Below are 71194 nucleotides of genomic sequence, written 5' to 3' on the forward strand. Positions count from 1 at the left end.
CATCTGACACAGTCAGAAAAAGACCAAAAGTATATATATTAGGTACCAGGCATCAATCTACATTCAAATTTAACTTATAATTTAGTCAAGGATAGGTTTGAAGAGGCCCTGTCAGGGGGGGGGGGGGGGCGTATTGTTTGTCCCGTGTCACTTTTTTATCGCACTTCACGTCGCTGTCGGTAGTAAAATTGAAGGAAAACTGCTTGTCGTTGTTGGAATTTAGGTTTTCCAAAAAGGGTAGTCGTTTGTCGCGATTTACGATTTTATTTGAATGCCGTTAAAAAGTCGTAAACGCACATTTTGGTCGCTGTTAAAGACATATCAATTAAAGATACTTTGAGAGCAAGCCACATCAGCTCTAGCTGGTACGGTTTTCATTCCGGTTCTCTATCCAGATCGAATTGGAATTTGGAATTGTTGTCGGGTTTTTCAGTAGGGAAGAAACTGACAGGAGTATTTAGAGAAAACCCTCGGAGTGAAGCGAGATCCAGCAACTGCATAAGATGAAAGAAAATCGCAATAAAATTGTTGGAAACGGGAGGTCAACAAGGCATAAAACAAAATTTAGAACAGTGGGATAGTCCCGAAAGGCTCGATATCCAACTCAAAGAGAAAAATGAAATGCTATGGAAGAAAAACTGTCTTTCTGCACATATAAGACTAAAGAAATTCGCAGTAAAATTGTTGGACATGGCAGGTCAACAAAGCATAAAACAATATTTAAAAAAGCGTGAATAATCCCGGTAGAAAAGCTTCCGAGCCAGCGCTAGGAAAGAAATGACAAACTTTGGACCAACAACTTTCGTTTTTAAAAACTGTTTAAGGGACTGTGTCACGGCTGATTTTTTTTAAAGTTTTCCCAAATACTTCCTAAGAAATTACTCCTATGCATCCAAATCACAAAACCATAGCTTCACTGCAACCAAATGTGTCTCCCAGGCGTTATAAACAGTTACAAGCAAACGAGACTAACTTTGAAAATTGCTCAACCCAGCAATATTTCAAAAACCCATATTGCAATCCGTTTCAATTTTCGACACTTTTGGCTATCCGTACCTCATTTTATCTTTGCTGTGTTATTCAAATGTTCCTTCACTGTTTTAAGAGGTTATTTTTACATTTCACCGAATTCGATGGTCATTTCCGATGCCTCGATTTGGCAAAAATCCGTGACACAGTTCCTTTATTATAGTGAAGGTAGAAACGGTGAATTGCTTACCTTTGCTGCTTCAATAAAATTCAACGAAAAGGAGAAATTGTATTTCTGCAATAAACACTATAGAAAAGGAAAACAATGAGTTTAATGTCAGTGTGAAAAACAACCGTGCAAAGTAAAGTGTCTTGCTCACTTACCTCATTCAAACCACTCGAACGAATGCCTTGGTTGATTGTAACGGAGTATTTATTGAAGAGTCAGTGACAATTACCTGATCCGTGCCACGCAATGATTGGTCACACTTGCTTGAAATAAATTACTTAAAAACAAGTGATAATTGTATTTTGCTAATTCTATACCTAATAAGCAAACAGTATAATTGTTTCAAGGTAATAAAAGACAGTACAGTGGGGTGTAACGTAAACATTTGTAACCCAAGGAGGCCGCAAATGTGTAAACGGCGTAATAGTTTCCAACGTGACTTCTTCGAGCGTGAGTGCACTTTCTAGAAATAATCCTCTCTCCTCCGCAGAGGCTCCTTTAGTGGGGGAAAGCGAAAAAAACACGGCGGGAGGAAGGCGAAAACACAAAAAATGAAAAAAAGGAGTGTCCCCCGCGCGCTTACTTTTCACCTCTCCCAATTTCTCAGCCCGTACGGAACACGAAAGAGTCCTCTGCGGAGGAGAGAGGAAATAATCTGCGCGAATATGAATCGAATTACAACAACGTATCTTAGGTGTGCTGAAATTTGGTTATAAAAGGCAGGGAAATGGTAAAAAGAACGTACACATTGGTAACCAAAAGACGCCGCAAATTTGTAAACGGCGTAACGGTTTCCGAGGTGAGACTCCTTCTAGCAAGATTTTGTCTGTTTATGAGGTCTACTGCTAGTACTTTGTTTATTGTTTCAGTTTTAAAATAGTGTGAATAGATATCTGAGAAAATATTGTCGGATAACAAATAAATTTACTATCTGTATAATGGTTTTTAAGGTAATAAAACAAGACAGGACAATGGTAGAATGTACACATCTGTAACCAAAGGAAGCCGCGAATATGCAACCGGCGTAACAGTTTCTAAGGTGACTTCTTCGAGCTTGAGTATTACGGCAGGATTTTGTCTTTTTTCTGTCTGAGCAATAAATAAACTAAACTCTACTGCTAGTACTCTGTTTTTTGTTCCAGTTTTAAAGTAGTGTGAATAGATATCTGACAAAATACTGAAGGATAAAAGATAGTTTATTGTGTTTTACTGACATAGTGATTATTTCTCGTGGCAGGGGGCAAAATCAGCAGACAATTGTTGTGGAAACAATTGTCTGGGTTTTTGTGCGCTTTCCAGAAATAATTTTCGCGAAAATGAATTGACTCAACAAATCGAATGTGCAAAATTTGTTCCTGTAAAAGAAATAAGAAGGCGTTATAAAGAAAAGCAACTTCTATAAGAATATAAAAATGGTTTAAACAGATCTAAAAAAAATATAAAAGGATACTCTAAATTTTCGATCGCCTTCTGCGGTCTTCTTCAGAGAATGATGGATTTTGCAAGGTTCGCAGAATTCTAATAAGTTGCATTGACGTTATTGTTCGTTGCCCCCCTGGGGAGCTACTAGCGATGCGTAAACCCTTGGGAAGGGCGCTCTTTCGTTTATAGTGTTTTTGTCGAGGAAAGAATGTAAAGACTCCAGAAACAGTCTTTTGTTCTTGCTGCTTACACCTGTTTCAAGAATTTCGGCGTAACTTGGATGTATGTCGTGGCCGATTTCTGCATGATTTTTAATCGCGGAGTTGATATTTCCGTTTGTTCCGGGCTTGTGTTCGGCCTCTCGCGATTTCCAGCTTCTTTTGCTTTCCCCAACGTACGCAAATGAGCATGTCCTGCAAGTCACTTTGTATACAATTCCTTTCAACCGCTCTTTATTCGGTCGGTCCTTGGGCTTTTACGGTCCTTGCCGTCCTTTTACGGTCCTTGGGCTCTGAAGAAGACCGCAGAAGGCGATCGAAAATTTAGAGTATCCTTTTATATTTTTTAGATCTGTTCAAACCATTTTTATATTTTAAGCTATGACTACAGATCGCTCCAGCAGTTTTCTATAGGAATGTTACGGTTTTTTCCGATTTTTTGAGAAGTGTACATGTCCTAGGAATGAAAATAACAATAATTGAGCGGACTATTGAAATTAATACAAAAAGAAACACATACTTTCCGACTTCATGCGCTAGAAAACATGCTTAAATTTGCTGACATCGAAGGTGGTTTGCAAATGGGTTAAAACAAAATTTTGTCTCATTTCTGTTTAATAAATAAAGTATGCTGAGGATGACTCTTAGTACTTTGTTTTCATAAAAAAATTCCGAAATAAATAGGTATCACACAAAGGCTTAAAATTAGCTCCAATGCCTTTTTGCTTATTTTACTGTTGATTACGTCTCATTCTGCATGAAATAAGGGCTAGAAGACAATTTTGTTAGAAGTAAGTATTTGTCTGGGTTTTTGTGCGCTTTCCCGAAATATTCTGAGCGGATATAAATTAACAGGGTCCCCTATACCTCTCTGCGAAATGGAATCACGTGAAAATATTACATGTAATATTTGGCTTTTCACGCATCACGAATTATTCTAAAAATGTTTCACGTTCACGCAAAAATCATGGCGATCCCTGTTTAGACTGTTACGCTCGGAAGGTGTAAGACCTGATATTGTGCATGTCAAGATCACACACGCGACAAAATAGCCGACGAAAGTCCCAGTCCCAACCACCGACAGGGCTAAAACAAAGATTCACGTTTACTTGAACTAACTAACGAAAAAGAAGATGATTTACAATTCACATCTTATTCAACTCTTCGTTCGTGGGTCACGTTTAATCTTAAAATTGGGAATCATGAATCACGAAAAAATAAAAGCCCAAATCACAGGTGTGCTAAAATTGGTTTTTGTTTAAAAATGAAAAGAAGTTATAAAAAAAAATCCTATAAGCATGTTATAGTAGTGACATCTCAGTAGTTTGCAATATTTTGAGAGGTGTTTTAGGTATAAAAATAAAAATAACAAATTAATACAAAATGATAACAGATATATTTCGACCTCGTGAGCTAGAAAGCGCGCTTGAATGTTTTGACAACGAGGTTGGTTGGCAAATATGCGTTTGGCAAACTCGTGTGCGACACTTGTAAGTATGTTTCTTGTTCGTATCCACAAAATATTGTAGGATAAAAATAGCTACTCTATGGGTATTTCCGAAGAAATCGAAGACACGAAGATCACCGCTGAAAAAACGAAGATCTCAAGATTGAAGCGAAGATCCGAAATTGACTAAAATTCGCGTGATCAAATTGAACACTTAGATACAAAACTGGCAAAACTGTCAAAACTCCAATTACACTGAATAAACGTTCAAACCGCTTTAATCCGTAAAACGGAGATATGCTTTAAACAAAGGAAGATTTGCAAAAAATTGCGAACAAAACGAAGACGTGGGTACCCATAGAGAGGCTCACATACTAATTACGACCCATACCGAGAGCAAAATGAGCAGACAATTTCCGAGACAATTTAGTGCGTTAGAAATAATTGTCTGGGGTTTTGTGCACTTTCTAGAAATAATCTGTGCGAATTTGAAACAACTTTCATAGGTGTGATAAGATTGGTTTGTGTTATAGGAATAAAAAAGAGTTATAAAGGAAACAAATTCTATAAGAATGTTTTGGTTGTTTTCGTTATTTTGAGACGTGTTTTAAGTAATTTATACCAAAATAAAAATAACTAATTATTAATACAAAAACACATCAATGTCGACCTAAAACCTGGTTCTCATATAATCGCCCCGATCGTTTCTATCGCCGCTGTCACTTCAAAAAGTTTTCTTGCGATCGGGGCGATTATATGAGAACATTACACAGACGATCGCAAACGTCTGCGGCGATTGGGGCGATCATGATTACTTGGATCGCCCGTGTTCTATCCTTCTAGCTTCTCTTTCCCTTCTTCGCCGTAAAACTGTAATAACTGAGCAAATAGGAGGCCAGAAGTTTTGCCCTTTCATTGAAGGCTGCCATTATGTTGGATCTAGGGCTGATATGGTTGTTTTCGTAGGTCTTCGCTCGTACCAGGCGATCGGGACGATCACATGAGAACCCCCGATCGCTTCCAATCGCTTCGATCGCCTACGATCGTCTTATTATTTGCAAACGATCGATGCGATAGAAACGATCGGGGCGATCATATGAAAACCAGGCTTTATGCGTTAGAACAGTGGAATATTAGGAAAACTCGTTTGGGACTTTGTTTCTTGTTCGTAGATGGTTCGCATTTCACGTAATTGTAGGCAAAAAACAGAAAGCAAATGTGTTACATCACAACAGATACACAGAAGTGAACACATAACTACAGTAATCAAACCGAACGTTAAAAATGTTTGAACATTACCAAGGCGCAATATTTTACTATCGCTCTTTTCATACAGATTAATAATTTTATTTTAGGCTAAAAAGAATTTTGAATGTAGGTTTTGTTTTAAAGACCTGGAAGAAAGGTTTTGCTAAGCTTATTACTCGCCGAGGTGGCATCTGTCGGATATTAAAATTGGGGATTTAATTTAGCAGTTTATTGAGAATAGTTAAACAATCGGTAGCAAATTTAGAACGGAAGAATTTTTGAGAGTGTTCACTTTTTTTTGTTATCAGCTTCTTTATCAGTTTCATGGTCTGGGTTTTTAAAATATATTACAAAGAGGTAAAGAAAAGTTAGCAAAAAATCGTTTCTAGGACATTAATGTTTGAAGGTGGGAACGTTGTTATAGTAATAACGTTATTCGCAAAATTACCAGTTTTGCATTGAGGCAGTCCTGGAATTACAGTCAACTCTCTCTTAACGGACACCTCTATTAGACGGACACCTCCATAAGACGGACACCTGTTGATGGTCCTTGCCGTTTTTCAGTCATTGTGCTGTAACCAAACTCCTTATAAGACGAACACCTCTCTAAGGCGAACAACGGACACTTTGAAATCATTAACGGACACTTGAGAAGTGTTTTTTATAATGCCTTATTAGCGAAAATACTTCCAAACTTCGTATCGAAGTTAGTCAGTGCCCTAAGGATACGTGTATACCAAGCTTACTAACCAAAAATAAAGACGCTTTAACAGATTACTTCTCTGCTTACGTGTATTGGCAAAAGAGGTCGTTTTCTACTTTAATACAGTATTACGGTTTGTAGAAGCTCTCAACTTTTGCAGTAACAAGCGAAAACGATCCTCTTATTATTTTAGTCTTGTTGCAGTTTGCATTGGTTTGTTGCATAGTGCAACGGTTAAGCTTTATTATATCAGAATTACTGGTGTCATGTTACCTCGACTCTCTACAAGGCGGACACCTCTCTTAGACGGACAGTTGCAGCTGGCCCCGAAGGTGTCCGTCTTAGATTGAGTTGACTGTAAAACGTGTCACAGTTGCTGTTACTAAGAATATATACATTTCAATTTTGAACAAGGGGGATAATCCTAAACCTCCTCGTCGACACTGGCATAGTTTAGACGGTGAAAGGAAGGAAAAATAACTGTTATATATATTTGCGACAACTTGCGGCGTTTTGTTGAGAACCAAAATGAGTAGATAGTTATATTAAATAATTGTTTGGGTTTAGATAATTATGTTCAATAATTGTTTGGGTTATGTGCGCTTTCTAGAATAATCTGCGGTAACATAAATATCGTAGGTGGGCTAAAATTAGTTTGTGTTATATATAAGAATGAAAAGAAGTTATAAAGAAAGAAACTTCTAAAAGAATGAAATAGTTGTTTCCGATTTTTGAGGAGTGTTTTAGAATTAAATGAAATTATAATACAAAAAGGAAACACATACATTCCGACTTCACGAGCTAGATCAAGTGTTATGGTTGCCGCTATTGTTTGGAAACAAAGGATCTTTTGTCATCATGTTTGCTCGATAAAAATTATTTTAAAAAGGCTTAAAAGGATAAAAGGTATTAAAGTTCTAAAATCAAAACGTTCTCGACGCAAGGTCATCAAATTGGCTTTGTGTTGTTATGTACTTCCCGAAGGGAACTGTTTGGCGATAAAACAGTGTACCTGTTTGTTCAATGTTGGTTTCTCGCAAGCAAATCAACAGGCCTTCCATTATTTTGCGTCGAAAAGTTGTTTTTTTCCGTAAATGCGTGTGAAGATTTAAGGTGGCGAGCTGGCTTCGAGTTATGGGTCTCATTCTCGTGCTCTGCTTTTCGCACTGCGAAATTACGTTTTGTTTGGCCAATGTAAGTTTCGCCCCATTTGCACACGGCACACGATAGATAGCAACCCACTGGTCATCCCCAATACTATACAACCAAATTGGAAAAGAAACAGCATCGTGGGGACCGTGCAGAGAGCGAAGCGGATATCAACCGATCTTGAGCCCGATATTAAAGAAATCACCGAAATCTATCTCAAAGCAGGATATCCTAAGCGTTTCTTACAAGCCATAGTCAACAATTTTCGCAACAAAACGGGAAAGGAGAAGAGGTTTATCCCAGAATATATGTTTGAGGAGAGAAAGAAAGTATTTATCAAATTACCCTACTCCCAGGACAACGAGAAGCTCAGTAAACGGTTCATAAACAAACTGAACATTCATGTTCATTTCATGTTTATCATTCTATGGCAAACCCGAAAGATCAAAAGTTTATTTAACCTGAAAGACAAAAACTGGCACAAATCAAATGTAATCATCTATCGTGTCGCGTGCAAATGTGGCGAAACTTACATTGGCGAAACAAAACGTAATTTCGCAGTGCGAAAGGCAGAGCACGAGAATAAGACCCATAACTCGGAGCCAGCCCGACATTTCGCAAAAAATCCAGATTACATAATACACAAAGAACATCGCGTTTACGGAAAAAACAACTTTTCGACGCAAAATAATGGAAGGCCTGTCGATTGCTTGCGAGAAACCAACATTGAACAAACAGGTACAATGTTTTATCGCCAAACTGTTCCCCTCGGAGAGTACACAAAACCAAGCTAAGTTGAATGTAAATATTCATTTTAATACTAGTGGTAACCACAGGTTAGAAAGTGCGGGCCTTGACGCACTTAGAACTGAAAGGTACTGGTACAAGAGTGCGTAATGTTAGATAGCAGTGTCGATAAATAAATGATAAAATGGACAAAAGACAATGGTATTCCGAGTAACGCGTCACGCAAGGAAGGTCAAGGAATGCAAGTTTTATCATTTCCTATTGCAGCGAACCAATCTATGTTTTTGATTACACAGTTTTGTGAAGTGTAATCGAGCACCCGGTGTGAACTGGGATGTGTTTTTTCTCAGTCGGTAAACTCGCTATGTTGTGCTTGCCTTTTGTTAACGTGGCGCGATTAATGAAAAATCACTGGACAAAATTAAAGACAATTATTCCGAGCAACGCGTCACGCAAAATTGCCGCGAACCGGCCGCGAACAAGTCAGAGTTGTTTTTTGATTGACAGTTGATTGTGAAGTGTAGTCGAGCACGTGGTGTGAATTGAGATGTGATTTTCCTCGGTTGATAAACTCGCTATGTTATCAGTGTTATATATAACGAATTCCTCGACAATAACCGTTGCTGGAATCATTCGCTTTGCCGTTGTTTTATCTGTGATATAATTTCTCAAAAGCAACACCTATAAAACAACGTCTACAAATTGTAATGTTTGCAATCTTCCATGTGACAGAAGCGTAGATCTTATGTGACAAACTGTTGAGAGATTGACTCATTTTTCGCATTCTTATCGTTCTTGGAGAAGAGATTTTTCTCTTCCGGTGTTACGACAAACTATCGTGATTGACACATTTTTTGCGTTCCGATCGTTCTTAGTGGAAGAACAAAATTTTCAACTTCCGGTTTGCAGATAGCCTTTATGAACGTGGCGCGCACGCGTAATACGCAATCCGCTGGTCACTGTCAAGATTAGGGTTGCGGGCCTCTCTTGGGCCCGCAATCACTGATGATGACCTAGCGTCGAAAACGTTTTGATTTTAGAACTTTAATACCTGCAGGCCAAAAATAGAAAGCAGGGAAACCAACAGAACAGTAAACTACAGTATTCAAGCCGAACGTTAAAAAATCATTACCTGGGCACAATATTTTACTATATAGTTCTTTACTTAGATTAATAATTGTATTTTCGGCTGAAAAAACTTTAACTGTAGGTTTTGTCTTAAACAAGTCCTTTCCTAGAAGAGAATGTTGAATGTTACTCGCCGAGCTGCCATTTGTCCGATATTAAAACTGGGCATTTCATTTAGCAATTTGGCCTTACTGCTCTTCGCTGTAATTAAACTGAAACAGTTCCTATTTTGAGAATGGTTAAACATTCTTTGGCAAAGTCGGCAACAGAAGTATTTTTTGGACAATGTTAGTGTTGAATCAGCTTCTTTATTTTCATGGTCTGGATTTCTAAAAAATTATCACAAAAAGGTAAAGAAAGGTTTGCCAAATTGTTGCTAGGACAATAATGTTTGGAGGCTTAGAACGTTGTACGCAAAATGTGTTTTTTTTATCGAGACAGTCTTAGTATACAGTAAAAAGTCTTACATTGACTCTCGCAAAGGAAGTTTATAGTCCAAAACAATTCCTCGCCTTGACTGGCTTTAGAGGAAAAAGAAAAAAAAAGAAACATAACTGTTACATACATTTGCGACAAGCTGTGACGTTTTTGTTAAGTACAAGTCATTTGAAGCCCCGGGAGAGGCACTCGGTATATTTTTGGGTGGGGGTGTGCTGGGACTTTGAAACCCTTACCCTAAACCAGACCATGTTCAGCTGATTTTGCAACCCTATACTGTACTAGGCACGAAAAATCCCTACCCTATCCCAGACTTGCTTTCTTAAGGAGGAGGAGGAGGAGAATGACTAAAGGAGGAGAAGGAGGAGAAGGAGGAGGAGAAGAAGGAGGAGGAGAAGAAAGACAAAAGTAAGAGGAGAAGGAGGAGAGGAAGGAGGAGAAGGATGAGGAAGAGGAAGAGGCGAATAATGACTAAAGGAGGAGCAGGAGGAGAAGGAGAAAGACTGAAGAAAGAGGAGAAGGAGGAGGAGGAGGAGGAGGAGGAGGAGGAGGAGGAGGGAAGGAGAAGGCGGTGGTGGAAGAGGAGGAGGAGAAGGAGAAGGAGAAGGCGGTGGAGGAGAAGGAGGAGAAGGAGAAGGAGGAGAAGGAGGAGGAGGAGAAGGAGGAGAAGGAGGAGGAGGAGAAGGAGAAGAAGGATGAGGAGGAGAAGGAGGAGAAGGAGGAGGAGGAGAAGGAGGAGAAGGAGAAGGAGGAGAAGGAGAAGAAGGAGGAGGAGGAGAAGGAGGAGAAGGAGGAGAAGGAGGAGGAGGAGAAGGAGAAGAAGGAGGAGGAGGAGAAGGAGGAGAAGGAGGAGGAGGAGAAGGAGGAGGAGGAGGAGAAGGAGAAGAAGGAGAAGGAGGAGGAGGAGAAGGAGGAGAAGGAGGAGGAGGAGAAGGAGAAGAAGGAGAAGGAGGAGAAGGAGGAGAAGGAGGAGGAGGAGAAGGAGGAGGAGGAGAAGGAGAAGAAGGAGAAGGAGGAGGAGGAGAAGGAGAAGGAGGAGAAGGAGAAGGAGGAGAAGGAGGAGGAGGAGAAGGAGAAGGAGGAGAAGGAGGAGGAGGAGAAGGAGGAGAAGGAGAAGGAGGAGAAGGAGAAGAAGGAGAAGGAGGAGGAGGAGAAGGAGGAGAAGGAGAAGGAGGAGAAGGAGAAGGAGGAGAAGGAGGAGGAGGAGAAGGAGAAGAAGGAGAAGGAGGAGAAGGAGGAGGAGGAGAAGGAGAAGAAGGAGAAGGAGAAGAAGGAGAAGGAGGAGAAGGAGAAGGAGGACAAGGAGGAGGAGGAGAAGGAGGAGGAGGAGAAGGAGGAGAAGGAGAAGGAGAAGGCAGTGGAGGAGAAGGAGAAGAAGGAGGAGGAAGAGGAAGAGGAGGAGAAAGAGAAGGAGAAGGCGGTGGAGGAAAAGGAGGAGGAGAAGGAGAAGGCGGTGGAGGAGAAGGGAAGGAGGAATCTTGATGTGTTTATTGTTTAAAATTTCTTTTAACTCGTGGCTTTTATAAAACTTAATTACAATTTCCATCTGATGCACACATTTTTTACAAATTACTCCTGATGTTAATGGTCAAAACTACTCTGGTGAGTATTTAACTATAATTATATATTTGATGAAAATTAGCTGATGAACGCGTGATAATTTGTACTTTAAAATTATTGTTAAAGCAAACAATTATATGACTTGTAAACATGTGCTGAATAATCGAAATATGGAGTAAGTCTTACAGAGGATCGAATGCTGACACGTACCCAGTCGTTGTTTTCTGGTTAAAAAATATACCTGGTGATCTAGCCGAGAGGGTCTGGAGCGTGATCAAGGGGCGTTCACGTTTTTCTTATTTCCTTCCCAGAACGCCCCTGCGTCGTGTAGTTGACCTCACTCCAGACTCCTCGGCTTGTTCGTCTATATTTTTCCCACCAGAAAAATCGAGAGTGGGTGCTAGTCAGGAGCAAGTATAAATGGAAAATCATTGATGAAACAGAAATCAAATTGAAACTTTACAAACACTCTTTTTAATATTTGAGGGTTGGTTAGGGATGCTGGAATTTCAATTATCGGTTAAACTATCGTTTTTTTCAGCTATCAGTTAAAATGTTTCGGTACGTGCATAGCGGCTTTCTACCGAAATCCATCTTTCGACGTGCTTAACAAACAACACGGTCGAAATCCGCCAAACAGAGCCCACAAGCATGACCTTCTGAACTTGTGAGCCCATTTACATGAACCAACCCCAGAATGCATCGGTTTTGACTGGCTCATTTCAAACAGCACGTCGAAAGACAATGTTGAAAGATGAAATCTCTGCACGTAAAACTGAAAGCGGGTCACAGTTTTCTAACTATTCTATTATTTTAATTTTGGATGTTTGAAAATTAATCACGTTTTGATACAAGATTTATGCCCCCCAAACAAAGCAGCAAATGCAAGTATACAAAAAAGAATACAAACAAAATCGACATCTGCGACAAATCGTCAAATAATAGTAAGCTGTTTTTGTTAAGTCTAGTCTATTTTAGTGAGCTGGGGGGGGATCAGTTGCTATGGTTACATTCGGCGGTATACTCCAACTTGAGCGTGACATGCTGGGCAAGTATGAATGACATCTTTCAGAGGATCAAAACAAAATGGAATCAAACAGCATCCGGCATCGCATCTGTGAAAAAAATGGCACAGTTTAGTTCACAACAGTGTCATAACTTTTGAAATCAAATATGCCACGACCAAGTTCAATCTTTCCCGTCTTTTGCCCTCAAAAGTTGAATGAATTGAGATCAATCAAGCTACAACCGTAGACAAAAGAAGTTGGAACGCTTTCTGCAAAGACGATAAATATGCGGATAAAGTATGCGTTAACTTTATCAATTTCACATGCAAACATTTTAAAAGGTCTTCCTCCCCCCATTTCAATGTAGAGCCCTTGGTGGACAAGGATGGTTTGTGCAATGTGTGGGGGAGCTTGACATTGAGACGGGGACGGGGGGGGGGATAAATTCATGCCAATACTTTTGACGAGGGTTGGAGCTTGAATAAAGATCTTTAACCTCAATTTTAATTACTATGCAGGAGAGAAATTACTTCGCAATGTTGTTACGGTAATAGTTGTTAACCAAGCAAGTTTTTTTACGTACAAACAAACTTGCAATGAAGCAATTGTGGCAAAACAGGAGGCAGTATTCAGAGAGCTGTTTGGAACTGGCCTGGTAAGACTCTTTCCCCAGGGGCACCTTTCAATCGCTCCAACTTTTCTATGCCGAACTTTTTCCCTGCAGTTTCACGCTTCCTTTAGCCCACTAACGCCCCTGGGGCTCCGAGCACGTGTTTTCCTTTGAGTGAATTTCACATAAAACTGCCCAGAATGGGACGAGATGAGAACGAATAATAAAACAATTTTTAAATTATTAAAATAAGTTGCATACACTTTTACACAGAGGAATTAACCTAGATGGTCAAGCTTTCACAGTATACCGACTCGTTAAAAGATATATTTGCTCTCAGAACAATTATTTCTCTAAACATGCCACTAAACGTTTCACTGCTTATACGCAACTCGCATTGGTTTGGCGCGTACACGAAAATTTTACGTGCATAAAACAAAATAGAGAATAAATTGTGGCCGCTTGTGCAAAAACAAAGGTCAACTTTTTTAAAAAAGCAAGCCATCAAGACATTTTCTGTGTAATGTACGTGCATAACTTATCCGCAAGGCCGACTCTGTAATCTTATTCGACAAAATGTGATCACGTGACAGGAATTTAGATAAAACACCTGTTTTTAATGAAGTGCTGAATTATCTCACTTTCTAAGAAGCTTCTAAACGCAGCATAATTCTGTGTTTGTCTTTGTTATTTTAATCTAGCTTGGCTTTAAAAGCTTTTTATGCGTAGAAATAAATTGTGAACTAAAATGTGTGAATTTAAAAGCTTTTCATGCGTACAAATAAATTGTGAAATAAAATGTGTGGATTCACTTTTCTGATGTTTAAAGCTGTTAACGCTTAACCGCGAATGTCCGTTGGTGGATTTCAACCCCACGGGGGGGGGGGGGGGGGGGTATACCGGCTTTTATACCATGCCATAGAAAATACAGCCAATCAGAATACAGGAAAGCCGTTGTATATTCGACGGTATTCAACCCAACCTTCCCATCGTGCGCTGCGATTGTATTTCTCGACGAAATTTAGTAAGCGTATTTTCTATGGCATGGTATAAAATAGTTACACAACACTTTCTCGTGGTATACTATGGAATATCCCACTTGTCACTTGTATTTTCTTGGTATACACACTCGCCTAAAGGCTCGTGTGTATACTGAGAAAATTCAAGTGACTCGTGGGATATTCCACAGTATACCACTCGAAAGCGTTGCATAACTAGTATGTAAATGACGGGGATGATCGAAGGATTTTTTTGGGTTTGAAATTTTCGATTCCGGGATTTTTTTGGGTTGGAAAATTTGGCAAGTATTTTTTGGGGTGACTTGATTTAAATAGGGGATTTTTTGGGCTATTAAAAACGAACTAAAGTGCCTTGGCGCGGCCTTGGCGTATTTATGGTATGATGAATAAACAAACACTAGAGTTCAATTTTTTATGGTTTTCTTTGTGTTATATTTTTGCCCCTCCTGGCAATTTCGGGGTAATTTGAAAAAGGATTTTTTTGGGGGGCTATTTCTGGTCCAGGGATTTTTTTGGGTAATGTCAGAAGACTTAGGGATTTTTTTGGGTCCTGAGTTTTGCCTCCATTCGATCATCCCCGTCATTTACAGTCCGGAGTACTCCCCCCCCCCCCCTGGGATTTCAACTGTCGCGTCAAGTTGACGTACGTCAACGAGCGTAAATTAACTGGCTTTACGTACGTGGGATCTTTAAATACGGAATTATTCATCTTTTTCTGCAGACGCAAGCTGCACGTACAGTTTTTCTTATTTTCGGCTTTGAATGAATGAATGAAATCTTTATTTTACCACGGTTAAAATATCAGTAATGTACAATAGAAATATAAAATTAAATTTCTAAATACTGGTTTACATGTGGGAGTCGATCCGATGTTGAAAACCACCTATTAATGTCTCTCTTGAATCTACTTAAGGAACTCGCAGTTCTTAGTTCTTCAGGAAGATCATTCCATAGTGAGGCAGTAGCGCTAAAGCTTCGCTTTAGGTAGTCTGTTCTTGGTTTTGCTAAGGATAACTTTAGGGTGGCGTCACGTAGATTATAAGTCGAAACTCTCGGGTTGAACATATTACAGAGCCAGTTAAATTCTCGCTCGTTAACGTGCGTCAAAATAACGCGTCAGTGGAAATCCACCTATACAGTTTTTTTTTTATTTTGCTTTGAAGCCAGTTAAATTTACGTTCGTTAACGCACGTAAAATTACGCGACCGTGACAGTGGAATCCACCTTTTAACCGCATTTACATCGAAAATGTATCTATCTTTAATATTGCCCGACCGAGAAACCACATATGACAATTTATACGACAGAAATTTACCCAACCTGTCAAATAGATTTTGTTTTACTGAGATGAAAACATTTACAGGTTTACCACCAGAGGGAAAAAACATTATTTATAAATATAACATGATTGTGATGAAGTTCCGGATAAGTTCGCTAAATCCGGTCAGATGTGAGAGACGGTCGTGCAGCTCCGCACTGCATTAACAGATATTGTCATTAGTTAAGCCTGTAAAATATTCTTAAACAGATCTAACCGTGTGCATACATCATGAAACCAGAATAAAACAAACCTGCTAACTAAAATATACGGCAAAATGTCAAGTTATACTCTATGCCCAAAGAAAGGTTAAAAATCAAGGAAATATATCGAAATAAAGCTTTGCAATTTTTTTTATCTTTTTTTTTATAGAAAATTGGTTATATTACATGTAAGACCGTCGCGTAAAAAATGTTGTCAAAATGTTAGTTATTATTTACAGTGGAATACAAATCTTGATTAAGGCTCGAGTAATGAAGAGTTCAGAAAAGTATGATGCGTTCACGGGTTTCAATTTAAAACAAAAACATCACACATGCAAATTGTGTGAAACAGCTACTGAGAAGTACAGAATAAATAAAAAATATATCAACAAAACTTACCCAATTACGCACAATCCCAGGCAAGCGAGCCATGTTAACGTTCCTGTAACGAAGTTTGTCGCTGTAACAATGCTCGCTCGGCAGTTTGGGCAAGTTATGGCGACGGGATACTCGCCAAAACTGGTAGCTGCGACAACATGCGTCGGTTGTTGAATAATGGTTGTTGTAGTGGTCGCTGGATAGCCTGGTTGTGCCGGATAAGCGCCGGCCGGTTGATAACCCGGTTGCTGAGGTGGATAAGCTGGTTGTGCAGGGTTATAACCAGGCTGTGAAACTCCTGGACCTGGCGGTTGTTGTGCGGGGTAAGGCGGCGGTTTTTCGGCCATCTTGTTCGCTTTAAACTGTTTGTGAATTAGTTAGTTCGTTAGTTGTGCGTGGTGTTTCGTAAAATAAGCTCTGACGTAATTGAATGTTGCCAAGCACACGAGAATCGACTTCCGATTATTTACAATAATATTCCCTTTGCACCTGCTAAGCTTGAAAACTGCAAATTAAACAATTCATGCCTATTTAAAGTCTGTTCTCGATGCCTCCCTTTTATTATTATTATTTTTTCAAGAGCCTTTTTTTCAAGTGCTTGGTATATGATTGAAGTACAAGTCAAGTTTCAAGGCACCGTCTTTTGTCAGTTATTTCTCAGTGTGAGAAAAATAAAACTTTTTCTCCTCTTAACAAATCATAAACATGTTTTAAATTATTTAATAGAACCCACTTGTACAACTTGTCATAAAATAGTGAAATGTCACCGTAATATGAAGAAATTTTTATCACTGAAAGAGAATTGTCAGCAAAACGCCGTAAATGACAGAATTTTTTTTTTAGACAAATATCTTTTGCAGTCGCTTAAAAAATACTTAATCGATTTTATATACTATCGTATTTAATTTATTTTGTGAGCTGACGTCAAAAGCATTACCCTGATCGTAATCAGGGAGTTTGAATTAATTTTCGAACTATCTAGCAAGGATTAGCTTATTGGTGCTAAGTTTTTATCGCTCTCAAGATCGCTGGCAACAAATAATTGCAGTTTTCTTTTCGTTATTTGTATAAAAGCGATCATTAAAAGCGCTTGCTAACATTTCACTAGAGCTTTCACATCTATTTATTCATATTTATTGAGAATAATTTTAATTTTGGCTTTCTTTACTCCCATTATAAACGCCAAACATTAGTAATTTCAGTGGGAAAACGAGTAATTTTACAGAGTCCGGGAACGGAAATATAGTGATTATTGACCGAACCAAAAAGAAAGCTGACTAAAGTTTTCGAGAGTAATTAACATACAGATTATGCGAGGGTGTATTTTGAACGCAAATTATTAAAACATCCACGAGTATTACTTGTCAATTAAGGATTTATTATCTTTCTATTCTTAACATCCATTTCTTTCAATAATGTAAATGGGAGCTCGTTTTCTTTAGTTTGGCCATCGTCTCTCCGTTTTCTCGAAGCAATTAACCGGTCAAAGCGAGATATAGGTTTAACGCTCGAGTATGGGGTTCTTATGAACCTACAATTGACCTGCTCCCAACCTATCAAGGCTTCATAACTCAGTCGGTAGAGCAACGCACCGGTATCGCGAAGGTAATAGGTTTAAATCCCATTGTAGCCTTGAAATTTTTTCCAGGCTAAAAAAAATGCAATTGCTTGAATTGCTTACACACTGCGAGGATCACATCATTTATTTTATCATTAATTCGCAGTTCACATGTCTTTCATATATTCACTACGTCATGGTTATTTAAACTCAAAATAACATGAAAAGGAAAAACAGAACCAAATGAAGACGACAAAAAAAACTGTGTCAGTCGTCACAGTCCGAGCTTGTAATGTTGAAAATAAATCCAAACATCGTATATTATATTCTTACTGGCCGCAAAATAGGGGTAAAAACAATAGAAGAACGCTCATCGGGAAGGCAGAAAGGTGGTTGGGGCCGCTTTATAGATGTGGCCGCTTAAAAAGGGTTTTATTTACAGTATTTAATATACTGACAATAGTTTCAGGACTTCAGTAACTGGCCACTTAATAAGGGGTTCGACTATATCACATAACTGAAGCCATAGAAAAAATGTGATAAACGGAGAACAAATCTACATTACAAAAAATTTCTAAAGAAATAAGATTTATTTTGATTCCACTTTTCCTTCACTCTGCATACGGCTTACGACTCCTTCACCCTTCCCCTTCTCCTAAGACATGCTCTGCGTTGAGCTTTTACCAGGTAGGGATATCACATGCTGGAGTTAAAAATCTGACTTTTATGTTCTTAGAAGGGTCTTCAAAGATATCTTAAGCTTGAACAGCGCCAGCGAGCGGTTGATTCATAAAATTAACAGATGAAGTATTACTACTACAGGCATGTTAAGGAAAACCATTTACTATTGTAGAATTACGAAAAAAATTCCTTTTCTGTCAAAAATGGTAGACAAAACGGGAAGGATTTGGGCAGGTCTCGAGGCGGAGCCTTCTTGTATGCAATATTTCTGAGTACCATCTCTCTCGGTCTCCTTCTTAGTAAAAGAGCATTTTATGCTTCATATATTCTACTTTTTGAAAATACTAAACTAACTATGTAACTCTGGTCACAGAGCTACTAATAACCATGCATTGGCTGTTTTTAGTTCAAAACAGTTTGTGATGCGATTCATTACAACCGAGAATTATTACAGTAAATATTACATTAAAATACCCCTGTCTGGTCGTGACATAAAAAAGGGCGAGTGAGTGAGAGCGATCCTCTTTGAATTAACGTTCAAAAGCCACAGTATATTCTTAGGGCCCATTTACATGGAAAGAGGATGATCCTAGCACAAGGATCATCCTACTTTCATGTAAAATGGAATGATCCTAGTGCTAGGATCATCCTAGTACTAGGATCATCCGAGCGCCATATGTTTTCAGCTTTCAGTTTACATGTGAATGGTTGCATTTGGCCCTAACGCTAGGATCATCCTAGCGCTAGGATCATCCCTCGTCTGAGATAGGATGATCCTAGCGCTAGGATGATCCTAGCACTAGGATCATTCCATTTTACATGAAAGTAGGATGATCCTTGTGCTAGGATCATCCTCTTTCCATGTAAATGGGCCCTAAAAAATTAGTTAAAAAGACTGACTTCGGCCACTTGAACTCATTAATTTTTGTGAAACACGACGCGGCGGCGTCCTCACCCATTTTGCTGCGTAGTAGTCAAGAAGTCGCTGTTATCACAGGCAAATTACTATATTATCATAGCCACGAAGTTCGCTATACTTTTAAAAAATCAAATATTATGCATGTTGCGCGTTATGTAGGCTGTAACGGATAAAACGTATCTATTACTACATTTTTGTACAACGGCTTCAGTGTTTCATTTGACTGGATTTATCAGCAGATCAGCTTCATGTCGCAGCTTCTTCTTCTGTAAAATTCACAAAAGGATCTGTCTGTAACAACTCAGCGGCAGATGGCCGAACATCCTTTGCACTAAAAGGTAAACAAAACAAAAAGAATTGTGCAATCCAGAAACTTCGGAAATCGGGGACACTAAATAATAATCTTATCAACCTAGTAAAATGGCCCAGCTCACAACGAGTCTCTCGTAGCTCAGTTGGTTAGAGCGCCCAACCGGTATCTGGGAGGCCATGGGTTCGATTCCCGTCGGGGACTCAGAATTTTTCTTTGTCCCATGCTCGAGTCATGTTGAACACTTCATCTTCATTATTTACTACTGAGCTTAAAAAAAATTTACCATCTTTATTATTTAAATACTGGTTTTCGGCGCGAGGATTTATGGGATAGCTCTTGGTGACTTAACTGATTTATGACTAGTCAATCCCAGAAATCTCAGTGCCGAAGGCTCGTACGCAGGATTGCCGAATTTTTTCGAGCGTCGACTCCTACACCAACACATGAAAGGGAAAGGAAAAGTCTGCATTCCATGTGTTCCACGCAGGCCGGAGCTTATCTCTACGTTTTTCCACCTTTCCCTGGATGGGATTCTAGTCCATCGCAGGGTTACCCCCGACATTAATTTAATTCGCCAGTACCCATTTATACAACTGGGTGGAGAGAAGCACTGTGAGAGTAAAGTGACTTGCCCAAGAACATCATGGAATGACCCCGGCCAAGACTCGAATCTGGACCTCATGATCTGGAGTCCAGCACAAAAACCATTAGGTCACCACGCCTCCCACAAATTTTTCAACATATAAGCTAGGGGAATTTGGTTCCAAATCCTGAAACAAAATATTCCCTTGTTGATGCTTTTATATATTCTAGAGAGAAATTAGATGTGGATCAGCACATACCATAGACATTTTTCTATAAATCCATAAGCTAGAGAAGAGCAGTCCCGTGGTGGCTGAACTTCAAGATTTACGATCTTATACATTCTTTGGACAAAATCCATATCTTCTTCCATTAAAGGCGGCTTAGTTGTCAGCATTTCTACCGCAGTACATCCAACACTCCTGTGTGTATCAAAAAAAGTGATAAAGATAAGAACGCTGTTAAGCCACAGTAATGGGAGGAGGAGGAGGGGAAACAAGAGGAGGAAGAGGTGGTGATGGTAGTGGTGCATGGGAGGAGGAGGAGGAGGAGGAGGAGGAGGAGGAGGAGGAGGAGGAGGAGAAGAAGGAAGAGAAGGGGGAAGAGGAATAGAAGAAGGAGAAGAAGGAAGTGGAGGAGGAGGTGGAGGAAGTGAAGGAGCAAGAGGAGGAGGAACAAGAGGAGAAAGAGGAGGTGATGTTGGTGGTGGTGGTGGTGGAGGAGGAGGAGGAGGAGGAGGAAGAATAATAGGAGAAGGAGAAGAAAGAAGTTGAGGGGAAGGTGGAGGAGAGGGGAGGGGCAAGAGGAGGAGGAGGCGGGGGTGGATGGCGAGGATGACGAAGGCAAAGAGGATGACAAAGAGGACGACAATTTTCAGATGTAAAATTTATAATCATCACGTAAGTTGCTTTAAAACTAGGAAGAGGTCTTTCACTAAAAGTATTATTATTGTTACCATATATCAGTGTTTCTTCCGAATGGTTTCTTGGCTAGTAACTCAGGACTCGTCCAGTGAAATGAAGCTACTGCATTGTTAGTCATCAGACCCCCAGTGGCAGTTTTCAGTTTCTGTGCAATTCAAAACATGATCAGTGACATTCTACTATACAGATATAAATATTACACTGTACATACAATTTAAATACACAAAAAAGTTACGGGTACAATATGTGAAATCTTGGCGGATGTTTCTAGTTTCGAAAAGGTGTTTATACAAAAATTGAAGAGAGTATTCAAAGCCCTTACATCCATGACTGTGCAGATTCCAAAGTCAGCAAGTTTTATATTCATTTGACGCTCATCCAATAAAACGTTTCCACCTGAAATAACAATAAAAATAATTGGCAGTTATATTATCCTTTTATATTGCAGAAGGACTACATTTGCTCCTGGATGTAAAATCCCTAGGAAAAGGGGCAATAAACTTTCTGAGGTTGGACAATTTTTCTAAGAGCTTTTTGTTCACTTTCACGTCTTCGAGCAGTGAAGCTGTTCAAATGCAACTGTACCCTTCACTTTGGACAAAGAAACAATTAAAGTAAATAAATTGTGGTACAGATGTTTTCAAACAAAAACAATGAGAAACAAAAAAAGTGAGGCTTCGAGTTTTATTGCAAGTGTTTTCAAGTAGTATTTTAAAGCTTAACATATTTTACATGCAATTAAAGTTTTTTATTCACACATTCTATTCAAGGAAAAAACTCAAATCTAACCTTTAATATCTTTGTGTATTATTCCTCTGTTGTGAAGAAAGTCAACTGCAGTGAGAATTTGCCTTGTGAACCTTCTGACCAAAGGCTCTTGAATGGGACCTTTGTGTCTCAACAACTCCTCTACTGAGCCCTAAAATGTATGCACCTCATTATCAGACGTTTTCGAGGAGAACCAAGTTTTTACTTAAAAAAAAAAACATGACAAAATCTAATTGTACAAAAAAATAGTGACAAACAAATGGTGTTACAGAAAAGTACTGTAAGCATTCAAATGAAATGAAGCCTTCATTTGAATGCTAACACACACATTTTGGTTTCATTCAAATTTAGTAAAACCAATGTTGTATAGCAATAAACAGTATTACACAAAAGTACTGCTTTCATTTGAATGGTCACACGCTAGCATTTCATCCAGACTTCAAAGTTAGAACCACCTTGTACATATGTACAGCATAATTAACAGTACCACATGAAAGTACAGCTCAATAGCTTTTATTTGAATGGTCACACACTAGGGTTTCATCCACAGACTTAAAAGTTAGCACCACCTTGTACAGCATAATAAACAGTACCACATGAAAGTACAGCTCAATAGCTTTCATTTCAATGGTCACCCACTATAATAATAATAATAATAATAATTTATACATTTATATAGCGCTAAAACTATAAATATTCTAAAGCGCTGTTTACTATAAGTAAAAATAATATAAAAATATAAAAATTAGAATGAACCTACATACAAATCAAACTAGAAACAGTGTGATTGAAACGTTAAAACGCTTAAACGCGAAATGCTTTCTTAAAAAGGAAAGTCTTCAATTGACTTTTAAAAGTCTCCACTGATGACGCTTTGCGAATGTCAACAGGAAGCTCATTCCACAGGGAGGGGCCTGCCTTGGCAAAGGCTCTATCCCCAAAAGTTTTCAGCATTGTCTTGGGGACAACTAGCATATCATGGCCATCGGAACGCAGGTTGTACCGACCAACAGGCTTGGCCTTCAAAAGGCCAGAGATGTAAGGCGGAGCTTTCGCATGAAGGGCCTTGTACACCAGTAGCAGTATCTTAAACGTCACCCGGTACCGAACAGGAAGCCAGTGTAGTCTACTTAAGATGGGAGTAATATGGTCAAATTTAGGGACCAAGCAGACCACACGTGCCGCGGCATTGAGAACCCTTTGTAGACGGTCATATTGGTATTGTGGGAGACCATAGAGTAAAGGGTTTCATCCACAGACTTAAAAGTTAGAACCACCTTGTACAGCATAATAAACAGTACCACATGAAAGTACTGCTTAAAAGCTTTCATTTCAATGGTCACACACTAGGGTTTCATCCACAGATTTAAAAGTTAGAACCACGGCTCAAGAGATGGATTATAAAAGATAGAAGTAAAAAGCTTAAAACCAACAACATTAAACCAGAGCCACTTTCATAATACCAAGGGCAAATTACTCAATAGTTACCCCTTCCATGTATTCCAAAAACAAACACAGAGTATTGTGACTTTTCTCTGCATAAAAGAACTCCACAATGTATTGGTGCTTCACAGCTGATAGAACTTTCACTTCCTTTGAGACTGCTTCTGTTTGCTAAAAGAAATAAAACATTACGTCACAGAAGTTACATTTACAGGTAAAAATGTGTACAATGTCACTGACCAGTAATACCTAGGGAATAACTAAAAATATCTAATACCCTGTTCTGTTTTACAAAATGTACATATAAGTCCCTCAAATCTCAGATGAAAGAATCCTTCTGGAAATACAGTTCCCTCAACCCCCCCCCCCCCCTCCTCGTCCGAAAAAGGCTGCCAAACAAGTTTTCCGAAGAAATACAAAGTACCAAGCCCAAGCCATATTATCAGAATTTTATGATAGCCCTCTCCATGCTTTACATGCATTGCATGTCTATAATACTGCAGCTAGTCAGCAACATGCTGCATGCATTGTGTGCTACCACTGACATAACAAAACCCACTCAGACACTAGATAACAGTACAGAAATATTAAAGAAACCTTGTGTGTGTTCCGCCTTATTTAATTTACAAATTAACTGCTAAAATACAGTCATGAACCTTGAACTGTTACAATTCCTGTAAAGGTCATGAACCCTACTGTAAGTACAACTGTATTTGCCAAAATAAATTTCTGACAATATTTAAAGAGGAAGCCACATCAGCTCTTAGCTGGTTGTCATATGGGTCCTCTATCCAGGTTGAACTGGAATTTGGAAATTAAATGTTGGTTTTTCAGGAGGGAGGAAAATGGGAGTACCCAAAGACAAACCCTATGAGTTAGAGGAAAAACCAACAACAAACTCAACCCACACATAACACCTGGCCGGAATCGAACCTGGACAACATTGGTGGGAGGTGAGCACCCTCAAGGCTGTGCGATCCACAAATAGTTGTAGTCACATATTTGCCATAAATTCTATTCAACAAATTTCTTCACCTGACATTGCAGGAAAGTAGTGTCTCATTTTATAACAGTTATTGATAAGCCTATACCTTTTGTGTTTCATGATGGTTTACTCCAAGGTCGCACATTTTAACTGCCATTCTCCTTCCTGTTTCTTTACTAATGCAAAGATAAACCTGTGAATTGAACAACAACCAATTGAAAACGTTTAGCAAGAGAACTAACTATTTAAGAGTTTAAATAATTGTGGATAAGATGGGAGTATTTTCCATGTGACAGTGTTACTGAGTTTAAGTTTATGTTCAATGATGAAGATTTTTTACATGTACATGTATGTTCAATCAAGAAGTCTTCAAAAGACCGCAGATTATATTGGAAAGAGAATGCACATTATCACCTTAGCAAAACCTCCAGATCCTAACTCTTTTACAGGCTCATATTTTTCAGGATCCAGAAAACGTCCCTCAAATGTTAGCTGTAGTCTCGGAGCAGACTGCACTGGAACGCTTGTTCTTATCCTAGTATCAGGACCATGATCTGTGAGATCCTGCCCAGCAGGGCGTCTTGCATTAGCGGATCCTTGCACTTGTCTTGGGTTAGCTTCTGGAGTTTCAGTTATTGTATCTGTTGACAAATTGTTTGGACCTGAGGGAGGTGGACCACTAGGATTTGGGGCAGCTGGAGCTGGCCTTGGAAGTGAGGGGTCTTCCATGGTAGGTCGAGAGACTGGAGTGGGATATGGAAGAGATGGGTCTGCAAGAGTTGGGGCCGCTGTAGGTATTTGATGTGAAGGAGCAGCTGCTGGTGGCGAAACAAGTGGATCCAAACGACCTGGAGCAGTCTGAGGAACAGGAGGGGCTTGATCTCTGAGATAAGCAGCTGTCGGTACAACTGGCCTTGAAACAGGCGGATTCCAATAACCAGCTGGAACAGGCTGATGCACTGAAAGGGCGGGATTTGGAGTAGCTGCTGCAGCTGGCAGATCCCAGCGACCTGAAGCAGCAGGTGGCATTGCAAAGGATGGATCTCTGACACTCGGAGCAGCAAAAGGCCTTTGTATGGATTCAGCTTGCTCTTGTGGTTGACGCTGCATACCAGTTGATAATGGCGGTAATGCAGAACCCACATCTTGTAAATTTGGAAAAGGTCTTCTTTGCTCTGCTGTGGATTAATAATATTTGATTTCTTTCTTGATGATATTGTTCCAAATTGAAATGGGGAATAAAAAATTAAGCTGATATCATTACCAACAAAGACAGTTAGCAAGGGCCAAGGAACCGACTAACCAACCTATCAATCAATCAATCAATCAATCAATCAATCAATAATCAATATCAATAAATCAATCAATCAATCAGAGTATTTTGTTGCATTGGTATCCATTTATTTATTTTCCAGAGTAGAGTGAGACACTGTTAAGTTGCTTTTTTAAGACCTCAACACAGGACTAAAATCTAGACCACTTGATATGAGCATGCTGAATAAACTCTGTGCAAGCCTTCTGATCAATAGGGTGCGATAAAAAAATGCAAATTGTGCAATATTTTCAGGGCAGCTAATGTGATTAAAAGGCCAATTATGTGATAAATAATGTAAATTATGAGATTTTTTTCTGAGGAATTTTAAGCTTGTTTTACAAGGTTTCAGGAGATGAAAATCCATTTTGTGCATTTCAAAAAGGAATAAGAGTATAAAGGAACGATAAATATCTGTATTGGAATGAAATAGATTATTTTCTCCTCATTTGCGTTTGTTCCAAATGTCAAATGGCTTTCAGTGTACACTACATGAGGGGGGGGTGTTGTGCGGGGGGGGGCGGGGCCCCCCTTAGTAGAACGTTGAAGACTTTTGGTGACATTTATATGAAGTGTGACTGAATTAATGAAGGCGTATGTGTTAACGTACAGTATCGAACAATCTACAATGTTTTTTATTTCATGAAAGGATTTAAACATTCTGAATTCTGCCATTTTGCCTTGTAAACTTCAGTACATACAAGAAAGCAAAGATAGAAAGCAAATTTATTTAATGTGTGAATTTTGTTATGCCTAAGTTGAAACTGAAAAAGGAACTTGCCTGCCCGAAGCTGCCAGAGAAATTTTGTTCAATTGGAAACCACATCAGAGGTTTTCCAAGGTTTTTTGACAGGTAAACCACCTTGAAACAATGTTGAAATTGTAGCAAGTATTTCTTTTTCCTTCTCTCAAATTGTGCGATTTTGTACGAATTATGCGATTTTTGATAAATTAAATGCGAAAATGTGCGATTTGAGGTCTATTGCGCGAAATCGTACAATCGCATAATATCAGAAGGTCTGTCTGTAACCTCAGAGCAGAACTTCATAATAATACAATTAACTAACCAAGAAATCTCTTTCCCTGGCCTTCACAACTACAGGGTTACATATATACATGTACATGTACACTGTACGTACATAGATTACATGAACAGAATCATTTTGTAAATTATGTACTTCGACAATAAATGGTAGAGGTTTACAGCTGTAAATGTGTTATTTCAGAAAAATATTCATTCAACTCCCATGCAAGGGACTGTTTGGTTTGCATCCCCCACCCCTCTGGAAATTCTGGCCAGTTAAGCCCCATACTATTCTCTAAAAATCTTGGCTTTTGAAACTTTCCATTCCCTCAGAATTTCCAATGACCTTCCATAGGGTGAGTATGGATATTTTCTGGAACTGCACAATCTTAATAATTCACTCCTGTTTTGGTTGTTAACCCTTAAGCTCGAAGAGTGGCAAAAATCAAAGGTCTCCTCATAATATCAATACTGACAATCAAGAGAAATAGTTTGAGAATTAATAAAATCATTGCCAAAGGGAAATTGCTTTGATCTTTTTACAAATTCTCCTAACCTATACAATACAAAAAAGTATGGACATCAATCAGGAGAATTTGTATGTGGATATTAGAGCCAAAAGGGTTAACTCCAGGAAAAATACTTCTATCAATAACAGCCTTGAAGCAGCACACCAAAGTTTGGTCACAAACCTGTTTCAATTTGTCGCTGTTCATGTTCCACCGCAGCAGTGATCAGTTCTTGTTGTTCCCTTAATGCAAAATCTAAACAGAAATTGTACAAGTATGTTAACCAACTTGTACATGGGTATATATTATAACAACATTATTTTTATTTCCACGATAACGCCTGATGAATCATACATGTGAATTACAGCTGATTGAAGACATTTATTCCCTGTTTTGCAGCAACTAAGTGTAAAAGAAAGTTATGCAGCCTTCAAACAGATTAATAAACTATTTTAATTATAAATTAATTAATAAATTTAATGCTCACCTCTCACTTTTTCTGACAGGTCACGCCTTCCTATCTTCTCCAGGCCCTCTCTCAATGCATGCATCGTTGCATCATTAGTTCTCCTGTTCTTCCATTCGTCGAACATTGCCACACCTTTTTCTATAACACGGCGATGCTCTGAATCAATGTTCTTTATGACACCCTCTGACAGCCCAAGACGTCTGCCGAGCATTCGCCAGCTTGTACTCAGATCTTCTACAAGATCATGAACTAAACTGTCAGGAACAACACCATTGTACAGGCCGGTAGGTGCTGTTTCCCATGGTGTAGCTATAAATTAACGAAAAAGCAATAAGTGTCATAAGTTTGCAAGTAAATTTGCCTCCAGAGAGAACAAAATGTCATGCTTGTCAAATTTTCACTGAGGCAATCAAAAGTTTCTGACTGTGCATTTGCAAAATGATTTTAAAATCATTTAACTAGCATCATGGCTCAATGGTGCTTTAAGTAACTTCAGTGCCGTGATGTGTTACAATGACTGTCAGCCCAGCAAAATATTTTTGAGTAGTAGGCAAGATGGAAGAGGCAGAAAGTCTTTACAGCAAGTGCAAGAGGTTCTTGCTTACTAGGGAGGAGCAGGGACGTGCCCCCCAGAAATTTTTGAGTCATGTGTAAATAATTTATTAGGGGTGGCATTTGGTACACCTGAGACTTTGCAAGATGGCAAGACTAGCATCTTTTCTGCAAGCTTGAGACATTCTTCACCTTGTAAAAGGAAACAAGTGTCTGAGGTGGCATTGTAAAAAACAGACAGTGGTACCTGTAAAATTGGGCTAAAATTCTGTGAGATGCGTATGCCAGCCTGGTAACAGACCAATATAGGCTTGAAGAAATACTTTACTGTTGTTACAAGTTATACTTACTTGTTACTGCACCTTGGCCAAACTGAACATTTTGATCTCCTGAAAGGAAAAATATTTTTGCATTAGAATTTGCAAAATAAAAACAAGCTTTACTGTGCCTTTTGATAACATGCGAACTCTGTAGTATATGACTTTACCAACATTATAAACTGTTGCATTTTATTTGTCTGTCATTCACTTTTAATGGATTCAAAAGGTCACATCCATGTGCTGTGATTGGTAGATTTCTATCCATATTTGTTTCTTTTTTTGTGGTCCATTGATAGTCATTGTAAATATGATTGATGGCAGTGTACAACTTCAGAGAGCATGCATGACTTCTACGGATGTGGTACTGATCGAAATGCATAGTTATAGTGCTTTAATCTGGGCATTAGGCTTTTTCAATTAACTCTTAATCACTGGTCCTGGGGAAACAGTTGATTTTGTTTCCCAAGAATCTCTATCCAAATGCCTTGGGAAACGTTAGATTCAAGGGAAACAAAACTAACTGTTTCCGTCTGGACCAGTCATTGAGTGATTTGTTATATAGCGCAATGACGATATTTAATGAATGACCATCCTCGGCCAGAATTCGCAGGTAACAGTGCACTGTTACCCTCTGATGTCATAGATTTTGCAAATATATTACCCGCTTGGAGACCCTTGGTGGAAAACAGTTCTATTTAAAATTAGACTACGAGCCCGAGTTTTCTATGAGACAATAGTAAACGAGGCGCAGCTGAGTTGACTATCGCTCATAGAAAATGAGGGCGAGTAGTCTAGTAATTGTTTTAGTAGAAACTGTAAAGAATTGTTGTCTAATATTATTGTAGTCAAAAACCTACAATTTTATGTACTTTTAAGCCAAAAATCAAGAAAAATTGACCCTGTAAAGAGCAACATGCCCGCAATTGTGTTCTATCGGCGAATAGAAAACAATGGGAGAACCAATCAGATTCGCGGATTTCCAATATAACACGGCTGAGTTTCTACTAATTAATGTTTGATATCACATGATCTCCAAGTACATGTAGCAAATGAGACCCCAATATGCTCAGTGTTGGGGAAAAATTCCAGCAAATTAACAATAGGTATTGTTATATATATATGTATAGCACTGTACAGACACCTCTATATTATGAACAGTTCACTTGGTCCCGGGGAAACCAGAAACTAAATATAAATCAGTCTACCTATATAACACACCTCCAAAACACAGACACTCAGCTCAGCCCACTGGTTTCTGTATTAAGAAGGTTTGACTGTATTTAAACTTATATTTGGATTTCTAGCAAGATACCTCAGTGGCCACTTCTCACTTACTTTACTTTGCATATGTCAGAAATTTGTTAATCAGATTTAAGCTTATTACTTAGGCAAGTTTTTTTGAACTATACTTGCAGGCATGACACACAATATAGACCCCACAGTGACGAATATTAATGCAAAGTGGGCAATGAGAAAGATCATAGCTGCAATCGTGCAGAGTCAAGAAATGTATGAAATCAATAAAAACTACATGTACATGCGATATGTTTATGACAGTACATGCAGTAAAGTTTATTAACACTGATAACAACAACACATAGCTGAGAACATCAATATCCTTACCTTGTATTCCTAACAGTTTATTTCTCAAGTCATTCCTGTTGATAGCGATCAGTTTTGAAGCTAAGAAATCGCGGTTTTCCTCAGAAAGCATGTTCAGTTGTTCCAGGGCAGAGAAGAACTCGAATGGTCGAGTTATCTTCTCTGCTCTTCCAGCAGGGATAACCTCTCGGCAAAGAAATTTCAGCCCCTCAAGGTCTGAAGATGTCAAGCTATTGGATAGCTCCAGTAAAAGGCCTCTATAGCTATTCATTTTATCAGTGTATTTTGACTAAAACTGCCATTAAAACATCAAGACATTGAAGTCTGTGCAGTTTTTACGGGAAATGTCCCACTTTGAGCTCACGAAGCCTCATGGGAGGAATAACATTTACTTCCGCTTTTCTTCCGCTTCCGGTTTAACGTGTAGGTCTCAGGTCCTTCGCTGCTGTGATAGACCCAAATGACGTACTAACTCGATTTCTAACAGTTTCGGGTGCTGGTTTTTCCGGAGTATAATTTTCCCGAGTCTAGCAAAAACGTAAAGAGACGTGTATTTAATTTGCGAATCATGTGCGCAAAACAAGGAAATACTGGAAAAGTACAAAGGCCTGGTAAATCTAATAATTACAGATAGCATAAAAATCGAAACTTTGATAAATGTACTACGGCTTAGGGTGATTAATAAGATGAAGAAGGGACGGACCATTATTTTCCTGGAGGGAGGGGGAGGGATGAAAAATGTTGAAAAAAAATGTTTGCGGGACCTAAAAAGACAAAATAAAATGCTTGCAAACACGATATGTATAAAAAAAAATAGTTTGCATTTCGAAAAAAAATGTTTGCAGAAGTGCATAAATTTAAAAGCAAAGTTTGCAGAGGAAAATTTTTTATACCTCCTTCCAGGGAAATAATGTTAAAGGATTTCATCTCTGTTTTACTGAAACTTTACCGTTCAGTTTTACCAGGAACGGCGTTAAAGAAGGAATTCGATATAACGGGGTACCACTATATCAAAAGATATAGCTGTACCACAAACAAAAGGGAGAACAAATACTAAAGTTTAAAGGAACTGTGTATGAACGTTTAACGACAGTAAAGAGATGAACGTCAATAACAGGTTTCTTGGCAAACAGCCCCCCCCCCCCCCTCCATGTATTAATTTCAGTTTTGCCTGATGTTTTGAGAACTAATTTACATTAATTCTCAAAACACTCATTACTCTGGTGGTTTTGGGCGAGCTGCATTCAAGGGGAGGAGGGTGAGCCTTCGGTTTGGCTCCACCCCGGTGCTGTGGTATTGCCTTTTTCGGTAAACAATGTGCGGATCACGTAGGATTTTAATGAACAGTAAATAGTAGATCAGAGTTTAAAGAAGCGATATCTTTCTTGTTTTCTTTCTTTTTTTCCGGGGGGTACTCCCTATTATGGCCTATACGGGGAGGCTCCGCCCGAAAGGGGTACCTTTTTCAGGCTTAAGGTATATGAAAGGGTAGGGATTTCACAAGTTTAGGTATATGAAAGGGTATGGAAATCTGTCGTTTAAGTATTTAAAAGGGCCTTTAATTAAAATATTTCGAACAGACGCAATTTACGGCTGTATTATTTTAATTTATTAAGCGCTACATGAAAATAGCAAGAAAACGTCCTGTTCTAATTCTATGCCATGTCTTTTAGGTATATGAAAGGGGTACCTTTTTTCAGTAATAGGTATACGAAAGGGGTACAATTTCTGTCAAAAATGGTATATAAAAGGGTAAGGGGTCAGAGCTCGGGGCGGAGCCTCCCCGTATAAAACTTTTTTGAGTGCCCCCCCCCCCCCCGGGGTTTTCGTCTGTCGGCTACCACTGACATTTACCAACAGGAAACAAGTTAAGTTAAAAATCCATACCATTGAAAAGAGCTGTCTAAAAAGAGCGTCTTATCCTACTCACTACTACATGTAATACTTTCGATACTTACAAAAAAATTTTAACTTTTTTTTCAAAAGTTAAATGTTCTATTTACAGAACTGAATACGGAAAAATAAAACCAGCTTAAAAAGTCTGCGTTGCTGCACAGAAAAAAAAAAAACAATGTCTTGCCCATAGCTTACTCCTGCGCATGCTACGTAGGGTATACTAATTTAAAGCTATACAATCTGTAAAGTTATTTCATTAAATGCATTTAAAAAGTCATTGGTTCTCTTTTCATTATTCTTTTATGCTTTACGTATATCTATATTTGTTTTATTTTTTATTTTTCTTTTATACTTTTGTTCACTTATACTCGCTTGTACTCGTGTAATACCAATACGTTGGCACCATTTGACAAGTAAAACCAGTTTAATAAATTGATAGAGAGATCACGCGTCACGTTCTTTGGCAGACAGCAAACATTTTCTTTCACTTGATTCCTGTTCTTTTTTCCTCTAATTTGTAGATTACCCCATCAGAAATTTAGAAAAATTTGTCATGAAATCAATAACAAACACGAAACTAAAACACCTAACGCAAAACTAAAAAACAAACGTGAATCGATTTTACAGCGGAAGGTTTTGTAACTGACCCACATGACCCAAAATAACAACAAGAGAAATAAATAAACTGACCACACACCGAACCAAAACTGAGGTGCTAATATTATTATCGATCCTATTATTACAGCAATTATTCCATGCACAATCGCTCGCAAACACTTATCAAGCTCAGACAATATCATAGCTAAAACGACTGCAAGTGCTGCATATGATATTACTACCAAGACATGCTTCTTCCAATCGTTATAACCCTTTTCATCCATGAGATTATTCTCTGTGGACCAATCAACTGCCACTCGGCCCATTAATACTAACAAGCAAGATTCATATTCAACTTGTAGTTCCTTCCGTTTCTGGTGATAATGAACGGGGTATACAGGGTTTTCCTTTAATTGGAAGAAGTAGTCGATATATTTAGTTGTGATTTGATCAATAACATCACAACTTTCTTCTGTTGTAAGTTTCTCATTGTTTTCCTCCCGAAAAAAGAACCCCTTAGTTTCCTCTTTAACTGTGATATTATGAAAAACATCTCTAAATTTCGGAATTAAAAAATTGGAAAATAAACGATAATGCTCATCGTGTTGCTTGGCTATATTTCTTCGATCACCCTTTACTGTGCCTTGTTGTCCATAAGTATCCTGTCTGTCTTGTGTTGGGGTTGCCTGGTTGCTGGATAACAGCTTGTTTAAGACCAGGTCTAACAAGCTACGTAGAAATCTCTTATCTAAACGTTCGCTTATTCTATTTTCACGAGGAGCTACATTCTTCCTAACTTCTGTTACACAATTTGTCAGTAATGTTTTAATTTCATAAGTGTTAGAATCTTTAAATAGTTCGTTAACTTTAGAAGTAAGACAATCCTCAAACTCATTTGGAGTGAGTCCTCGTTTGTTAAAGATGAACGGCTTGGCTGGCTGCATCAGGAGCTGATTTAATCGCTTGTTCTTTAACTGTAAATGTAAGATATGAGTGAAAGATAGTGAACGTTATGGGATATCGGCAAATATATGGCTAGCAAGTTAATTTTGTTATCTGTCATGCGAACTGATTGTTTTAGTCCAGCAAAGTGCTTCGTAAACAACAAATTTCTTTAAGATGTAGGTATTAAAATGCGTACCGTTAAAAAATTTGTTCAATAATGAATCTTGCAGCTCAAACTTGCAGAGTACTATCTGTTTTTAGCCAACTCGGCTTACGGCCTTGTCGGCAAAGTAACAGGCGATATTCTTAATTAATGACTTCCACTCGGATAAATAACCAATAGGACCAATAGCCTTCATGCGCGCTATATACATATCTCGACCGAGGTTTGGGGCAAGAGACGGAAGACGTTTCAAAAAGAAAAGCTTAAAAATTGCTTATTTTATGTAGGCCCTGTGCAAATTTACTCATCATGGTCTTATCGCGTATTTTAATGTGTTAACTAAAAAAGTATCATATACCTTTCTTCAAAGCAGCTGTCAAAGTTGAGGGGAACTCCTTTCCCCTGTTGAGTACGGGCCGCGCTATTGGTCGACTACCACACGGCATTCATACAGATTACCTTCAGTCGGTATTAAAGTTCTAAGATGTTAACAGGGGAAATAATAAGTGTAATGTGAATCGAATATACCCTCGTTCACAGACGTTTTTAGGGGATTCGAAGGAGATGGAGTGCAGAACTAAGACGACAGCGAGCCTATTAAATTACTGGTAACTAGAAGATGATACTAGAAAGAATCAAAAGAGAAAAGAAAATTTCTTAACAACTTTTGAATAACTTTGTTTTAAACTTTTTTTACAATGTTAATAGTAACGTGACAATTGTGATTTATGTATCTAAGCTGAAAGCGAGTTAATTGTGGTAATAGTCGTTCCTTTAGTTACAAGCTAACTCGATCAGTGGAATTGAACTAAAATAATATATGCCGGTGAACTTAAATGCTTCAAAGTAAGATGAAAACAATACATTGCGGACAAATTGAACAACTTTTTGTCCTTGAGGTTACACTAAAAATATTATTATTCCGGAAACGAAACGGAAAAACACCGGTTACAACACTGATCTACATTTTGCCGTGTGGGGAGTACGAGAAGGGCATTAGGCAATTGATTACACTTAAACTAAGTAAAAGATATGGTTCTTCTAGCGTATGTGGAAGGATTTTCCACAACTGTGCCTCGCTATGGCAGAGTCGACTTCATTCCTTCGCAGACGTTTTTAGGGGATTCAAAGAAAATGGAGTGCAGAACTAATTGTATCACTGAAATAATAAAACACGACAGCGAGCCTACAGGACAGAAAACCAAGTTAAGTGCTTCAGAGAAGCTGGTTTTAAAATATTTTGCCGACTTAAACCCAGAAAATTAAATGACAGCTAACTTTGCATTGTTAGGTTTTAAGCGATTTCAATAAAGAGATTTAAGGGCCTGTTTACACGTTTACCCTTGGCGAGCCAACTTTCAGGGCCCGCGCAGCAAAAATTTGAGTGAGGGGAGTGAGCCAGTTGGGAGTTCCGGGGCCATGTCCCCCCCCCCCCCCCCCCACTTCCCCAGCGTTAAATGTGGATTTTTTTTTTATTTTTCTAAGATACCGGAAAATGCATTTGGAATACAAATAAATTCAAACGTTCAGCGCTTAAAAAATGTTGCACTGAAAGAATCGCTTTTCCACAAAACTTAAGCTACACAAAGACAAGACCTTTACTCACCATGCTGAATTATCGGTAACTATAAGATAATACCAGACGAATAAAAAGAGAAAAGACATTTACTTTCAAATTGTGGTAATAGTAATTGCTGTTACTTTAGTTACAAGCTAACTCAGTGGAATTTGAAGTAAAAATAATATATGTAAACTGAAATGCTTCAAGGTAAGATGAAAACAATGCATTGCGGAAAAATGAACACGTTTTTGTCCTTGCGGTTACACTGAAAATTATTATTCCGGAAACGAAAGGGAAAAAACACCAGTTACAATCACTGATCTACATGTTTGTAGTGTGGGGAGTACGAGGGGGGGGGGGGGGCATTAGGCAATTAATTACACTTTTAAACTGAGTAAAAGATCTGGTCCTTCTGGCGTTACGTGGAAGGCTTTTCCACATCTGTGCCCCATTGTAGCAGAGACTTCGTTTTGGGAAACGGGGGCTTGGGTAGAGCTAACTTATTCACCTTGTCTCTTTGATCGCGTTCTGTGCTGAATGGTATTAAACATGCCTTTGTAAACCTTGCACGTTTGTTGCGGTAATGTTTTTGCATCATTTATCATTTATTCTTGATAAATTAAAGACTTCTACTACTATATTATGAATAAGTTGTAATAACAGAAGAGGTATAGAAAGCTCAATCCGAGACTTAAGGAGACGGCGAGATCCTTGTTTTAAGATTCTATACCGAAACGTTACGGTTAATAGACTTAATAGAATTTCCGCGTCCGAGAGTCGCATGTAGCGCGGCCATGTGCCATATTATTCAAACACTGAACAAACAACAACGTGCACGTGGTAAAAAACTCCGATACGCCTAGACGGAGGCTCCCAAATTTTGAGATTACAAGAAGCGTATAATTCCAATTAATTTCGAGATTTCGAGACTTCAGTTAAAAAGACGAGATTTCGAGACTTGGCCAAAGCTTAATCAGGTCTCCATTCTGTACCTAACAAAGGGAGTCTATACCTAATATAGAGAGTCTATGACAGTAACGTACCTTGAATTGATAAAGTAGTTTGGAAAGTCACGCCGATCTATTCGATAGAATCTAGGCATTAATTATTACATACTAATCGTGCAAATATTCTAAACACAGAAATGTTATTTGCATACCTTTCTTCCAAGTAGCTGTCGACTCTGATCGTTCTAAAATAGCTTAAAATGAAGCCTTCTTTCACTTTTTGAGTTTTTTAAACAACCGAACTTAGGCCAACCTAGAGCCTGATAGTCTTAATTTCACCACAGCGCAGAGGAGTCTTTTTGACTTTGAACTTGGCCACGTGCGGAAGTAGTTGATTACGGTGACGTCAGGGCGAACAAAGCGTGGAAAATCGAAGCCTCTGGAAAATACAACTGAACCGTTCTCAAGCGCTTTTTCCGTTTTCCAGCTTCAAAACAGAGGCCTCCCGCTTCAAATTTAAAACATTGCAAATAACGAGAATTGCATGAGAATAGGATCCTTACAGAAGAGAGAGTTAAAGGGACATGGTCAGCGTTGTCACAAATGTCTTTTTTTCTGATTATTTCCAAATTGATGGAAACCTCAAAAAATAGTTGTGTAATGTTGAAAAACAACACAGGAGCAATCAAAACCCGAAAATAACCAAGGATGGTTTCGTCTGACGAAGATTAAGACGAATTACGGCTGAAAAACTTGAAAAACTTGCCATTTTTTTTTCATAGATGAGTTTTCCTTGACTGAGCTCCTTTAAAATTAGAACGGAGAGGTTCTTCAAGACATTTTTTCACTCTTAAATGTGGTACATGTATAACGATCTTTCTTCAAGTAACTGATTTCTGGCCTGTACGCAAACGAAACGAAACCACAGACATTTGCTTACGGTTAGCTTTTACTACGGTTTGCTTTTATATATTTGTTGGGAAAGTTTCGTTTCTTTCGTTTCGTTCCGGGTTTTGTACGTGCCCTGATTTCGGACTTAATGGAACACCCCATCGCCCCTGAAAAGAAAGGCGTGAATAAATTCGCATATTGACACTTGTCTCCATACCTGCTGCTATTAAAAAACCGAATGTACTCAAATAAGCGCTGTGGCGCTTATAAATTTGGTACATTCGTCTTTCAGGGTCTGGTAAATTTCGGGTACATGCTTCGCATAGAAGCACTCCGTAGCTGTACACATCGATCTATAAAAGACAACATTCCATATTAAACGTTTTGTAACACAAACAGCAATGGATAAAAAAATACAGTAACTGACCTCTATTTGCCTCACTTATTAACACCATTCCTAGATTAATCGTATTGGGTAGTGGAAAAAGTTCCCTGATAACTAAATTCACTAGAAATATATTTCAAAGGAGATTTCAACAGACGAAAGAGCATCCTAAGCCTGAAAACTAAACATGGTATTTCAAAAATCATTTACTTGCGTTGTCTTAATCCCCGTGCCCATACAAGTCATAGCTTATTTATTTAGTGTTATCTGTTACTAAGTACGAACGAGTTTGGCTTTGTCTTCTGAATCCTAATTCTGCTCTAGGAAGATAGGGTCAGTGACTAGTTTTCTCCACTCTGTTTCGTCCGAGGTACCCACAGGTAAACACGAGTGGACAGGTGAAAGCGTTTCACGTTTGGTTACTTTCCACTAGTACAAGTTAATCAGTAAAACAACAAAAGAGTTCAGCGTTTTTTTAACTAGTTTTATTAGTGCAAATTGTTATGCAAAACGTTCGTCGTTCAAAAAAACCTCAACTTTTTATGGTTTAACACCAAGAAAAGCAACCAAAAGCCTTAAGATAAACACAACTCACGGACAGCATCTATGTTTTTTTCAACACGATATTCTACTGTTTTTGGAGTAAAATCACATAAAATGTTCTGAGCATTTTGCATGGATGTCTATTTTAATTCACAATAAATTTGGCTACCTTGTCACTCTGGTGCGTTATGTGAGGTCTTGCACCAAGCTACTTCAACTTTCTCCAAGAACCCTAAGCTCCCCTAGCAATATACTCGTGTTACAACGTCACGTCACACAAGGTCAAAAAAGAAATAAACCAAAACTATCTTTGAGACTATTACAATTCCAGCATCAATAACCGTAATGAGATTTAAGCAACCATTTATCGGCATAGATTAATGTGTTGAAGCGAGTTTTCTTGGGGAAACTAGCGACTCTACTCCAACACTCAAAGCCAAATCATGATATCAAGAATTTGCTGGATCTTCTTTAATGTGATACACTAGTCTCTGGTTTTACAATTCTTTCTCTGACGTTTTACAGTTGTTCGATTCTTTTTGTAAGCTAATTTTACAAGGAGTTTTCTCATAGTTTACATCAATGCTAATTTTAGCTAGGTTAGCACGTCCAGGCTAGAATTTCCAGGCTCAGAACCAATGAAGGGTAGCGGTGGTTACATCAGAAAATCTTAAGTAATATAATTAGAGAAGTTTTAAGCTAGCGGATTGGCTATAACGGTGAATAGCTAATGAGCTCGAAAAGAAGGCAGATTTGGGCTAGGTCGAAACCAATTGCAAGCGAAGCGTACGAAGTTTTTTTTTCATAGCCCTGCTAACTGAAGCGAAGGGCGTAGGCGACTAAAATAACAGGTGGAAAAACTAAAACTAACAAGCGTTCGAAATATTAGCGAGTGACAACTGATCGGATATCCCGCATTGGTTCTGGCCATTGGAAAGTTCAAATTATTTTTACTGGAAATCCTATTTACAACAGATATTCATTATAGCTAAAAGTCTTTATAGAGGTTTACATCAAGTTTACTAATGCGCTAAAAACAACAGGTAGCTTAACCATAGCAGGTGACCACAAGCGCTAACTAAGATACCAGCTTTTCTTTTTACCAACAATAAACCCTCAAAAATCGTAAGATGATATTCCAAAACAATAAATTATATTTCCCAAACAAAATCCCCGATACCACAATAAGTTAAACAAGATAATATTAAAATATTTATAGCTTGCAATGTCATCAATGCTCTACAATCCTTATATGACAAGCATGCACCATTAAAAAAACTATCAAGCAAAAAGATGAAACAGTCAGCGAAACCTTGGCTATCAAATGCTATTCTTAACTCTATAAAACGAAGGGAACAGCTGTTCAAGACTCATTTCCTTAGTAAAGACCTCAATAAAGTAAAATTTTATAAAACATATAACAATAAATTAAACCGAGTTAAAGATGTAGCCAAAAAAAGGTATTTTCAAGAACAATTTAAATTAAATAGCGAAAATTTAAAAACAACCTGGAAATTGATCGGAATGATAGTAAACAATAAAAGAAATTGTGGACAACCTCGAATCACAAAATTAGTTCATAAAAATAGATCTTATACTGAAAAGGCTGATATTGCACGTCAACTAAATTCACATTTCACAAATGTCGGTCGTGAACTTGCAGAAAAACTCCCAACGACTAATGAAAATGCTAATCAATACATTAAGCGTTCATTCCAAGATAGTTTTTCCTTCCGTAGTATTCTTGTGCATGAAGTCCACGATTTAATAATGGGAATAAATCTTAACAAGTCAACAATTGGAGTTCCGAAAAAATGCATTAAACTCGCTTCTGACCACATAAGTGAATGCCTAACATTCATTTTTAATCAATCTATACAACAAGGAATCGTACCTGATATTCTGAAAATTTCCAAGATTACGCCAGTAGACAAAGGAGGCGACATTACAGATCCTGCAAATTATCGTCCTATATCAACATTATCAACTTTTTCACAAATATTTGAAAAATGTATCTATAACCAGCTTATCAACTACATCGAAAAACATAAAATAATATTTGAATTCCAATTTGGGTTTAGAAAAGGACATTCAACTGCTCAAGCTATAACCGAAATCACAAATACGCTAAGGAAAGCGATTGACAATAAAAAAAAAAAAATATATATATATATATATACATGTGGTGTTTTCCTAGACTTCTCGAAAGCCTTTGATACTGTGAACCATATGATTCTGTTGAGTAAATTGGAAGCTTATGGAATAAGAGGGATTCCTTTAAGCTGGTTTCATAGCTATCTTTCAAACAGAAAACAGTATGTTGCATTGGGTGAGGTTGAATCTCCTAAGCAGACAATGCTATGTGGCATTCCACAAGGGAGCACTTTAGGACCTCTTTTGTTTTTAATATACATAAATGATGCCAAATTGCTCAGAAAAATTATGCTTCAAAATCTTTGCAGATGATACCAATGTGTTCGCTTCTGCAAAGGATCTAAAAACACTTGAACACTTAATGAACTCTGAACTAGTCAAAGTTAAAAAATGGTGCGATATTAACAAGTTGTCAATCAATTTGGGCAAAACAAACTTTATGATAATTAAATCGTCAAGAAAAAAAGATATGGAAATAAATCTTAACATAGGTAACAGTGATGGCTCCTCCAACTTACTCGAAAGAAAACAATGTATAAAATATCTAGGAGTCATGATTGACGAATCTTTAACTTGGAAATATCATATTGCATTTATATGTTCACGTATATCTCGAAATATCGGAATTATATCGAAATTAAGGCATTATCTTTCTATACAGCAATTAAAACAACTTTACTATAATTTAATTTACCCTTACATTTCATACAGTATTCTAGCATGGGGAAGTATATATAAGACACACATTAAGAAAATCCAAGTTAAGCAAAACCATGTTGTAAGACTAATGTTCTACTCCAAAACGTTTGGCAAAGAAACTGAAAGTGCCAAACCTTTGTTAAATCTACTTGACGTTCTGACAGTAGACAACATCTATCGTCTCGAAATATTGAAATTCGCTCATTCATGGCACAATGGCCTTCTCCCTAGAGTATTTGACGATATATTTAAATATGCTAGAAATATGCAAGGATACAACACAAGATATACAGCCAAACAGAATTTTTATAAGCATAGAGTAAACACTAATGTAGGAAAGCAATCCGTCACTTTCATGGCAATTGATATTTGGAAAGACCTTCCATCTTCTTCAAAAGACTTAAGTGTGTTAGCATTTCCCAAGCAAACAAAACGTTACCTCCTGTCAGAACAAAAACTAAATTGATTTTACATTAAACTAAGTTTGTAAATTCGTAAGTCCTCTTCCCTATTGTTTCTTATATATTAATCACCTGCTTTTTATACTATTTAAAACTTTAATATGAGCTGAAAAAAATTATTATTATTATTATTATTATTTTATTATTATTATTATTATTATTATTATTATTATTATTATTATTATTATTATTATTATTATTATTATTATTATTATTATTATTATTTGTCTCGTTGCTTGTATTTGTTGTTTCACAAATGCTCGAAGTCTTCTAATTCACGGACGCATTGTCCCATACATGGCCGGGCTTCGGGCTCTCTTTCAACACAGTTCCGTATAAGAGCCCGAAGCCGGCGGTTTCCCACCAAGGAAATCTGGTAGAGTCGCCTCTCGGGGTCCGGTAAACTTCGCGTACATATTTCACAAAGAAGTACACCGAAGCTGTACACATCGATCTATAAAAGATAATAACAGTTCCATAAACGTTTTGTTACACAAATAGCGATGAATAAAAGATACAGTAACCTCTATTTGCCTCACTTATTAACACCATTCCTAGATTAATCGTACTGGGTAGTGGAAAACGTTCCCTGATAACTAAATCACTATATTTCAAAGGAGATTTCAACAGATGAAAGAGCTTCCTAAGCGAGAAAACTAAACATGGTATTTCAAAAATCATTTTCTTGCTTTGTCTTTATCCCCGTGCTCATAGCTTATTTTTTTAGATTTCTCCTCGAAAAACTCAGTGATTGCTTCTCGGAAAAGATTACATATGTCTGCGGAAAAATCAGCCCAACGTTTCGCGCCAAATGAAAATTCTTTTTTCCGTCTTCTATTCAACTCATTGAGTCATCTCTAACAAAAACATGGAAGACTGTAGCTAACCTTTACTGTTTGATTTGATGTGAGTGCTTCTGGTGCACTGTAAATGACAGCTCCTGGGGCAACTGTCATTGTAGTATGAATGAAGTTAGCTGTTCCATAGTCAGCCACTTTGCCTCTCCATCGGTTACCCTTACGCCATAGCAAGACATTGGCACTGTTGATGTCCCGGTGTATAACAGGAGAAGGTTCCTTTTGGTGCAGATAATTCAAGGCTCGTGCCACATCCAGGGAAATAATCGCGCCTTCTGTTTCAGTGAGAGGTCGCTGGCCAAGCAATGCTCTTAAGCTTATATCCATCAGCTCTGTTATAAACAAGGGACTTCTCTCATCGTTTGTTGCACCAATAAATTGGAGAAGGCAGGGATGGCGGCATTTTGATGCGATGTTCATTTCTCTTTAGAACAAACTCCTGTTGTGGGCAGAAAGTATCAGCTGGTGTATTTGCTTTACTGCTACCACACTGCCACAATATCTCCCTTCAACCACTTGTCCCCAGGCACCCCTACCAAGGACATTGTAGGTTTGCATAACTTTATGACGGGAGATTACCCAGTCAGGGGTCTGTTGGTTCTGCACTTCGCTTAGGGTTTCCTGAACTGCTGCAAGGTTTAGCTCTGATTCATTTAAATCCAGGTCTTTCTCTCTCAGTTCTTGTTCCATTCTTGTAACCTGTACAATAACAACAACAACATTTAATGCACTCTTGCACTTACACGAAAAGATTAACACAGGGAGGAAATTAAATAAAGAAGGAGTACTGGCTGCCTGAAATAACCATAGGGGCCAGTTGACATTAGCACTGAATTAAAATAAATAACTGGTCGGCAAGAGAACAGAAACACACATAAAAGAAAGGACAAATAAAAAGCAGTACACTATTAGAGAAGTCTATGATGTCATTATTACATATAAGTTAAAAAATATTGAAAAAAAAACACACAATAGAAGGCTATGCTCAAAGCACATAAATGGTTCTGAACATAGTATATATACTATAAAAGAAAAATATTGAAACTGAGAGAAGGGTCGGGACTTAACACGAGACTAACTATCAGATAACTCAGGAAATGACACAACAACTTAAGAGAATGCATATACATGTAATTAATAGTCTATAATAAGATTGCTTATAACTGATTCTTTAAATATTGACAGAGAGAAAGGTTTTAAATTTTCACTTATAAAGTTCCATACTTTCGGGCCTTTGAATCTTATGTTGAATAGACCATAATTAGTTTTTACTTTAGGTTTAAACCGCCTTTCATCAGTTGCCCTGATGAAGTGTTTTTAATAAACACGAAATATCGGCAAAGTCGACTTTCCAGTTTTTATGACACATTTACTTTAGGTAGAGTGTAGGACATATTCGAGGCACTTCTTGTATTGTAGTTGTGTCTTCTATTGACTTGAGGGAAGAAAGCATCAAATACAGAAAGTAGATATCTGTTATGAAATTTGTACATAAAGACTGCAATGTTAAGAAAGACAGGATCAGGCAGCTTAACAATATTTAAACGTTTGAAAATTGGGCTAGAATGCTCGTAATGCTCTTAGACTTTCATGTAAATTCTCATTCTGTTCGTCTTTCCGTCTCATTTCCTGTTAGATGTTTGCAAACTGTACTTAAAGCTCCCTTACCTGCTCATTCAAGATGGCTTCTTGAGACTCTTTTTCCACCAGTTGTCGTTGTATGCTATTCACCTGCTGCTCCAGTTCCCTTGATTCACGGTCTCTCTCTCTCAGTTCTTGTTCCATTCTTGTAACCTGTACAACAACAACAACAACAACAACAACAACCTTTAATGTACTCTTGCACTTACACGAAAAGATTAATACCGAGAGAAAATTAAATAAGGTAAGAGTATTGGCTGCCTGAAATAACCATAGGGGCCAGTTGACATTAGCACTGAATTAAAATAAATAACTGGTCGGCAAGAGAACAGAAACACACATAAAAAAAAGAACAAATAAAAAGCAGAACACTATTAGAGAAGTCTATGAAGTCATTATTACATATAAGTTAAAATATATTGAAAAAAAAACACACAATAGAAGGCTATGCTCAAAGCACATAAATGATTCTGAACATAGTATATATACTATAAAAGAAAAATATTGAAACTGAGAGAAGGGTCGGAACTTAACACGAGACTAACTATCAGATAACTCAGGAAATGACAAAACAACAACTTAAGAGAATGCATATACATGTAATTTATAATAAGATTGCTTATAACTGATTCCTTAAATTTTGACAGAGGGAGAGTTTTTAAATTTTCACTTATAGAGTTCCATACTTTCGGGCCTTTGAATCTTATGTTGAATAGACCATAGTTTATCTTAGTTTACTTTAGGTAGAGTGTAGGACATATTCGAGGCACTTCTTGTATTGTAGTTGTGTCTTCTATTGACTTGAGGGAAGAAAGCATCAAATACAGAAAGTAGATATCTGTTATGAAATTTGTACATAAAGACTGCAATGTTAAGAAAGACAGGATCAGGCAGCTTAACAATATTTAAACGTTTGAAAATTGGGCTAGAATGCTCGTAATGCTCTTAGACTTTCTTGTAAATTCTCATTCTGTTCGTCTTTCCGTCTCATTTCCTGTTAGATGTTGGCAAACTGTACTTAAAGCTCTCTTACCTGCTCATTCAAGATGGCTTCTTGAGACTCTTTTTCCACCAGTTGTCGTTGTATGCTATTCACCTGCTGCTCCAGTTCCCTTGATTCACGGTCTCTCTCTCTCAGTTCTTGTTCCATTCTTGTAACCTGTACAACAACAACAACAACAACAACAACATTTAATGCACTCTTGCACTTACACGAAAAGATTAACACAGGGAGGAAATTAAATAAAGTAAGAGTACTGGCTGCCTGAATAACCATAGGGGCCAGTTGACATTAGCACTGAATTAGAATAAATTACTGGTCGGCAAGAGAACAGAAACACACATAAAAAGAAATATAAGAAAATTAGAGCACACTATTTCATCCAGTTGTCGTTCCATTCTATTCACCTGCTGCTTGTCCATTTCACTTAATTGTCTTTGCGAGGTTTCGTATGCATCGTATCCTCTAGACACTGTGGACAAAACATTTAAATTTGGCAGGTTAGCATCTTGTGATCTTCAATTTAGCTGTAACAGCTACATAGTGCATGCCATTTATTGGGAAAGGTTAATTTATAATTTGAAAAATACTTTGTCGTATTCCGAGTTCTCGGCAGCAATAAACAAATATTCTCCTCCCTTTTTGAACTTGTTAATGGGCTGATCAGTGCATAGTGCTTGCGCATATGTTGTCCATCGCTTATGGAAACAGCTATCAATCGCTCGATAGGGGTATTGCCAATGTGCGAGCCAGCGAGTCATGCGAGCCATTTCGGTTAACCTAAATAATAAACCGGTTAGCCTAAATAGCACTCGTGTTAGCCTAAATAACACTCCGGTTAGCCTACAGTAGCTTAGGTAGCTTGCGGTTAGCCTTTATATTGGGTTAGGGATTACTGGCTCGCATGGCTCGCGAGTCATGCGAGTCATTCTGGTTTGCCGAAATAACACATTGGTTAGCCTAAATAACACTCCGGTTAGCCTAAATAGCACTCTGGTTAGCCTCTACTTAGTTTGGGTAGCTTGCGGTTAGCCTTTTATTGGGATTTGGGATTTCTGGCTCGCATGGCTCGCATGCCTCGCTGGCTCGCATATTGTCAATGTCAATCGAGGGTCAGAAGTTGTCTTAATTACATTCAGTATTTGTCTCTCTATAAAAGTTGCCTTTATAAAGCGATTTCCCAAGAAGCCGAAAGTAGGTTATAGTAAAATCATAGTACACTCAGGCCTCTAGCTGTTGAACAGTTGAAAAATTTGAATCACAGGAAAATCTATATTTGTGCTAAAAACGATTTGTAAATTTCTACAGTTGAGATCAAAGCATTAAGATAGAGCTTCAATTCTTTCACCTTTTTCTGCAGTACTTTTTTTAAAACCTTGTTATGGTGCTTTTTACCGCCGTCCCGTTCTTTGAACATTTGTGTGTCACACAGGTTAGAGTGATACGCCACACCATATGGTGGGTACGCGGTTTGGAAGAAATTAATGATATGAAAATTTCATTTAGGAAGGCTCTGTAAGCTTCAGCTTGCTAAGGGATTTCTTAAACAGCATAAAAAGGATACAGCCAGACACAAGTTTAAACGCTGTATTAACCTGTGTTGCACTTTGATTCACTAAGCGTTCATTTTATGTACTTATACCATGTAAATGAGCTACTTGAAAATTACTGGTAATAACTCAAAAAATATCAACAATGTCGCAAAGAACGTTTCTAGTCACATTTCACTTAGCACACTACCACAAGTTTTCAGATATCTCTTTTGATTTTACCTCCATATTTTCAATTTTCTGCTATTTTTTTGTATTTTAAAGTAACATCCTCTTCGACAAATGTTTCAACGATGCCCTTTATCTGTCGCTTTTAATTTTTCAGAGGGTCTTGGCATCCACTTCGGGTGAAATCATAGTATTGTGATTAAATTGTTGTCTTTCTTATATCGACCCGTGGACCTTCGTGTGTATTTTCGTGTGTGGTAAAGTTTCGACTATTTCCCAACACGGTTTAGGTTAGTACTCGAATTGAACACAAACAAGAAAATAATGTCCACTGGATCTACTAGTTTTATCAGCGCAAATTCCAACTTGCACAAGCTAGTTAGTCAACCTAAAGTAAAGGCGTACAAAAAAAAATGAAAACGACAAAAAAGCTTTCTCTGACATATTGTCGTTAAAATTACACTTCTGTTATGCGCAATCCTGTTTAAGACACTTTTTTATCTATTGTTGTATCAAAGTCACAAACATGTGCGCAGGATCATAGCCAAGAAAATAAAACAGTTGATAAATCACCACGATTAATTTGTTTAAAGCACTTCAGGACACATAGCGATTCTACAGGTTTTGAAAGACTCCTGCAAAATATTTTTCTCCCCTACAAGTTAAGACGACTACCGCCATTTTGCGTAATAATTTACCTTCTTCAAAGTTATAACTTGCACTACTTGCTTGTGCGTCGAACAATAATCGGGAATGTGGTCGGCATTGCTCCAGAAATGTAAAGAAACCTTTTCCTGGTGGGCAGCTGAAGTATCTCTCTCCATTAAATGTACCATCTGAGCATGCATGCTGTTCTTCCTATAAAGAAAGTAACATTGTTTGATCTGAAAACTGAAAGTGGGCGGGTGAGTGAGTGGGTGAGCAAGTGTGTCTTAGTGAGAAAGTGAGCAGAAGGGTTTTTATTCCAATTGAAATGCGGGTGGTTAGAAGAACTGAAATTGGTGGTTTAATTTCTCCTCAGGAAGCTAATGGCAATGAAAACTGGTAAATGTTTTCCGTAAAAAAAAGCCATGCTTGCAACACAGAGAATTATCACAGATGTTGTCAATAAAGATTTTTCTTCTTCTTCTTCTTCTTCTTCTTCTTCTTCTTCTTCTTCTTCTTATTATTATTATTATTATTATTATTATTATTATTATTATTACGCTGTATTATTATTATTATTATTATTAAATCTTACCAATTCCACACCTGCAACGAGCTTATCCTCCACGGTGAACTGTGGAAGATTTCCGATCCAGCGAATTACACCATATTAGCCACAGGAACCTCTACCATGGAACCCACTTCTAAGCTTTTTGGAATATCAACAGTCCTTTGATTGCTTTCAATACCTGCATGACAAATTATGGAATAAATTCAATATTTTTAGCTAAAAATTTCCTATAACAATACTGTTGCACAGCAATTGTAAACCGCGATTAATGTTAATTAGCTTTTAAACAAGCCACCATGGCCTTAAAATTAAAACTTACAGTGGACGGTACATTAAACCGCTTGAAATTTGTGAATTGTAATTTCCGTATTTACTCGAATAAACTCCGCCCCCGAATAAGCGACGCCCTCGACTAAGCGCCGCATTTGGAACAAAAAGGTTAATAAGCGCCGCAGTCCCGCAGTCCGCAGCACACCGCAGTCCGTTTAACTAAAAACAGCACTTCAAAGCAAGTCTAAAACAAACTTGAAAATTCTTTCCATCAAAAGCGATGTTTTGCAATGTCTTGCAGTGATTGTTTTACCACTCGCCGATTAGTTTTCGTCCAAATTCAAATTTAATCAGCGCCGCCCTCACTTGAGGCGTGAAAAAAATTAATAAGCGCCGCGGTTCTTATTTGAGTACATACGTTAGTTTAATAGCAGCAAGTAAACTTTTTATGGACACAAACCTGTTTCTCTATCAGCTTCTAAATCTTCAGAGAGTAATACAGCTGTTTGTATTTCTGGCTGCTCTGCTGGTTCTGTAATTACATCATTCATTTCCTCGTCTGTTCTAGGACCACAGGCTGAAGGAACTTCAGTTGCTAATGATGCTCTCCTAGTTTCTCTCAGCTTCTAAATCTTCAGAGAGTAATACAGCTGTTTGTATTTCTGGCTGCTCTGCTGGTTCTGTAATTACATCATTCATTTCCTCGTCTGTTCTAGGGCCACAGGCTGAAGGAACTTCAGTTGCTAATGATGCTCTCCTAGTTTCTCTATCAGCTTCTAAATCTTCAGAGAGTAATACAGCTGTTTGTATTTCTGGCTGCTCTGCTGGTTCTGTAATTACATCATTCATTTCCTCGTCTGTTCTAGGACCACAGGCTGAAGGAACTTCAGTTGCTAATGATGCTCTCCTAGTTTCTCTATCAGCTTCTAAATCTTCAGAGAGTAATACAGCTGTTTGTATTTCTGGCTGCTCTGCTGGTTCTGTGATTGCATCATTCATTTCCTCATCTGTTCCTGGACCACAGGTTGAAGGAACTTCAGTTGACAATGATGGTCTCCTAGTTTCTCTTTCAGCTTCTAAATCTTCAAAAGTGGTTATGGTAAAAGCTTAATAATACTTCTTATAATAATAATAATAATTTTATTCAGCTCATATTAAAGTTTACAGTTTTTTTTCGTATTCTTAATAAAATAGAAATAAGGTATTACAGGAATTTTTTTCTTATCTCTTCTTATATCTTTCTCTCTTACACATATAAGGCACATTTTGAAATGATTTTTAAGTATTGACGTCACTTAATATCATCGGACAGGTGGACCAGATCTTTAAGTCTGTTGTATGTTTGGTGCAATTGACCGATCAGTAGAACTGAAAAGGACTGAGAACAAACAACAGGAATGGACATGTTGCAGGAATGACTCGTCCCCAGCCGTCTCTTGTGCGAAAATGGCAAGACGCGAAGGATGATCCAGCCACAGCGAAGGACTTGGCGCGGTTTTACTAAAATTCTACGCCAAAGTGAGAAAGAAGGATAGAAACCTGAACGAAAAAACCTCGCTGTGTCATGAGATTTAGCTTAAATAGACAATTCAAGGAATTTAAATAAGGAATTTAGTTTGAAGTTAATGAACCGAGTTTATCAATCATTTTAATAAGAAAAAGCGAGAGTTGTTGTATATTGTGTACTTTGCCTTATTTCAAAAACCCAGGATATATAAAATTCGTTTTGTGCTTTTAGAGCTCTAGAAATATTTTGAGAAAATAATAAAACAGTTATTGAACTTGCGGACAAACTTGCGTTGACTGGTCAAACTCGCAAGTTTATACTCGTCTACTGCGCGCACAGCGTTGGGTGGCCAAATGCTTGCGTTGACCTGCGTGCAAACTGATTTGATCTCTACCAAAGAAAAGGGACGCAATGCAACATTTCAGTGACCTTGTTGCAACATTTTGGATTATGTTGGATCAAGTTTGAAAATACCTCATCAATTTTTGGATGTTGCATGATGTTGTACTCGTTTGGCTACGTTTGTGCAACATTGTTGCGCCGGAGCACGCGCCAGAAGTAGATATAATAAACAAGACAATAATGATCAATAAGGAATTTAGGAAAAAAGCGCACAGTTGATACTTACTCTTGTGCGTCTTCTTATGACGTTTCATATCATACTCTCGAGTGAAACTTTTCATGCACGTAGTGCAAGTAAAAGGCCTTTCGCCGGTGTGTTTCCTCATGTGGATTGTAAGATTACTTCTATTCCTACACTGTTGGCCACATTCTTGACAAACATATGGCATCTAATTAAAGGAAAAAGAACAAGTTGAAAATAATGTTGAACTTGGTTTATCAAGGAGCACTTGTCAGTGATCAGAAAATAACATTTTATGACATGATAAAATAAGGCATAAAACTGTTATAAAAAAAAGCAGTTTGGATGCAGGGGACCACCAACGAAAAATAAAACTACTTGGCTTGTCTGCTGCCGGATCTCTTGTTTAAAGTTCAAATGAGCCAAATCTTCGATAAGTGCTTATTTAGAACCAAATATACATTTTCAAAGTTATTGGATTTTGCACCGCAAAGATATTTCAAGTTAAAAAAGGTTAATTTATAGCCTGCATAATCTTGAGCGCTCGGGAAAAGTGTCCTTAATTTTTCGAAAATTGTTCTAACACTAGGGGGTTCCAGTGGGTTTGCAAAACACACCGATTATGACGTCACTGTCGTTTGATCGCGAGGCATCTCAATATTAACGTTGCAAGGAAGGATTTGCACCGGTTAAAATGGCTTATAACCAGCTTAAATATTTGTACCAGTAATCACATGATTTCGAGTGCAATTTGGAATAAATAAGCACGAGTAAATTTTTCAAAGGCTAACAAAATTGCACAAGCCCGCAGGGCGAGTGCAATTTGTAGTCTTTGAAAAATTTACAAGTGCTTATTTATTCCAAATTGCACGAGAAAAATCATGTGATTACTTGTTAATAATATACAGGCGACAATTTCGGTCACGCTTTGATAATTTTCGTGACATTTAGCGCTTCACGCCTGGCTAAAAATTTTGACGTGTGAATTCATGCGTAAATATTCACTCACTCTCTGGAAGTGCTGCATGAAAGGTTTTTAGTGCAGTCTTTTCACTCTTTTCGCCGTTGAATTTGAAGAATGCGAATGACAAAGCAAGGAGATAATTCCTAGGGTTCTGCTGCCGTTCTTTGCTGAGATGTATTTTTTTTCGGTGCGTTAAGAAACTCCGGATCCGTGCCGTGTTTGTGTTCGCCCGAACAGAATTCAACCTTCAACACATGATGCTGACCAGAATACCGAATTGAAATACTGAACGATAAAAATCTACCGAACGGAATTTCTTAGTACATGAGAGCACTCAGTTACAAATCCGCGTTGCTACCTGATTTCACTGACGTTTTACAGGTTAGTTAGGTTAGATTTGCCTCTTACAGTTGTAAAACTATCTTTTGTGCCTTTTGTTGTTGAGCGAGCTTTAAATAACAAGCTTACCTAATCGCTGAGCATTCTGTCTTTAAAATGGAACACTTGCTCCTTCTGTGTTCAAAACTAAGAGGTAACCGGTTCCTAGGTAATCTGGTCAGTACTTCTTCGCGTTTCGCTTCAGAGAAGTGAAGCAATGTTTCGTCGAGAATTTTATTATTGGCCATCGGCCATAATTGCGAGTTTTGTGTCTTATCCTCTTTGCCTTTTTGATAACTCCTCGTGTTTTACACTTCTCGACAGTAAGTAATGTTTGTTGTACTTCTGTACTTTGCGTCGTTTTCAAGTCTTTTAATTAAAATTACGTTATAAAGTTTAAATTTTGTCTCACTTTCGTCCGCCATTGTGTTTGTTCAAGATGCATTTTTCACGAGGCTACCGTAACTGTCAATCATTTTCAATTACACCGTTTTGCACTGCCAATTACACTTTTTGCACTGCTAATTACACTTTTTGCACTGCCAATTACACTTTTTGCACTGGTTTGGGATAAATTGACGTGTTCTCAGCCAATCAGAATGGATAAATTGTTGCTTGTATATTATTAGGTATGATTATTAGCACTTTTTTCTTTGATAAAGCTTGTCAAGCTTGCATAGTAAGAATTTCCATTCGTTGGATATATTCACGCCAAATATTAATTAGCCTACAGGCGCACGTGCACGTGCACTTCGATCGCAAGGTAGCCTGATCCAGGCGTTCAGTTAACTGGGAGCAACGCAACGTGAAGACCGGCGAGTGGAAAAAATGGCGATGTGACTAAGGCACCCCTCAAATAATTTTCTGCTCACCTTATTCAATTATTTCACGTAAACCAATCAACTTACCATTTGTTTGAACCACAGTTATACCGGGTTTACGTTGTAGAAATTAAATAAATAAACCCCTTTCTGGCTTGCTGATATATTGGAGGATAATGCCTTTGGCTAAAAGGTTTTACAATTGCACTCGAAGCTTCGTTTCTCGTCGAACTGTTCATTTTTGACAATCTTTCTGCTTATGCTTAGGATTATACGCCTAGTGTTGAAATAATCTTGTTTCTGTTACCCCATCTTTAGCGTTAATTTCCTTTATTAACCGTGCGAAGCCGGTTCATAATCTGGCTGGCATTTTTTTGTCGTTTTTATTTTTTTGTCGGTAAATCGTTCCAGACCCACGCGGCCCAGCCGGCTCCTTTGTCACGGTCACGCAAGATTTGATGACCGCTTGGACATGTCCAAGCTATTTAAAAACTACCACTATGTCATACCCATGTCACGCGATCGCTTGCCTGTAGCTAAAAATAATCATTCACCTATTTTCAAAATATTTACGAACACTCTGCGCTCTGTGTGAAATAGTTACTTTTGTGTTGTTCAGGCGTTTGGCTCGGAGCGAGTACAAGTCGTACAATTTACCCGGAATGTGTTGAATATTGCAAAACAACGACTTGTTTTCGGGATATTCCAATTTTTGTTTTGAGTTTATTCTGGAAATCGAAACGTATATTGCAAGCTCGGCAAGAATGTGTCAAGGCACGGGATACACGTCATCGTGCCAGGGGAATTACCTGCGCAGGCAAGTATGCTCTATTTACAGCTTACTCGAGAGAGGTTGTCGGAAAGACTACTCTTTATTTTGGCGTGAAATAGACTTCTTTTAATGCCATTCATGAACTGGTTTGGGTATATTGTATTGAACATTCGGAACAAAATAAATATTTGCATGCGTTCCATGCGTAAGCAGGCATTTCTCCGGCCAGGCGTGCTGAAGGAAATTCATGTCACGCACACTCCGTGACTGACGCAAACACGACTTGTGTGTTTCTCAAGTGACTGCTTTTCTAAAGATTTTTTACTGTGCGGCGCCGCGCCTTTCTAGCCAAAGAACTGAAACAGGTGATCAAACACTAACCGCACGGTTATAAACTGCTTGCAGATTCTTGTTGGGAAGTGATTTTTCCTTCAATTCGCGTTAATTGGAGTCGCGTTAATTTCAAATACCTTAATTAACACCAGCGTTTATTTCTTATAATAAGGTACAATGCTGAAAACAATAAAACTGAGAGAAAGATTAGGTCGATTAGCGACCAAATTAAAAAGGATGAAAGAAATGAATAAACTTGTAATATTAAGCTATGTAATGCAGGTACAACCGAAAAATAGCACAAAAAAATAAAAATAAAATAACTTAAATAAGGGAGTTTTGTTATTACGGACTACTTGGGTGAAATCTTTGTCACAAATGTCAGGAGGTGGAACAATGTCAGTATTTAAAGTTCACTCGCAGTGATCCATCTACCTGCGCGTCCTGCGTATACGACGCGTAAATTTTTACTAAAGACGCATGGTTGATTTCCAGCTGCGTCCATCCGGACGCAAACACTGCCAGCACAGTGTTTTTGCTTTTTCCTTGGTGCAGAAGAGCGGTTATTTGAGATGATAAAATTATCTTCAAATTTTCCTACAGGTCTTCTGATTTTACGCGATGGTGCGATTTCACACAATCAACCTCAAATCGCACATTTTCGCATAATTCATCAAAAATCGCATAATTCGTACAAAATCGCACAATTTGAGAAAAGGAAAGGAAATACTCGCTTTAACTAAGTTCTAAGACAATTTCAACATTGTTTCAAGGTGGTTTACCTGTCAAAAACCCTTGGAAAACCTCTGATGTGGTTTCCAATTGAACAAAATTACTTCGGCAGATTCGGCAAGGCAACTTCCTTTTTCAGTTTCAACTTAGCCATAAAAATAATCACACAAATAAATTTGCCTTCTATCTTTGCTTTCTTGTATTGTACTGAAGTTTACAAGGCAAAATCGCAGAATTCAGAATGTTTAAATCTTCCATGAAGTGAAAAACATCGTAGATTGTTCGATCGTTCGTCACCGACGGTACGTTAGCACGTGCGCCTTTATCAATTCAGTCAGCGGTATCTTGTACCCTCATATAAAATGTCACCAAAAGTCTTCAACGTTCTACTACGTCATGAAGTGTACACTGAAAGCCATTTGACACTGGAATAAACGCAAATGAGTGAAAATAATCTATTTCATAATACATAATCTATAATCTAATACAGTTCGTTCCTTTATGCTCTTTTCCCTTTTGAAACTTACAAAATTGATTTTCTTCCCCTGAAACCTTAAAAACAAGCTTAAAATTCCTCAAAAAATGCATAATTTACATAATTTATCGCATAATTGACCTTCTTAATCGCATAATCTGCCCTGAAAATATTGCACAATTATCTATAGCGTGAAAAAGCATTACAAAAAACGCTTTTAAAACTACAGAATGTCAATTACTACATAAACACTAGCACCAGGCATTTCAGTGGTGTCCTCGCACTGGGTGGTTACAGGCCGCACAATAACTCTTGAGTCATTGTTCCAAATTCCTGATTCAATGATGAATGAATCAATACCAGCTGAAGACTCACCAGTATTAGTATTGGACTCATTGAAAAGGTTTGGGACTCACAGGTTAATGGCTTGATGAGTCCCAGGACTCATTGACCTAAATTTGTAGATGGATCACTGCACTCGGGTTTTAATCCAAAACATTTTCTGATCCGGTAATTTACACAAATTGCGAATGAAAACTAAATGATCACGTATTACAAACGCGCTTATTTGCCGTTTCTCGTACGATGCCCTGAATGAGATCTTTGCAGTAGGGAACAAATAGAAACACTGGGCGAAAAAACAGATTTGACATAGTACAAATGTAGTCTAAATATGGTTCAAATATGATATTTGTCACATTTGTCTATATTTGACCAGGAGACAAATATGACATTTGTCCTAAGACAAATAGGATAATGATGCATTCGCTCTTGGAGATAAATATGGACAAATGTGGTGCAAATATGAGTCAAATATTACGTTTTGTCCTGCTCAAATGCAGACAAATGTAGCCAAAGATAACATTTGTAAGGACAAATGTAGAGCAAATATCATCTTTGTCAGAGTAGGAGTAAGGAACTACTGAAAATATACAAAGGTCTTGTTCAATGTAACTACAAGGAGCCTGCTAACGGAACTTTGGTGACGTCCTAAAGAGGTTTTGGCCGATTTATTAACTGGGCGTTAGTCCAGTTCATAGATTCGGTAGCTCATTATACAATTTATACCTCATTCTCCCTGTTGTTTCGTTAATGAGGATTTTGTTTTTTGCGTATATTTTGAAGGAAAAGGAGAGACGTCATGTGATGTTGTGTAGAATTACCAGGAACGCTAGGAATGAGTTTGATGACAGGGGAAGAAGCAGGTAAATGCGAAGTTTTTGGGACGAAAAGATTGAAAAAGTTGTTCAAAAAACGCCATTTTGAATAATAGCAGACATATTTGACCGGTGGAGACTAGAGGAATCGTGGACTCTGGGGACGAGAATGGCGAGTCGCAGCCTGAATGTGCGTTTGGAATCCAAATGAACCGAAAAGGAATTTTGTAAGGATGGCAGGAAGAATTTCTTGTGAGAGGAGGTTGAATTAGGCTGTGTACTGAAAGGCAGACGGTGATGAGAGACGAGTTCAGTTATGACATGTGTTTATAATAGAATGTAGTTTGTGCGTTCTTTGAGAGCATTTTATCGGCATTGCATTATGTATATTTTTTGAAGAAATGTGTGGTTTACGTATTTGGCTGTGTTTGCTAGATCTGGCTTTGTTTGGCCAGAAAATTACTGAAATAAGCTTAACATATTTCTTTTACCCTTTGTTTGCCTTTTTGGAGGCAAAGTTATATATTTTGGCTACTGTGTGCAACATTGAAGGTGATATAAAAATAAAGAGGGTTAATTGTTACTGATATCCGTTTGCTTCAAATCTGTTTATAAGCTCGGGGAACTTGCTACAAAACGGAAATAATTTTTGAAACTGCATGAAGCTGATATTGCATGGCTCAAAATAGTTGCCTAAGTTCATGATGGTGCATGCTCCCATTATAGTCGCTACGTATAGATCTGCTACGAAATGGAATGAAGTTGTTTGAAACCGATAGCCTATTGAATATTGGTATACACCGATACAAGCAATTTGTTCTTTAAAAAGAAAAAAAACCTGGCGGTTTGCTGCTGTGTGAGAGTTTTAGGGCCTGTTTACATGATTCATGAATGACTCATTCCCGGCCGGTGTCACAGCGGATTTTGTCCCCCCGCCGATTTTGTACCCCCGGACCAAATCCGCTAGCGGATATTGACCCCCGGACAATATCCGCTAGCCGATATTGACCCGGGCCCTTCGCCGAATTTGTCCCCCCCTCAACAATTGTTATTTAAGCTTTGTTTCCCTCTTACTCAGTAAACTTTCCATTTGCAAACTTTTTTTCAACGTTCCCTCGAATGACAACACAAAACTTGTTATAATTCTGACATATTAGCGATGCAATTTTGCGTTCTATGCTGGTCTCTAAGTTATTTCAGAAATTTACTATAATTCATTGCAAAGCTTGTCGTAAACAAAAGACCTGACTAAAGACAGCGTCTAACTACGGTTCCTGTTAGCAATGAATCGAAAACGTTAATCTTGTTTGAGTTGCGGCTTTAAAAATCGCTCTAAAATGATTTTTTCAAAAATTACTCTCTCAGTCTTAATCAATGTCGATATAAAACAAATTCTAAATTCTTACTTTTAATTATGCCTTAATATGAACAAAAAGAAAACAATGTAATTAGAGTCCAGTATAATCTTATTGTCCTGTATCTTTTCAGGTTTTTGTAAATTTACTCAACCGAACATTTATTCTAATAAACTAACTTGACACTGGGACTTGTCATCCGAACATTGTTTATTATAATTTCAGACGTATACAACAAACTAACAAAAAAGCAATTGTAAATTTGGTTCTGCACTTTAGCCTAGGATCAACAAAAATGACGCTTGATTTTCGATTGGAAAACGTTGCTTCGGGCCGTGTTGAGAATAACATAGATTTTCTAATGCGCATGCATGCTGTTTTTGGTAAACACCGGGACTTACCTTGTCTATTTCGTCTTTTCAATGTTCATGAAATATTCGTCTTTCCTTTTATTCGTTTACGACTCCAGGAGTACGGTAGCGAAGTATGTATGATCACTTTTGATGGGGGGTCAAAATTCGCGAAGGGGGGACAAAATACGCTAGCAAATATTGACATATCTGCTAGCGGATTTTGACCGGGGGGACAAAATCCAGGGGGGACAAAATCGGCTAGGACACCGGAACAAGTTCATCCCATCCCGATATATTTCACTCTATCTGTTTACATGATACCGAGACAAAAGTCAAGTCATTCCCGAATGAGTTCATTCCGGTTTTTAAACCACATACAGAGGTCACAGTTTGAACTGAGAGCAAAAAAATGTAAATTGTAACGTTTACTGTTTAGCCCGAAGAAGCAGCCCTATGGTCAAATTGCTTGTTAAAATTGCAGATAAATAGCCATCTTGAGCATTAAAAATAACATGTTTGCGCAAAACATGCGCCATTTTGTTTTGATCTTGAGTGAAAACTACGCATGTGAAAACGACTTTGGTTGAGCTGGTCGATTATGTCATGTGGAATGTATGCAGAACGAACTTCATAATTGTTTACATTCAAACACAGACGACCAGAGTTTGGGAATAAATTTGGAGCTTTATTGTTACACTGATCGAGAATACAAAAACCGAGCCGAGTTACAGCCGTAAACAACTCCGACACCCAAACCCAAACGAAATAGTCTGTGTTTAAGAAAATAAAGGTAAGTAAAAACACAGGGAACCCAAATGCTGTATTAGTTATTCATAATCTTAAAATAAAAATGTTCTCATTTACCTGCGTTCCTGTTTTTTTACCGGTTTGGGGGCGATTTGAATCAGAGCAAAGGCGGTTTACGTTGCGAGTTTTAGACGGTAATCGATCTGTCGCAATGTCAATACGACGTGTCTCAAGTTTTAATTGTTATTAACTCAAGTTATTAAAATCATTAACTATTAACTCTCCTCGCGGGAGTTTCGTGTTTCAATTTAATGGTCACGAGAAGAGAAGAAGAATACAATAAAGTTGTGATTCCGATACTTCAAATATAGGTTAAAATTAAGATCATAATGTAATATTGCGTTTCTAGACACCCCCCTTAAGAAGGGTGAAATGGCAATTCCGACACCCTTCATTTACTAGAAATCTCAGATTCCGACACTTCCCATTTTGACCCTACTGAAATATGCCTTCCACAGGGAAGGTTGTATTGATTTCTTTCAATAAACTCGTAAATCTTAGCTCAAATCTGTTGTTCTTGCGTCGACCATTTGGCCGTCTTACATTTTGGTGTCAGAAGTGGGATTTGAGCAAATTAGGTAGAGACTAAAAACTGGAACGAGTAACAAATGTTATTGATAGCTACACATCTGTGGGGAACTTGAAAATAACTTGAACACTCGGGGCTGACACTCTCTTGGCATACCAACTAACAACTGAACTAACTGAGCGAATGTTTTCCAATTTATAGTAGAATCCAGGAAAATGTAAAAATAACTAAAAACCTAATAAGGTTAGAGAGTGTATTTATTGCCTACATTCCACAGGATTTACATAAAGGAACTGGGTGTTTTCACACCTACATAACAGGAATTAGGTACAAGAATTGCATGGAAATAATGCAATTATACAAGGAACATAAGGGTGTGAAGGGAAATATAGAAATTTAGGTAAACCACCAAATAATAATTCCTAGGATAACAAAAATAACTCACATCTTAGAAAATAAAATAAACTTAAAACTAAAAGTGACTAAGATGGAATAAAAACTTAAATCAACTTAAGTGACCTAGTCACACGAGGAAACATGTTTCCGTAACTGTTTCCTCGTTTTTCCATGTTTCCGTGCCGCGCAGTCAAACACGGCGAAATGTTTCTGCTGTGAAGCAGAAGCAAATTTTGCTTCTTGAAAACAAAATTAACGCCGGAAACAATGCTTCCCGTGTGGCAAAACTGGGAAACATTGGTGAAACATGCGCGCGATACAAATGTTTCTGGAAACATGTTTCCTCGTTTTGCCAGGCCTTTGACGCCGCGAGCGGCAAGAGCGACCGAGCAAAGATGAAATTCAGCAATTAATTTTACGGAAAAACCAAAAAACTGACACAATTTCATTCAGTGTCCAGCATAAAATAAGGCTAAGCAGTTCAGTTAAGTTTTTACCTTTTAATCTTGATCTTGTCTTTTTGAACTTCGATAAACTTCACCGACTCGCAGTGCAATTTCGTCTCAGCACAATATTGTTGTCTCGATAACAGCCGTCCTTTAATTTGCTTCGTTCGACTTGAACAAGGCGAATAATTTCCAGAATAGCTATTGCTTCGGATCTTCTCGTAAACATAAATTGTTGTCACAATTTTCCAGGATGAATAGGCGATTTAAGAGGAGATTGTCGAAGAAAATCTTCGAAAGAAAACTCTCTCGCTCGCTTTCCTTTCGAGTTTGGTGACCTTCGAGTTTCATTCAACTCGAGCAGTGCCACACCGCGCCACAATTTTTCCCGCCTCGTAATTTCACCTCTCACGTGCAGCTTCGTGCTATGATTGGGCGATAGTTGTCAAGGTGACAAACCTTCTTTTTCCGTACGGGAGGGGACACGGGAGGGAGGCAAACGAGCCCGTCGCCACACTAGACTACCCAAAGGTTGCTCGACATTTCACATCTACAATCGCCCGAGTGAATTTGACTCACACACAAATCTAAACTCACAGATGTACCGTGGGTGAGTTTTGCAAAAAATGCACATTACAAAACAAGCGACTGTGGCAGAAACAACAAAAAAATCTTCTCCGGAAGTAAACCAAACCGGAAACCCTGAAAAACATTTTTTGTTTTCCATGGCCTGGTTCAGGTGTATCACCTTAATTTTGTAAAACACCTAAGAACTCGTCATATGGCGCTAATTCAACCATTCTTTTTTAACTCAAAAGATACCTTGAATAAAAAAGGACTTCCTTTAAACGCCAATTCTGAGCGGAGTTTTAAAACAACAACGACGGCGTCACCAAGGACAAGGTCGATTGAAAACTCAATTTATAGTTGACTTACAAATCTCGCTAGAACTACTGTTTTCTTTTAAATCTCCGTTACGGTTGAAAAACTGAATATCGCAGACAGTGCTCGATTCAAAATTATAACTAAGGGCCTCTTTACATGAAAGCCGAGTTGAGTTTCATCCCGGGGTGAATTTCGTCCCGGGATGAAAAAATTTTCATTTTACATGAGCGTGTTCATCCCGGGATGCTGGGACGTAAGTCGTCCCGCCCGAGTTGAATTCATCTCGCCCGTGCTTACATTACTTTATATTTCATCCCGGAAAGACTGTTTACATGACGTTTTTCGTCACGTTTCATCCCGGGATGACATTTCAACTCGGTGTTTCATCCCGGGATGAAATCGTCCCGGGATGAATTCATCCCGGGACGAAAGTCATCCCGGGACGAAAACTCTCATGTAAAGAGGCCCTAATAATGCAGAATTTGAACATAACCCGTTGTTGTTTTGCTGAAAAAAAAAATTGTACAATTGTGTGCACGTGAATTGCGTGAATGTGTGCACGAGCTGAGTCGCCGAAATGCTAATTACACCTTTTGAATAGCGTTGACCGGTGTGGCCTTTAACGTCTTTATTAATATTACCGCCATTCGACAAGGAAAAAAATATTTGCTCGAAAACATACTATCTATCATGAAAAGATGCGCTGTCAGCAAGAAGCCTTTGAAATATACGAAAGTCGCCAAACAAAATTTTTTATCAACAGAACAATAGCTTGTCCGTGCCTTGTGCATTATGTAAATTTCTTCACTGTCGTCCGCAAAACAACAACGAACACATGCACACAGTCAGGCGGAATCTTGGAAGGCAAACAAGATCTTTGATTTAAAACCAATATAGCAGTATGCTCAAGAAAGAGACTAACGGAAATCAAAACACCAGACGCCTTTTTGTTGACTCTCTCTTTTGTTACCGCCGCCTGGTTAGCTCAGTTGGTAGAGCGCCGGACTGCTGTGCGGGAGGTCGTGGGTTCGAACCCCAGACCGGACCAACACTCAGGGTCTTAAAATAACTGAGGAGAATGTGCTGCCTTTGTAATTACATCTGCAAATGGTTAGACATTCTAGTCTTTTCGGAAAAGGACGATAAACTGTAGGTCCCGTCTCCTGTATCTTCAGTCCTATAACAGGGGACGTTAAAGAAAAAAAAAGTTTTATACGGGGAGGCTCCGCCCCAAGTTCTAACCCCTTACCCTTTTATATACCATTTTTGGCAGAAATTGTACCCCTTACGTATACCTTTAACTGAAAAAAGGTACCCCTTTCATATACTTCAGAGACATGGCGTGGACTTAAAATAGGACGTTTTCTTGACATTTTTATGTAGCGCTTAAAAATTAAAATAATACAGCCATAAATTGCGTCTGTTCGAAATATTTTAATTAAAGGCCCTTTTAAATAGCCAAATGACAGATTTCCATACCCTTTCATATACTTACACTCGTGAAATCCCTACCCTTTTATATACCTGAAGCCTGAAAAGGGTACCCCCTTTGGACGGAGCCCGAGCCTCCCCGTAAAGGCCATTATAACTCATATATAGTTTCTTTTTTTAATGGGGAAAAAGACGATATTTAAAAGGATCGCAAAAACAAGTATAATTCACAAACTTGAATGGCTTTTTTACGACATGAAAAATAGGCTTTCAATGCAAGGAAACACATTGTACGAATGTCCTAAGTTTGGTGATAAACTATCATACTTGTCTTTTTAGCCATAAATTTATTTTTCACCGGCTAGATCTTTTTATTTACAGACCCCGGAACCCCGGGATTTACAGACCCCGAATTTTTTTAGACCCCGGGACCCCGGCCCCATGTTTTCCACTAATCCGCGCGTGACCGCGCGTCGCGTACCCTTGTGCGAAGTACTGCCGCCCACTCGACTAACCCTCAAAAAAATCAAAGCCTTTTGGGCAAAACAACACTGAAATGATGCGCTTGAGACCAGATTTTCCACGCACTGGGAATTTCACTGCTGGGACTGGGATTAAGACAAAATTAAAAATAGGCTGGAAAATGGGCTCTGGGCAAAATTTAGGCTGGGAAATGGGATTTGGTACCCCCACCCCCCCCCCCCCTTCAGGACCCTCCTGGAACCCCCGGCTGGAACCCTAACGCACAGTAATACCAAATTAAGCAAGCGAAAATTGCATCCTCTCCCCACGTTTAATTGTAACTAAACATACCGTAAAATTCCGTTTATAAGCCCCCCGCTTATAAGCCCCCCTCTACGGGATGACAGTACTGAACAGGGCTAAATGTTGCTTTATTGTGCGTTTCTAACTTTAAAACGTATTTCGATCAACACTCCGTGGTTCTTTTCGAAACGATTTTTTCATTCCGCATATAAGCCCTCCCGGATATAAGCCCCTCCGCTTATAAGCCCACCCAAAACCCCTTATGAAGTTGTATAAGCCCAGGGCTTATAACCGGAATTCTATGGTATATTGAAATTCAAGTATTTATTAAAAATTATATTATTTTCTATTATAGTTATCAATGTTTCTGCTGGATATTTTTCAAACAAAGTTGTCATTTGGAAGCTGATAATGAGGTTTACTTTCCATACATGGATGCGTGAAGTCATCCCAGATTCACATCTATTATGGCAACCAACTGAAGAGGTCATAGAGGAAACTGGTTTTGAAGTCACATATGTTACATAAATGTGTGTTGAAAATAAATGCAACTGAGATCTTTCCTTATCAAGATTCTGTTTAGTTACGCATTCTATTCATATCAGTTCTCCTTACTTATTCCCATACATCTCTTTTAATGTTCATTATGAGAAAATGGTGGTCCATCAAGACAGTATCCCCTAGCTGATGAATGTCTTTGTTCTCGCCACTTGACTGGTGGACAATAGACTAACGATGTAAGGAGAAACCAGTTGTTGATCACTTGATTTCAGTCATGTCAATAAAGGCTTCGAGTTGGCCTTCTTTTGAGGATTGTTTTAGATTGAGATCCTTTGAAATAGAGCCTGCAAAGAAACAAGAAAAAACAACTTAAGATTTGCAAGCAAAAGATAGCTAGAACTGACGTTTAGATTTGTGTGGCTTATTAACTTGAATGGGCCTTGGGGTCACAAGGAAAAAACATTTATTGAGAACAAAGGACATCAACCTTTCTTCATAAATGAACCAATAACATTGAAATATAACCATTACCTAATACTGGCACATCACTGAGTTACTTGCCGAGCATGTTTCCTTCTCTTAAAAACGCATTTGTAATTCCTTAAAGGAAAGTTAAATGTTACTTTTAGTGCAAAACTACTATAAAGCTTGATGTAACATTCAAACCCAAACCATTGATATTGCACAAAAGAACCCATTCAGCACAAAAACTTACATTGCATCAGTCAATAACCAACAAATCCCCTTATGTTCTCCTACACTCTCTGAAAGGTTCAGTTCTCTTCTAACATCAGACACACCTACACCAAACACATTAATGGGAACACAATGTATGTTACTCAAGTATTTCAACCAAGTGTGAAATATTACTGACAAACCTACAACCTTTTGGTCACTGTATAAATGGATCGAGGAATTACTGACACAGATATAACAATGTGTGGTTCCAGAAAATGTCCATACTCCCCCCATAGAAGGGATTGGAAATTCCTGGGGGTGGGAGGGGTCTCAAAGGCCAAACATTTTAAGGAAATGTATGAAGCTTAATTGGAATAATCAGAAGAGGTGGGGGGGGGGGGTCTTAGGAAAAATCCCTTCTGTGGGGGAGGTATGGATAATTTATGGAACAACACAATGATGTTCCACAGCTAGAAACAAAGCCAAATATTTATTCTAGGCAGTAAAATTTGAAGGTACACTTAAAGTCAGGGCTTGAGACTAACTTTATTGCTAGCTAGCCAATTGGCTTGTGACAGCTTTGACTTCACTAGCCAAAACTTACTTATTAATAACAAGCTACAGTAACTAAGGTTTGGTGACAGCAACAGCACATTGAATGAAATTGCAACAAAAGCCAACCTTTCTAACAGAGATGTCATGCGACAAAAAGTATGATTCATAAAACTCCAACATAGGACATTTTTAAATTCAGAGAAGCATTACAGAACTCTCCCCTGGCAGAATTTACTCAAAACTAGCTCTGACTAAAAACCTTTAGAATATGTAAAGAAATGCAAAATGATAGAAATAACATAAAGCATACAGATTGTAATAAATACCATTTTTCTTAGGTCCTCTATCTTCACACCACAGCATTATCTCTGCTACTTAGCAAGAAACCTATTGACACATCAGCAAGCCATTTGATCCTTGTCTGTGTTGACTGGTAATGGTACTCGGCTTAAAAACAAGGTAAATGGACTCAATTTATCATCAATTTTTCAACTGAAAACAAATGCTTAATTGGCTTATTGTTGCTTAATAGCAGAATGTATGTGTTAAGGAAATATGTGTAAAGTTTTTTGGCTCTTTACTCCTCCTACTTTAATATTGTAAAAATTCCCATAACATTTGCTCCCTAGTTCTTTCTTTTTGCAAACAAATTTCATAAATTTAGAAGATACACAGATTGCAATAAATACCATTTTTTCTAGGTCCTCTATCTTCGCACCATGGCATCATCTCTGCTATTTAGCAAGGAACCTATTGACACAGCAGCAAGTCACTGGTCCTTGTCTGTGTACACTGGAACCCAACTAAGGGAGAACAGTCACATGATCAGTAAAAATGTAGTATTAGTAGTGTATATACCGGGTAATAGAAACTCAGACCATATAGGCAAACTCTGATAATAACATAATGTAAGGGTTTATTCGCCACCCCACCCCAGACAGTTTTTGGAATAAGTCACGTGATGTAGTCGACCACGCGGTCGAGTTGAGCTAGAGAATAAAAACATGGACAAGTTGAGGGTTTTATTGCTTTTATTCCGGCGACCACGTCTAACATTTGGCGACCCTGCCAGGACAGTCACTCAGGCAAATTTGCCTGAAAGTAGTGACAGTGAGATGCTGAATTAAGGAGAACGACTGCCTTCGTTACGTTTGGATCCGTTTGTTTGTGTTTGGAAATCAAGATGGCGGCTGAAAATGAAATCGAGGAACTTCAACTGCAAATTGAGTCTAAAGTATGTGGCCTTACAACGGATGGGCTTAAAGAATTAGCAGAACACTTGCAAGTGGAGGCGAAAGAGCTGGGAAGATTGGCGTTGTCGAGGAAAATCCGCGAGAAAATCGAACAGGAATTAACCGAAGCGGACGACAAGAAGACATTGTTGGTCGGTCTCCTTGCATTTGTGGATGGAAAACCACCGCCGCTCGAGGTTCCAACAGCGACGGAAGTGAAAGTTGAACCGCCTAACTCATCAGAAAAAGCGACTGGGAAAGCACAAGTAGCAGAGACAAAGGTAAATGTTGATGTTAGTAAGGTGCTAAGGCGTGATTTCAAAATCCATGGAGTTGTGGCGGGAGATAGTTTTAAGGATGGGCTGTCATTTGTAAGTTTGGTGCAGCAGATAGAATCCGGGGTAAAGGCTGGCTACAAAGAGAGTGAGATTGTCGAAGCTGTTATTCGTGCAGTTAGCCCAAGCCTTACATTGAGGTCGTACTTAGAGATGATACAGGATTTATCGTTGTCTCGCTTAAGGCAGATTATGAGGGCCCATTTTAAGCAAAAGTCAGCAACGGAACTGTATCAGGAACTGTCTGTCTTACGCCAGGAAACAAATGAATCCCCCCAAGATTTTCTTGTACGGGCCTTGAACTTAAAACAGCAGATTATTTTTGTGTCAAATGCAACTGATGGTTCTATCAAGTATGAGCCCTCTCTGGTTCAGGCACTGTTCCTGCATGTATTAGAAACAGGGTTACAGGATGAGGCTGTTAGAGCTAAATTACGCCCTTTACTAGAAGTAGCATCTGTAACTGATGAACAGCTAATGGAGAAGATTAATCAGATTATGTCTGCGGAGACAGAACATCAAAATAAGATGGGTGTGGCTGGCAGGAAAGGGGCAAGGGTTAGTCAGATTGAAACCCCCTCAGCTCCCAGTGATGTTCAACCCCAGCCAAATTCAAGTCAAGTGCCCCAGGGTGAATGTAGTAAGTCCCAGAAAAAGGAACCAAAGCCAAATACTCTTGTAACAGCATTGGAAGCAGTGCAGTCCAACCTTGCCTCTCTGAAAGCAGCTTTTGATAGGGTCAGTGCCCCAGTGGAAAGAAATTCTGCCCGGCAATATACATCTGGTAATCGGCCACAGTTTCGGCGTCGCCAGTGCAGTGTATGTAGTTCAGCGGGTGTGGACAACTGTGATCATTGCTTCAAGTGTGGGTCCACAGATCACTTTGCAAGAGGATGTAAAAAGGGTTTGGGAAACGAGAGGAGGCTACACCAGCGGGACAGGGTGTAGTCGGAGCAGTCTCGTCCCATGCCTGCAAGTTCTGCGGAAACAAAGAAGGTACTTTCTCTTTCAAACAGTGCAGTAATTGTAAAGCTGTTAGATATTGTTCAAGGAAATGTCAACAGAAACACTGGAAACAACATAAGACACTTTGCCAGGCCATATCGTTTTTAGAAGAGCGAAAGTCTAGAGAAAATAGAGAAAAGACAGGTGTCTTTGTGAGCCATTTGTCACCACAGGAGCATGCACAGGTAGTTCGTCTTGTAGGACGGAAATGTTCTGTTAAATGTTTGCTTAATGGGGTAGAGACGGAGGCCCTCTGGGATACAGGAGCTCAAGTGTCAATTGTTTCGCGAAGTTGGTTGAGGCGATGTCTTCCAGGTTGTGACATTCGAGACATAGCAGAGTTGTTGGGCATGGATGGGCTTGATTTGAAGGCTGCAAATGGAACTGACCTTCCCTATGAAGGTTGGGTGGAACTGACTTTTAACCTTATTGAAAATGACTTTGACCACACTGTTAAAGTAACATTCTTGGTTGCCAAGGATACCCTGGATATGCCTATTGTTGGATTTAATGTTATTGAAGAGATCACCAAGCAGCCTGAATGTGGTGTTCCAGTTGGAGCTGACGGATCAATGGTGGATGTGCTTTCATCGAGTTTAACTGGCGTTGAGCGAGACAAAGTGGAGGCCCTTGTCCAGCTTATCAAATCTGAACCTGCAAAGGAACTGTCTACTGTTAAGTCAAGAAAGCAAGACACTGTAATTCCTCGAGGACAGTCTGTTATTGTGTCGTGTCGTGCTGCAGTAGGTCCAGTTAGTAAGATACCAGTGTTGTTTGAACTTGACCCAAACCAATCATGGCCTAGTGGTCTGGAGATACCAGAGACACAAGTAACTGTAGCAGGGGGTTCCACTTGTCGAGTCAACATCCGCGTGGATAATCCAACAAAACATGACATCACTTTGAAAGGAAGAACAGCACTAGGACACCTTCAGCAAGTGAAATCAGTCACTCCTCTTGAAGTGAAATTAAAAGAGGCGAGTTCATCCAGTGAACATATTGCAGAATCTTCAAATGCTGACATAGGAGAACAGTGTATGGATGAGGGTGGTGACAACAATTGTGAAGAACAGTCATGTAGCTTCATTCCTGATGTTGACACTGAGGAACTTACCGAGGAACAGCGTACCATAGTTAGAGAAATGCTTGTAGAGGAAGCAGAGTCATTCTCCAAGACAGATGATGATGTTGGAAGGGCAGAGGAATTACAAGTCAACATTAACCTCACTGATTCAGTACCAGTTCAGAGAAAGTACACTGCCATTCCCAGACCACTTTACGCCGAAGTCAAGCAGTATGTTGAGGATTTGTTGAACCGAGGGTGGATCCAAAAGTCAAGGTCAGCTTATTCGTCCCCTGTTGTATGTGTTCGTAAAAGGGACGGGTCATTAAGACTGTGCATAGACTATAGACAGTTGAATTTAAAGACAGTGCGTGACAGCCATCCCTTGCCTAGGGTGCAGGATGCTTTGGAAAGTCTTGGTGGGAATCAATGGTTCTCCTTGCTAGATCAAGGGAAGGCCTATCATCAGGGTTTTGTTAGTCCTGAAAGTAGACACAAAACTGCCTTTGCCACTCCTTGGGGACTGTATGAATGGGTGCGCCTACCCATGGGCTTGAAAAATGCACCAGGGGAATTCCAGAGGTTTATGGAACATTGTCTTGATGGCCTGAGAGATGACATATGTATACCCTACATCGATGACATTATTGTGTTCAGCAAAACATTCGAAGAACATGTTGACCATATTCGCAAAGTGCTTCAACGGTTACGTGAACATGGGGTCAAACTTAAACCCAGGAAGTGCAGACTCTTTAAGCGAGAAGTAAACTATCTTGGACAGATTGTATCAGCCGCAGGGTACAGACTAGACCCTTCCAATGTAGAAGCAGTCAGAACTTTGAAAGACAACAAGCCAGGAACCGTTGGTGAGGTGAGGAAGTTACTGGGTCTCCTTGGATACTACCGCAGGTACATCCAAAACTTTGCTAGGATTGCCCATCCACTCTTTCAGTTGTTACAAGGAGCTTCTGATGATGTGACTAAATCAGTACACAAAAGTAAGCAACGCTCCAATCACGGGTCAGTACCATCTTCTCAACCAGTCGTGTGGATGGAACAGCATCAGAAGGCGGTTGAAACATTGTTAAGTCACCTTGTATGTCCTCCAATTCTTGGCTACCCTGATTTCAGTAAGCCGTTTGTATTACATACTGATGCATCGCAAGAGGGACTGGGTGCAGTCTTGTATCAGAAACAAGAAGGTAAAATGAGAGTAATTGGTTATGGCTCACGATCACTGACCAAGGCAGAAAAGAACTATTTCCTCCACTCGGGAAAGCTTGAGTTCTTAGCCCTTAAGTGGGCTGTGTGCGAACATTTCAGAGACTACCTCTACCATGCGCCTGACTTTACTGTGTATACCGATAATAACCCCCTCACATATGCACTGACTACCGCCAAGTTGAATGCGACCAGACATCGCTGGGTAGCGGAGCTTGCAGATTTCTCATTCACAATCAAGTATAGACCAGGACACTCAAACAAGGATGCAGACGCACTCTCAAGATTGCCAATGGACATTGATTCCTACATGAAGTTATGTACTGAGAAGGTATCCCAGAGTGATATCATGGCATGCTGTGTAGGAGTAGGAGCACTAGGGCAAGGGGAGGCTATCTGGGTGTCTGCAATGAGTAATGACTCTGACCTATTGAACATTGATGAAGTGTCCCTTGGTTCTTACATGACTGAAATTAGTAAACCATCTCTTATCAATGCCCAGAAACAAGACAAAGTGATAGGAAGACTGCTAACCTTCCTGACGACAGGAAAATGGCCTAAGACGTGGGAGATTAAGCGTGAGCTACCGGCCACAAGGGTGTTATTGAGACAACGAAGCAAACTCTACTGTGATAAGGATGGCCTGTTGTTTAGGAAAAGTGGACCATTTTCCCAGCTGGTGCTACCTCAGAAATTTCACACTCTTGTCTTCAAGGAACTCCATCAGGAGATGGGACACTTAGGAGCACCTCGTGTAGTCCAGCTAGCGTGTGAACGATTCTACTGGCCAAACATGGAAGATGATATTACTCACTTTGTGACAAAAGTTTGCTCATGTCTAAAACAACGGCAGCCAAATTTGTCTACAAGAGCACCATTACACAGTGTGACTACCTCGTATCCCTTTGAATTAGTGTCAATCGACTTCTTACATTTGGAGCCAAGTTCCGGTGGTTATAAGTACATCTTAGTTATCATTGATCATTTTACCCGTTTCGCACAAGCATATGCAACAAAGAACAAGTCAGCTACAACTGCAGCTGATCGGTTGTTTAATGACTTTGTACTGCGATTTGGTTTCCCGGCAAAGATACTCCACGATCAAGGACGGGAGTTTGAAAACAAACTCTTTCACAAATTGGAAGAGCTTAGTGGTGTCACACGCCTTCGAACAACACCTTACCATCCGCAAGGCAACGGGAAGGTAGAAAGATTTAACAGGACATTGCTACATATGTTAAGAACTCTTCCAGAAAGCAAGAAACAAAAATGGAAGGACTCCCTGAACAAAGTTGTACATGCTTATAACTCCACCAGAAGCGACGCCACTGGTTTTTCTCCCTTCTATTTGTTGTTTGGGCGCCCACCACGCCTTCCAGTTGACCTAATGTTTGGACTTTCACGCCAAGAAATTGGTATGAATCATGCAGAGTACACAGAGAAATGGAAGGTTGCCATGAAAGAAGCCTACACATTGGCCAGCAAGAGTATGTCCAAATCGGCCGGGGATGGAAAGAAACAGTATGACCGAAAAGTAAGATTCTCTGATTTACAGCCAGGAGACCGGGTATTAGTGCGTAACCTCTCAGAGCGTGGTGGGCCCGGAAAGCTTAGGTCTCATTGGGAGCAACAAGTACACATTGTAGTGGAACAAAAGGGTGGTTTACCTGTATATGAAGTAACATCAGAGGCGCAAGGAGGCAAAGCAAGAATACTTCACAGAAATCTTCTGTTGCCTTGTGACTTCTTGCCTGTTGATCCTCCAGAACCTGTTTCCCAGCACACGCAAGAGAGAAGGAGAAAATCAGTCCCTGTGGAACAGCAAGAACAGGAAGCCCATCAGCCTGACTATCACAGTGACAGTGGGGATGAGGGGGAGCTACCTGGTCTCTCACCCACCGAGTTGGATTTGTTGCAGTTCTCTACATCAGCCACAGAAGTTGACAATTGTGAACAAGAGCAAGTTGACTGTGCAGTGGATGAGTCATTACCTGAGGATGTAGAGGAATTGACAGAACAGGAGGAGGTATCAGTTATGGATGACCAGTCTTTATCTGACTCGGAGCAGGACCTTTCCCCACAGCAAGAGTCAGCTGGACCCCGGCGGTTTCCTGTGCGAAACCGCCACCCACCAAGTGTTCTTTCTTATGATACCCTAGGGAACCCCAGTTACCATCAAGCGACAACGGCAACTGTGTCTACAAATCCATTTATTTAT

The 71194-nt window shown here is 38.8% G+C and overlaps 4 protein-coding genes, 2 long non-coding RNA genes and 1 pseudogene across 25 annotated transcripts in view; all 7 read right to left on the minus strand.

The window, feature by feature from the left end:
• Positions 1–1243, minus strand: part of LOC144631149 (uncharacterized) — a 2737-nt gene extending 1494 nt beyond the window's left edge. Inside the window, exons 1-2 of the long non-coding RNA XR_013566683.1 lie at positions 1220–1243; positions 1–3 (exon numbers count right to left, since the gene is read on the minus strand). The exon at positions 1–3 is cut by the window's left edge and continues 75 nt beyond it. This is a non-coding gene — a long non-coding RNA (uncharacterized LOC144631149). The remainder of the gene's footprint in view (positions 4–1219) is intronic.
• An 11006-nt stretch (positions 1244–12249) lies between these two features.
• LOC144630087 (lipopolysaccharide-induced tumor necrosis factor-alpha factor homolog) lies at positions 12250–16200 on the minus strand. The gene is made up of 2 exons (XM_078488365.1): positions 15815–16200; positions 12250–12373 (listed from the first exon to the last, which is right to left on the minus strand). The coding sequence occupies exons 1-2, from the start codon at positions 16138–16140 to the stop codon at positions 12265–12267; spliced, it is 435 nt and encodes a 144-aa protein (XP_078344491.1). The 5' UTR covers positions 16141–16200; the 3' UTR covers positions 12250–12264.
• A 2997-nt stretch (positions 16201–19197) lies between these two features.
• Positions 19198–30093, minus strand: LOC144629766 (uncharacterized). Its single transcript, XM_078487977.1, has 12 exons — positions 29775–30093; positions 28182–28220; positions 27298–27588; positions 26994–27065; positions 24380–25143; positions 24072–24158; positions 23026–23151; positions 21559–21688; positions 21092–21165; positions 20802–20914; positions 20107–20268; positions 19198–19282 (listed from the first exon to the last, which is right to left on the minus strand). The coding sequence occupies exons 1-12, from the start codon at positions 30022–30024 to the stop codon at positions 19198–19200; spliced, it is 2193 nt and encodes a 730-aa protein (XP_078344103.1). The 5' UTR covers positions 30025–30093.
• Positions 30094–32009: 1916 nt separating this feature from the next.
• Positions 32010–37482, minus strand: LOC144630701 (uncharacterized). 2 transcript variants are annotated; one of them, XM_078489079.1, is made up of 4 exons: positions 37349–37482; positions 36075–37106; positions 33713–33833; positions 32010–33220 (listed from the first exon to the last, which is right to left on the minus strand). In XM_078489079.1, exon 4 carries the CDS (start codon positions 33188–33190, stop codon positions 32201–32203), a length of 990 nt encoding a protein of 329 aa, XP_078345205.1. In that variant the 5' UTR covers positions 33191–33220; positions 33713–33833; positions 36075–37106; positions 37349–37482; the 3' UTR covers positions 32010–32200. The 2 variants fall into 2 exon arrangements, with proteins under 2 accessions (XP_078345205.1, XP_078345204.1); XM_078489078.1 differs by having other exon boundaries at positions 36075–37482.
• Positions 37483–41227: 3745 nt separating this feature from the next.
• On the minus strand, positions 41228–48248 carry LOC144629767 (uncharacterized; annotated as a pseudogene). The gene is made up of 8 exons (XR_013566417.1): positions 48158–48248; positions 47452–47605; positions 46910–47069; positions 44901–44965; positions 44527–44652; positions 43521–43646; positions 41883–42551; positions 41228–41449 (listed from the first exon to the last, which is right to left on the minus strand). The product of XR_013566417.1 is annotated as an uncharacterized LOC144629767 (transcript).
• A 58-nt stretch (positions 48249–48306) lies between these two features.
• Positions 48307–50275, minus strand: LOC144629768 (uncharacterized). Its single transcript, XM_078487978.1, has 2 exons — positions 49833–50275; positions 48307–48779 (listed from the first exon to the last, which is right to left on the minus strand). Exons 1-2 carry the CDS (start codon positions 49993–49995, stop codon positions 48307–48309), a joined length of 636 nt encoding a protein of 211 aa, XP_078344104.1. The 5' UTR covers positions 49996–50275.
• A 12432-nt stretch (positions 50276–62707) lies between these two features.
• LOC144630154 (uncharacterized) overlaps positions 62708–71194 on the minus strand; it is a 10572-nt gene continuing 2085 nt past the window's right edge. For 4 of the 18 annotated variants that reach the window (XR_013566482.1, XR_013566481.1, XR_013566479.1 and 1 more), the window contains 5 exons: positions 64810–64923; positions 64447–64567; positions 63603–63687; positions 63419–63487; positions 62708–63231 (listed from right to left, as the gene is read on the minus strand). This is a non-coding gene — a long non-coding RNA (uncharacterized LOC144630154). The remainder of the gene's footprint in view (positions 63232–63418; positions 63488–63602; positions 63688–64446; positions 64568–64809; positions 64924–71194) is intronic. The other 14 variants (XR_013566478.1, XR_013566470.1, XR_013566474.1 and 11 more) reach the window with 11 other exon arrangements.

The sequence above is a fragment of the Oculina patagonica genome, chromosome 11 (assembly GCF_052425735.1).
Source record: "Oculina patagonica isolate OP01 chromosome 11, crgOcupat, whole genome shotgun sequence".
In the NCBI taxonomy this organism is placed as follows: Eukaryota; Metazoa; Cnidaria; class Anthozoa; order Scleractinia; family Oculinidae; genus Oculina; species Oculina patagonica.

Excerpts from the sequence above, each read along its gene's own strand:
- LOC144630087 (XM_078488365.1), bottom strand. The coding sequence starts at position 16,140 with ATGGCCGAAAAACCGCCGCCTTACCCCGCACAACAACCGCCAGGTCCA. Across the intron at positions 12,374-15,814 it reads CTGGGATTGTGCGTAATTGG|ATGCGATGCCGGATGCTGTT; the intron begins GTAAGTTTTGTT and ends TTTTTTTCACAG.
- LOC144629766 (XM_078487977.1), bottom strand. The coding sequence starts at position 30,024 with ATGAATAGCTATAGAGGCCTTTTACTGGAGCTATCCAATAGCTTGACA. Across the intron at positions 28,221-29,774 it reads TAAACTGTTAGGAATACAAG|GAGATCAAAATGTTCAGTTT; the intron begins GTAAGGATATTG and ends TTTTCCTTTCAG. Across the intron at positions 21,689-23,025 it reads TTTTGGAATACATGGAAGGG|GGCTCAGTAGAGGAGTTGTT; the intron begins GTAACTATTGAG and ends CATACATTTTAG.
- LOC144630701 (XM_078489079.1), bottom strand. The coding sequence starts at position 33,190 with ATGCAGCCAGCCAAGCCGTTCATCTTTAACAAACGAGGACTCACTCCA.
- LOC144629768 (XM_078487978.1), bottom strand. The coding sequence starts at position 49,995 with ATGCCATATGTTTGTCAAGAATGTGGCCAACAGTGTAGGAATAGAAGT. Across the intron at positions 48,780-49,832 it reads TCATAAGAAGACGCACAAGA|ATTTAGAAGCTGAAAGAGAA; the intron begins GTAAGTATCAAC and ends CCACTTTTGAAG.